The sequence below is a fragment of the Neopelma chrysocephalum genome, unplaced genomic scaffold, assembly GCF_003984885.1.
Source record: "Neopelma chrysocephalum unplaced genomic scaffold, ASM398488v2 Primary Assembly neopelma1_22, whole genome shotgun sequence".
Classification (NCBI taxonomy): Eukaryota; Metazoa; Chordata; class Aves; order Passeriformes; family Pipridae; genus Neopelma; species Neopelma chrysocephalum.
In genome coordinates this window covers 15632796-15704884 of record NW_020897689.1, presented here as the reverse complement: position 1 = coordinate 15704884, position 72089 = coordinate 15632796, and the positions used below count along the sequence as shown (strand labels likewise).

Here is a 72089-nt window from a genome sequence, read left to right as displayed (position 1 = left end):
GTGAAATGTATTCACTTCGCAGTGGGAGGGAATTTCCTCACAGACATGGACTTCTATGAATCCTTGTCCTGGCTCTTCCTACGTTTGAGTTAGGTTTTAGGTGGAGCCAGACTAGAAGGATAATGTATACAAAGGCGTGGGAAAGCCACAGCTTCTGCCAACTAAGAGCTCTGTTCCACCTTGTCTGCCTTCATCACCATCCCTGCTACAGCTCCTGTCATAAGCTGTTCAGATGGGATTGGAGCAGGCAGAGTCCTAGGAAGAAGTGGAGAAATTTTATACGCAGGATGTTCAAAGATTAAGGGAAAAGCATAGCAGGATAGCAACATAGACAAAAGCTATTAGTCTTCATCCTTAGAATGGTAAAGTTACCTTGTGATAGTCTTAAACCACATCTGTGGAAAGAACAAGAGCCTAGCAGGCTGCTGAGGATTTTCCTAAGGAGTGGGGTGTGTTGAAAGTATCTGAAGGTTGAGCGTAACGAAACTGCAAAGTCAGGTTAGTTTTTAAATTCTGCCACAGTACAAACTTAGATGTGAGATCTAATTACTTCTTCATCCATATAGCTCTTAAAATTATTTTTAATTATCATAACACAAAGTAGTTTTTACCAACTAAAAATACAGTAATGACATTTCCAACTAGAACTAACATCAACACTGCACTTCACTCTGATACCATATACAGAGAAATGCACCTGCCTATCCACTTAAGAGAAATTTACCCTATATTAATTAATTTCTCCCTTTCATTCTGCTTCTTCTATATTGCAATCAGTCTTTGAGACAGAAATTTTTGGGTTAGATGCCATACAAAGTACAATAAATGTAATTTTTTTGCATCCATTTGGAAGAAAAAAATTAGAATTAAAACTACTGTGTATTTACTACTTACTATAATTCAAAGCTTCAGACAAGTCCTGTCATACTTACCATGCCATATTCTTGCGTATATATCCCAAAAGCTTGCTATGGTTTTCCTTGCTCTGTCCCAAACATCACTCAAGGGATCTGCTTCTAACTCACTGTTCCTCTGATATATTAAAAGTGAAATATTAGAAAGGTAAATGAAAAAGACAATTGTCAAAGGAACTATAAAAAAAACTAATATTGCACTAATTGTGAGTGAGGCAATGATCAAATGAAAAAGGTATTGCTTCAGGAACTCCACAACAGTCCATTCTTCCAGTCCATAGACAAGGCAGCTGAGGTCAGTCATTGGTATCGGTCCTGAAGTGCAGGATTCTTTTCCACGTATCATGTCCTGCATGGAGAAGGAAAAAAAACCCCAGCTGTAGTTTCTAATCATGGAAGTTTCTCAATTTAGGAAAAAAGCTTTCTGTAGATACACCCAGTACCTATTTTGGCATAGCACAGGTTCAAACATTTTGTCTCTGTCATGCTAAGATAGCTGCTGGCTATGAGATTACTGTATGTGTTTATGGATCTTTTTCTACAGCCAGATAATAGGGGCTAAAAGGAGAAGGGCTGGAGTCCAAAGAAGCCTCAGGATCCCTACAGCATGGCTGATCAGATTATTTCTCTGTGTAAGTGTAGCTTACATTTTAGAATCTCAGAAGAGGGTAAGTGGTAAGTATTTTCAGCAGTGTTAGCCAAGACTGCTGCCAGAGGTGCGGGCTCTCCCCATCCTCTGCAGAGCATCCAGCCTGGGCTTCTGCTCTCTCAATTTGGCAGTAAGGGGATCAAACAGCAGAGTGAGCAGCTGAAGGGCCAGCAAGCAAAACCAGGGCAGTCATGGCTCCTTCACAACACCTGTAAGTGCCTGGGGCAGCATTTGGTATTGCTGGGAGCACTGGGAAAAGCAGCTCTTCACCCCTCATCCATACAACAATTCCAATACACCCTTCTTTCCAATCTTCCAGCCCTAGCAAGGGCCAAGAGGGCTCCATGGCCTTACCGATATGTTTGCCACATGGAGCTCTCAAGTTAGTCTGTTCCTACAGCAGACCCTGCCAGCCTAACAGGTACTGGTTACGCTGGAATGCAAGAGCACTTCAGCACCCCTGGCTGCTTTTAAGATTCTTGACCGTCAGCCAGAGACTTAAACATTGCAATCCAGTTCAGTAATCCATAACTGAATACAGATTTTATTTGCCTCAATCAGGCTGCTACTTGTTTAACAAGTTTTCTGCTACAACACCAGAACAAGTATCTACAAGAAACAAATCATAATTGCCACAGTCAGTGCCAGGATGATAAAATACAGCAAGCCCAGACTTTTATGTCTTCAGCTGCACACTTATATGAGCAAACCTGCTGCACTTAATCACTCCACTTTTGCTTTCCTTCTTTGAAGCCCTGGGTAGAATACAGGGGTAGACTGGTGTAAAGCACAGCTCCCTTCAGAATTACAGATGAGAAGGAGTACAGCAAACAGTAAAAGCAAAAGGCAGCCATGAACAAGCACTAAAGTCTAACACTCAGTAAGGCAAGCAAGCCCCATGACAAGCCCTGTGGACTGAGTAGCTGCAGTAGCTATAAATTTGGTCTTCCACATTCCAATGAAATCTGTCCTTATCTCAAACCCCTCAAACTCCATATTGGACACCAAAAAGGACCATTGTGGTTTAACCCCAGTAGGAAGCTGAGCACCACAGAGCCGCTTGCTCACTCCCCCCTGCAGTGAGATGGGGGAGAGAATCAGAAGAGAATCTCTTGGTGTAAGATAAAGACAGTTTCATAGGTAGAGCACATGCTGGAAGGATAGTAAACTAGGAGCTCAAAGGAAGTACACACTGTATTAAAAGATGCTCAGCATGGTGCAAACAAATGAAACCAGTGTGACAAAGAAAGTCACAAGAATTAATATAGAATTATTTATATCCTGATGAGTGTTTATATCCTTTATATGCCTGACTAAGATACAGGAAAATCTAGAAACTGTCACTGAAAAGAGATTTTATCAATAACATCAAAGAAAAAAATGAACAGCCTGCATGATTCAGACATTAAAATCTCTGCTGAGACAGTGTTCAAAAGAATAAAGCTAGTGGTGTGGTGCTGCTCTATAGTAAATTTTTAATTGCTTAAAGTTGTTGATAAGAGCAAGGACTACAAATCCTCAATGTGTGCAAAGCATGCTATGCTGACAGAGCCCAGGAGAAGGCCACATTAATGGCCTGTCTCAGGATATTGAATCAAAAATACTGAGCAGTACTTGGAATAACTCATTCAGCCTGCAACAGAGGGTGAAGGAATGAGTAGATTTTGCATCATTATGGGGGCTTCAGATCTGGAACACAGATTAGTACAGTCAGTACCAAAACTGTCTTAAAATCACAGATAAAATATCCATATCCACAGTATGATGCCTTAAGCCCATAATGATTTTCTTATTTTTCTACCTTACAAGTTTTATAGGTAATAGAAGTAGATTTTAGAAACCCTTTCTCCCTCCTCCCTGTAGCACCCCTTAGTTTATACATTCCATACTCCCTATATCACCCTATCCCCATATCTAGTAGAAAATGTTTAGTCTTTTAGTCAAGGCAGGCCTGTCTTGTTTGGAGAACGCTTGTATCTTAGCCTAAACCGCAGGACAGAGTCAAAGAACTGGGTCACCCTGCTCTCTGTACGCTGAAGATGAAGAAGATGATGAAGAGGGGGTCCCAAAAAGCACCCCAGACCCAATTTCGAGAGGCGGGCCAGGGGGTGGACCAGGCCAAAAGTTATAGGGTGGACACACTTAGGATTGGCCAAATATTGTTATAAATGTAACATCCCGGGCACAGCCCGGCGCGCGCGTCGTAACATCTATTGCCTTGGCATAATTAAACCCTTTCTTATCTCACCCCAGCTTACGGCTCCTGAATTTTTTTCGTAGCACCAGCTCAGCAGGCATCAGTAAGTGCATCAATAATAACCCCTATATGATATGGGGATTAATTTGGATATATGGATCACTGGTGAACAAGAGAGCATATAATCAATCTACCAACACTTTAAAGATTAACAAGTCCAGGTATCTTCTTGTACCTAACATTCATTTAAAAACCACCTGAAATTCCCTCTGGCCCCCAACACTCATTTCTAGTAACTTGAAAGACTAGGGATAATCCAGAGGACTGGAGCAGATTTAAGATTATTCATAAACCCCCAAACACAAGTAATTGAAGACTCAGCAGCCAGATAAACTTCTAGCAAGATAACTGAGAAGCTGGTATGTGATGAAGGTCGCTGATACCACCCTATAATTTTGTGGGAAACAGACCTTGTAAACAAATTCACCCCCATTCTTTGAAGAAAGTAGAGGTTTCATAGCTTGTGCAGGCGTCATGCACATACAGTTTTACTAGGGGCTTCTCAAAGAGTCACTTTAAGCCACGTATAAGCTGCTACTTGAAAGTTGCCAGCCCCTTCCACCAGCCCCTTGCTGTATGTTCTCACCCCCAGGTTGGTCTCCAACAGATCAGCTTGGCTGCCTGCTAACAGGATGCCTGTGAAAATGCTGGCACAAGCAAAACCAGTCTTGGGAACAGCCCAAACTTAAGTTGGCCTGTGGGCATTATGCAAGTATATTACTGATGATGCTTGAAATTTTTATTAAAAAATAATAGCTCTTTTAAATGGAGCACATATGAAATGGATGATGTCATCAACTAACATGACGAAAAATATCCATCAGTGGCAGAATCTCCATCAAATAAGAACTGAGTCTACATCCTACATTATTCAGCATTTTCTGAATTTTCTTCTAGTATTAATAGGATGTTTACATTGATCAGTGTAAACAATGTAACATCCCACTGATTCCTCTTCCTCCATCCCAATTTTTATCTAACAGAAAATCACTTGCTGGTTGGAAGATCACTACCTTTAACCTTGTTTGCTCACAGACTACAGTATAAATGAAGACCTTAAGTTATTTATTTCTGATTTTAAGGTCAATGTAGACACTGAAAAAAGCTTTAGAAAGAAAATAAAATACTTCAATGTGCAAAATCATACTTTTAAAAAACCTGCAAAACAGATTTTAACAGTACAGGTTGGACCAAAGACACCTGCAAGTAGTTGGGTACACATGGAATGAATTCACCTTCTGCCAGCTAGCCTGGGTGGGTGGGATACAAGCTAATTCAACATCATTCCAGTTGAATCCAAGAGTGGAGAAAGAATAAATGATTGGTAAATTGAGGAAAAACTAGAAGTAGTATGGCTTTTTCTGGAAATTGTTTGCTCAACCATGGTTCAGTTCCTGCTCACTCAGTTAAGTGGTACACTACCTCCAATATTTCATAAGGAAAGAATGAACTTTGATCACTGAACCGTGGACCCCGGGTTTTGGACCATACGATGTGAGTCCAACATGGTAAACACATTCCTCTTTAATGCCGCTTTAACATCAAAGGACTACAACAGGACAGGACTTCTATTTTTCCATGTTCGACTGGCTCTCATCAGTCCCTTGCTGAAACCACAAATACAGTTTTGAAACTTTCTTTCTATCAAACACCACATAGGAAGTTATTACATTTGAGTGCCTATTTCAAGGCTACTACTAAAAACCTTCTTGATCATGCACTAGGAGACAATGCAAGAGTGTTACTGCAACATATTTACTCATAACTGCTTTGGTTTGCCCCAAATCTCAATATTTAAGAGAAAAATTTTTCTTCTGCTTTTATCAAATCTGAGCCAGGAGCAGCTCCAATGTTCTTCAATACTGAATATCCTATAAAAGGCTAACAAGTGGGTATAGTACTTTATTATTGGAAAAAAAAAATTTAAATTCTCTACATTTTTTTCATCTTATCTAGTGATGGACTTGAAGCTACTGTTCTGAGTGATTTCATTGTTCTCTACAGAGAACAACATGTGTGTTGACATATTAGGTATTAGTTTGGGCTCCACCTCTAAAGCACATCGAATTCCACAGTAATAGCTTTATCTACAACATAAAATTACAGGTGATATCAGAGAGAAATTAAACTACTGCCTCCCTACTTAAAGGGGAGCTCTCCTTTCAACAAAAATCTCCTACAAGTTGTTCAGATCCTGAGCTCTTGATGAAGCATTATTTGTTGATAAGGATAATCTTACCAACACTATAATCCCAGGGAAGAACAAAGCTGTCACAAGAGACCTATTACGACTAAATTAAAACCTTGTATCTGGCTTTCAACAATGACTGAAGGGTCATAATTTTGGTCTTGATGCTCACCAGTTTGCTCCTGGCAGTAGTATAGCAGAGCATAGTGGGAAGATCAGTGTAAAGTAACTGCAGACTCTTCTAGAGATAATTTTTTGACACCTGCTCTCTTGTGGCAGGCTCTTACACTTTCATCAAACTCAACTGCTCTGTTTCACAAGGGGAGTCATCTAACAGTTATAGTTCTGCATCTTACCTTTCAATGTAAATGAAATTCCAGTTTTACATTTCCTGGATGTTTTGTGGCAGTTTCATGGAAAATGACTCTCTTGCTGATCTCACCCTGTCACCACCCACTTTATTTGTCTCCATAAATCCACCCTTCTTGTACACTCCTATGTTTCTAGAGCTTTCCCTATCTTCAGTACATGTACCCCAAAAATGAAGGGTCTATCCCCTCAGGAAAGAAACTACAAGCAATTACAGTGCCCAGTATCCCAGCTTTTCACAGTCATTCCACCTTTTGCACACACTGAGGATACCTAACCTGGAGTCTTGTTTCCCATTTACAGCCTCAGCAAATACGGATAACTGAATTCCCACTTGGGTTTGATTGAGCATGTAGAAATTAGGCACTACCCTGACTGAGCATGCTTGCTCAGCTCAGTTCCCAGAAACGTAGCAGGTAAAAGCTGGAATAAAAAAATCATAGACTCATAGAATGGTTCGGATTGGAAAGGACCCTAAAGATCAGCTGGTTCCAGCTATGGGCAGGGACATCTTCCACTAGGTTGCTCAACACCCCATCCAGCCTGGCCTTAAACACTGCCAGGGATGGGGCATCCACAACTTCTCTGGGCAACCTGGTCCAGTGTCTCAGCACTCTCACAATAAAGTTCTTCCAGATATCTGACCTAAACCTGCCCTCTTTCAGTTTAAAGCATTCCTCCTTGTCACTACATACCCAAATAAAAAGTCCCTCTCCAGCTCTCTTGTAGGCCTCTTTAGATACTGGAACGCTGCCTTGAGGTCTCCCAGGACCTTTCTCTTCCTCAGGATGAACAATCCTAATTCTGTCAGCCTGTCTTCACAGGAGAGCTGCTCCAGCCCTCTGATCATCTTTGTGGCCCTTCTCTAGACCCAACAGATCCATGTCTTTACTGTGCTGAGGACCCCAGAGCTGGATGCAGTACTCCAGGTGATGTCTCACACCTGGAGCGGACTACAGGGGCAGATTCACCTCCCTTATCCTGCTGGCCACGCTTGTGATGCAGGCCAGGATATGATTGGCTTTCCGAGCTGCGAGCAGACACGGTCGGGTGTATGAGGAGCGGGATCTGAGTTCAGTGCTGGTACCCGTGCTGCTCAGGCACAAGTAAAATACAGCAAGCGCCTTTTTCTCCACCTGGAAACGTCATTTAACGTTTCCAAACGACAACACTGCGAAGACTCGGGCGGTTTCTCCCATTTCAGGCGCTCAGGGTCCCTGAAAGCGGATCGCAGCTGAAGCACGGAGGCGCTGGAACGCTGCCGGACCCTCCCCCGGCGCCGGCTCCCCGCGGGGCGACAGAACCTCCCCCTCCGCCCTCCGTCCCGTCCCGTTCCCCCGCCCCGCTCACCTGCCCTGAGCGGTCGCGCCGTCCCCCGCACTTCGCGGATGGGGCTCCGTCCCGGGATAAACGCGCTGCCACCCCCGCGTCCGGGACGAGGAGGCGGGGCTGGGCCTGGCAGCACCAGTGGGGTGCGCGCTCAAATCTCCATTTTTAATTCTTCAACAATAAAAGTCTTTGGGCGGGCACCGGCGGCCCCGCCCTGGCGCGCCGGGTTGGAGACGCCGCTTCCCATCACAGGAGGGCAGGGGTCGCGCGGAGCCTTCGGTGCCGTTCCCTGGTTGGGAAAGAGAAGCCTCCCCGGGACGTGCTTCCAGCCAATTCATGTCTACGTTGATTAAGAAAACTTTCAGAGTGTCATTGGCTGCTGAGTTGAGAACATATTTTTGCAAAGAGAATGGTTTTCAGAACGGTTTTGCAAAGGAAAGAATCTCTTCAAAAAGTTTAGGAGAACTGTGTGCCACACAGACTTGGGGTATAATTAAAGTAGAACAGAGATAAACTATGCTATTGTGGCTAAATTAAGCAGAGGAAACCTGAAACATAAAAAATACCCCTATGTTGTACTATTGTTCACCCTATGGCTTATGTGAGAGAGGTATTATTGAGACTGATGAGACCAATAGGTACCACTTTTAAAGTTCTGAAAATCATTAATCCAATCTGTTTAAGGCAGTTGATAGAATTTCATTGATTTGTTTTGATTTGATACAGAACAAGAAACTGAGGAATAACGGTGGCTTGCAAATGAAGAGGAATGGAACCTAGAATGTAGTTTCGCAGGTGAACACCCAGAGAAAGAAAGTATATAGGATTAGAGTCAACTCCCTAAGAATGAAAAGTATTCTGACAGAGAGTGTAGTGGTTGTCTCTTCCAGGATACAGCATATTGATTCAGGACTGAAAACAAATCCTGAATAAAGGCACAACTGCCCACCAGCTGCTGTTTCCATTGTGGCACTGCTTTACAAAAGATTCACACAAACTTGAAAATGTTCTGCTGACTGAAAATATTCAGTAATACTGTAAAGGAGATTTCCAACGCCTGTCCATTAGGATTTATTCCCAAAGAGGATTCTTCAGCATCAAGACTTCCTCCGAACTTTTGAGAGGCTTGCTTCAGCAGACACAAGCAGATTAGCTTGCCACCTGCTCTTCAGAAGACTCGGAGGATAGCAAGCACTGCTCTAGTCTCAGCATCTCCTCTTACGTCCACATTCATCCCAGTTGCAGTCCTTACACGGCTCCCATGAGCCTGCAGTACATTTCTTCCCACACATGCACTATGCTGTAGCTGTGGTTCAAGGGAAGTAGTTACAAACCTGCAAAAAACCATCCACCAGAGATGCTTTCCTACTGGCTTCTGGCTACTGTGGCTCAAGACAGACTTGTTCAATAGAAGCTTCTCTTGTGCGGGAAGAAAAGACTTGATATTTCCTGTCTAGCATGAAGCAGCAAATCATTGGAGAAGTGTTTTTGCTAGTAGAGAGGTCAGTAGAATGCAGATATAAAGTCTTTATGTGGCAAAAGTATATTTAGATGATCAGTGCAGATAAAGCGTTGCAGATAACACTGGGCAACACCAAATGTAGCTGAAATAAAGTATTTTTTTTTGTTTGCATGTGTATATATGCATGTGTATATTTTTCCTTGTATTTGCATGATGGTGTACTGTTGTGCAAAGAGTATGGATAGAAATGCAAGAACAAAAACTGCTTTGAAGAACAGAACTAGAATGAAATAACAGCCATGATAATACAGATATTGAAAAATGCATTGGAATAAAGAGTACTGAATAGCCTGGTGTAATTAAAAAAAATTGCTTTCCTATCTTTGCTTTGCCTTCTAATTTTTTTTCTTGCAAGTCATCTTGAAGAAAAGTGTATTAGACTTTTTCAGAGTATTATTAGGAATCCGGTAGGGGCCTCTAGCAGCAGATTTGGATATGAAGAGGGATTTCTAGTGATAGACAAAACTACTCGGAGAAATTCATGTCATTATATGAAATCAGAATTTAGGCATTTGAATCTCAGGGGGTGGGAAAATATATTACAGAGGTGTAAAATTTCAAACAGTCTGGAATTTTTAGACAAAACAATGGTCAAAAGTTTTAGAAAAAAGATTCAGAAATACCTACCAGTACCTAGTGTACAATGTGTACTATCATGACTATAAAGGTTCTATGAGAAATGGAGTAAAAAGAACTGATTGGTATAATAAACTGTATCTTGTGAATCAGGAGCATATGCTAAACTTCACCTAAAAATAAAAGTAGCAACCAAGGTGAGATAGAAATAAAAAATTAATAGGGCTGAAAAAGTACTTTGCTCTAATTTTGAATTAAGGTAATGAGATGGAGAACTGGCAGATTGATACTAAAGATGAAGGAGGAGAAATTACAAAACGGGAATGAAAAAATCAAGGTTCAGACATGGTAAGAATAGAACCAGCTGGTTTTCTCAATCTGTGCGAGAACAATGTCTAGCAGATGTAATTCCAGGCCCAGTAGTAAGGAATTTTTAGTAGCTTCGTGAAGTTAAGAATACCATGTAATGGAAGAACAGAAAATATAACACCTATATTTTAGAAAGCAAGAATAACTAGGAGTCTACTGTAATCTGCACAGCAATGTGTGTTCCAGACCAATATGTGTTAAGAAAATAGGAGTTCAAGAAGTGAAGAAATGGTAAACTCACATTTCCTTTTCTAATTGTTAATCCTGACAGGCAGTCCTGCCAATGGCATGAAGCCATTGGAAAGGGTAAGTATAACCTTAGGGTTTATTTTACAGGAGTTCTGGGTAGGATTAGGGAAGTGTTACAGCTAACACAGAAGGCATGACTGAGATATTCTTTGAAATATTGTATTTAATTCTATTCCCTCCTTGTTTATACAGTTTAATTTAGATTGAAACATAGACAGAAAAAATCCAAAGAATAAGGCAGAGGAATGTGGTCTTTTTTAACCTAGCAAAATGAAATTTCAAATGAGATATACCTGTTGCTGTTAAATAATTTTGGGAGCAAGAAGGTAAAAAACCAATTCAGTTAAAAGTCATTCAAAGCACAGAATAAATGAGTTAATGGCAGTATAACTTTAGCATGTTTTATATTACAGTAAGCTTTCCAGCAAGAAAAATAGAAGTTCTGAATCTACTGCAATTTGGAAGTTGAAATTAATAGGTTACAGAATTTGGCAGTCTCAGTCTGGTGTTGCTTGCATGACACTGCAGGTGAATTGTACTTGGAGCTGGCTCCCTTTCATCGAGGGTGGTTCCAGCATAATGTGGAATGCTTAATCCAGTTGTCAACTGGTCAAAAGTGGTGTTTCCCAGGGCTCAGTGTTGGGGCAAGTCCTCTTTAATATCGTTACCGACGATGGATGAAAGGATCAAGTGCCCCCTCACTCAGTTCGCAGATGACACTAAATTGGGAGGGCGTGTTGATATGCTGGAGGGTAGGAAGGCTGTACAGAGGGATCTGAACAATTACCCAGGACAAATGGTATGAGGTTCAATAAGGCCAAGTGTCTGGTCCTGTATCTGAGTCACAACAACCCCATACAGCCCTACAGGCTGGGGGCAGAGTGGCTGGAAGACTGTCTGGTGAAAAAGGACCTGGGCGTGCTGGTTAACAGCAGCTGAACAGGAGCCAGCAGTGTGCCCACGTGGCCAAGAGGGCCGATGGCATCTGACCTGTATCAGCAATAGTGTGGCCAGCAGGACTAGGATAGGGATTGTCCCCCTGTACTCAGCACCAATGAGGCCACACCTTGAATCTTGTGATCCCTCTTCTCCCAAGTAATGAGAGAGATGAAAATGTCTCAAGTTGTGCCTGGGGAGATTTAGATTGAATATTAGGAAAAATTTCTTCACTGAAAGGTTTATCAAGCATTGGAACAGGCTGCCCAGGGCAGTGGTGGAGTCACCATCCCCGGAGGTATTTAAAAGATATGTAAATGCAGTGCACAGGACATGGTTCAGTGGTGGATTTGGCAGTGTTAGGTTAATGATTGGACTCAATTACAAAGATCTTTACTAACCTAAATGGTTGTGATCCTATGCTTACCATAAAATGACCACTTGTGTTTGGAGGCTGTAAAGTTTCTTACTAAAAGAAAGTGATTACTTGGTGTTGGTTTTAAAAAAGTGCCTTAGTCTTGTTTCCTGTTTTTTAATACTTGCTTGGGCATGAATACTAGGACCTAGACAGGATTAGTAATTGACCCTGTTCTGGAGCATGGCCTTTGTGGCATGTTAGCCATTGTGGGTCCTTAGGACTGGATCCTACTTCAGCCAGTAATGTTGTAGAGTGATGGGAAGAGATGATTGTGTTGAAGGTCTCAAATTTCAATAAGCTGAACTTGAAATCTTTTTTTTTGTCTTCTTCAAAATCAATATTCTAGACATATCAATCACTGATGCTACAATGTGGGAATCAGGACAGTGCCACAGCTTGGGTGGGACCCAAGACAAAAAATAATTATTTTTTATCTTCTAGAAGAGATGTTTTACTGATGAAGATAAAGAAAAGGAGCTATTTCTTTAGATCCTGAAGGAAACATTCCCCAATAACATTCTGGGAAAGCTGTTAGATGGATTGAATTTGCTGACTGTAGATGGTGTAAGGAGCTATATTGCTCAGGCAAGGCAATCTGGACATTAAATGTGAAAGCTTGTTCTGTTTTTGCCTACGTAAAATCAGAAGTCAAGCCAGACTCTGCCTGAGGGCTCAACCTTAGCCTGTGCTTGCAAATATCGTGGCTGTCCTGGAGGAAGACAAAAAGTCACTTGACATTATGTTCCAGTAGCCTAAAAACTCACTTCATTTGCCTTGAAGCAGAAGATGTTGACCTGAGCAACAGCACAGAGTACTTGCTCCTACCTCCAGGAAGCGCTCCTTGGTCCAATACTCTATGTATGCCATTCCTCTGACATGTTCAAGATCATGAGAGCTGAGGCTACTTTGTTGGTCAAGTCTCCCCATCTCTTTTTCATATCCTCAATCTTAGTTTTCTCTTCCGCCAGTGTCAACGTAGTCCAGCTGGCTCCAGATTCAGTATCTAACTGCTGGCAGGGACAGTGGTTGTCAACCCGCAACGCTGGAAACTCCTAATCACTGCAACTGGATTTTGCCACTTGATAGAAGGGTAACTCGTCGCTACAGCCTAGTTTTCAACCTGCCTTCTTGTCATGTATACTTAATTGATGGCTTTCAGCAGGTCATTTCCTGATAGCAGAGATGTAACAAATCATCAGGAATTTTTGGGTCTCTTCCAATTTATAAAGAAACATTGTCTCTAGCAGGTATTGTTATCTCTCTTTTCTCTATACCTTAATATTTTGAAAGTGTCCTCTGCATTCTTTTCTAATATATCTCCACTTTACTGACATTCATATAATTTTTCCTTTCTTTCTTATCTAATTTCAGTCTGCATTATTCTTACTCTCGATTTTTCCCAAACTAGTTCTTAGGCTGAAATTATCTCTCTCCTTTCCACATCTCACTTTTTCTATTCTCAACATTAATATGTCTCAGTTGAACAAACTCTACCTTGTCTCCATCACCTTGGTTCCTAGTTTCTTTGCCCAGTTTATCATAGTGTCACCAAAGAAAGCTTCTCTTTCTGGTTAGATGCACCCTTCCCACCATCCCTTCTTTGACCCAAAACTCTATTGAATCTCCACAGCCTCATTCTCTGGAAATGCCATTGTCCATTCCCAGCTCTTTTACCTACCATGGCTACTTTGAAAAAAAACCCTGTTCCCCAGTTTCTTCACATCCGTAAAACTCTACTGATGTTTCACAACCTCCACCCACTCCTTCCCACAACCTTCACTACTCCCTTGCATTTCTCTCTCCCTCCAGTCTCCTGGCATTCAGCAGTTGCCATATAATTTCATTGACTGCACTGATAGCCTTGAGCTATTTATGTGCCTAGAGGTGGGGGAAATAGGGTGAGTTTTTCTGTTTAGTTATAGTTGTAGTTTGATTAATACTATATATTCAGAGAAATACAGCGTATAGAGAGGACAGTCTTTGCAGATCATAGAATCATAGAATTGTTTGAGTTGGAAGGGACCTTAAAGATCATCTAGTTCAACCCCTGTGCCATTTAGGTGTTAACTGGTAGCACTCTTTTTGAACACAGACATGCTATATTTTTTTATGCTTCATAGAAGGTCAGCCTAAATCCAGTTCAGAAATATATCTGGTGATTTCCCTCCATTCACTCCAGTGTCACAGTGGACTATTTAGCCTTCAAGTCAATGGCTTTAAGCTCAATAAACAGTTGGTAAAGTAACCAAGAGCAATATATAGTTCATTGGATAGAAATACTTAAAATTTTCCTCTAGACCATGACAATCATGTCACAACCTGCTGTCATAAAGTTCAGAGAAGAGGGAGGAAGAAACAATTCATCCCAAATACAAACAGAGGTTCAGAAACGTTTGCAGTAGTCACACACTGTTTCCTGTGTTGCAACACCTGTGATACCTCAGCAAAAGCATGCATACATAATTCCTCTGATAACTCAGCGTCATTCTAAGCTGAGTGAGCCAAGCCCAGTGTGGTGTGAGTAGTCAAAATACCAGTGATGGCCATAAGTGTACATCTTTAGCAGGACTGAAGCGTATTTAGGGTACTTGCCCTGTAGCGATGTTACTGACAGATATGTATGCGAAGTATGTGGCTGTTAACTACTATGTGCACCTGAATACATGGTTATTCTAAACTCACTTACCTATAGACATAGTAAAATATGGCCTTATCTCATTAGACACTTTCCATTACTTAGGGTTGTAAGGCTCATACCATGGCTGGACTACAGTCAGGACTGAGGTCTTCACTTCAGAACAGGCTAATTGATGGTCCCTTTGCTCCTGACTGATTGTGCACCACTTCAAGCATTATAAGGCGTATTCACCATCAAATCCCAAAATAAATATTGGAATATAATTCAGGTCCTGATTGTCAAGAGGTTAGGCAGCTTTGCTCTAGTTATGACTTCAGTTAAATACTGTAATAATAACATCCTTTCTATTGCAAGCAATTGAGTGGGTGTATATGTAGCAATTGCCTGAGTGGGTAGAATTTGCACAGATGAAAATGAAGTAGATAGTAGATGAGCTGTAATATCAAGTGTGGGTGACATGCCTCCCTTTATACACCCTTTCAGCTTGCCCATGCAGGATGTACATACCAAACAGGGCAGCCTTCTGAAGGGTTGAAAGGTCATAAAACCTTACAGGAGCATGGGTTTTGCTGAGTGGATCTGCCTAGGATGCTTTATGCTTCAGGAATTTAAGAGAAAAGTGCTTAATAAGTCATTATTTGTTTTGGACATTTATGAAAATATACCTTCAAGTATTTTTCCTAAAATGAAAATTTTATAAATGTTTTCTTCTGCATCACTAAGAAATGGTTATATGAATTATAATCTTGACTAAGGCACAGCAGACAGAAAACTCTAGAGCCTGTTTGAGGGGTTTTTTTTGAGAAAAATCTCACTACTTTTCATAGATGAATATATTTAAAGACAAATGAGAAAATATTGCAACATCATTTCAAATTGCAGGAGTGTTTCATTCGTGAAAAAAAACCAGAAAACTCAGCCAGAAATGTGACAAACATCACTTGTAGGTTGATGAGGAGTCAGAAACTGTAGTTTTTTACTTCTTATGGTAGAAAGTACAACAGACTAATGCCTCAATAACATGCTTGGTCCAGTGTCACTAAGACAATTGAACCATGTCTTTAGTAAGCCCCCCTCTCACTCAGATAACGACAAAATTTTTGGACTATTTTATATTTCCATGTATTTGAGACCAGGTCTTACCATCACTGGTAGGCCAGACTTTTCTGTCTCTAGTCCTGGTAACACAAAGAAGTGAATGCAACCACACTGGATGGACTTAAACGTAGAAGGACGGTGACAATGATCTCTGGTATCACTGTACAGACAAAGATGTTGCCCCAGTCCTCTATTCAAGGAAGAAAAGGCTCAACACTCTATGGACAGAGCAGAACTAGAAGGGACTGGGTCACCTCAAGTAGTGATCGGATCCCTCCCCTTGCTTAAGGCAGTGCCACCTCTGTCTGTTTTTTCATAGATGTTTGTCCATATCCATCTAAAAGAAAAAAAATCTAGCGATAGAGATTCCCTCACAACACTCCAACACAATGGTTATTATTATTATTATTTTGTCATGAGTCTTTTGTAAAGCAAACAGACATTTCAGAAGATAGAGGAGTGTCTGTTGGGAGGAATTGAAAGATGATAAATTAAAGCACTTTAATATTCCATTAAAATTAGTAGTAATCACCGATACACATCCATTTACTTTGTGGCAATTTTGGATGTTCAATTCATGACACAAGAAAAAAAAGTAGGAGCTCTTCAGGAGTATGGAAAACGTAATTTTTGCAATTAAACCATAATAAATCATTATTTCAAGTAATTTCACAAAGACGATGCTACTAACTGAAAAATGGGGAAAAAATTAAGCTTATATTTTAGTAATGATAAAGTGAATCAAATCCTCATACTTTCTTAATTAGACTGCCTTAAACCATTTATCTCCCCTGCATATCTTTCAATCCCCTTTTCCTTTCAGAAAAAGTACCAAAGTGCTTCTTCAGCTTAGGGGGGGTTTTCTAAATTTTCAATTTCTAGATTTTCAGGGATCAGCCACACTTTGTATCTGATCAAACCAGGATTTTTCAATACCTCTATGACTAGTAAAGAATTAAATTGCTGATTTACCAGACAGTGACTTTTTTCCATCTTAGATTTACTGTTACCTAAGGTTGCATTTTGTCATGGTTTAACCCCAGATGGCAACTAAGCACCATGCAACCGCTTTTCACTCCACTTCCCCAGCCCACAGGTGGGATGGGGAGGAGAACTGGAGAAAGGTAAAACCCGTGGGTTGAGACAAGAACAGCTTAATAATTTAAATAAAGTAAAGAATAATAATAACAACAACAGTAATATCAATTAAAAGGGAGATAACAAAGAGAGAGGAATAAAACATAAGACAGATGAGTGGTGCCCAACACAGTTGCTCACCACCCACTGACCGATGCCCAACCCATCCCTGAGCAGTGATCGGCCCCTCCCAGCCAACTCCCCCCAGTTTATATAGTGAGCATGACACTCTGTGATATGGAATATCCCTTTGGCCGGTTCAGGTCAGCTGTCCCAGCCCTGCTCCCTCCCAGCTTCTTGTGCACCTGCTCACTGGCAGAGCCTGGAAAATTGAAAAGTCCTTGATTTAGGGTAAGCACCACTTAGCAACAACTAAACCATCAGTGTGTTATCAACATTATTCTCATACTAAATTCAAAACACGGCACTGTACCAGCTACTAGAAACCAGGACACATTTTTAGCTGCAGTGGCTACTAATAAAAACTTAATAACCCAAGTTTTTGACTTTGTTAAAAAAATAATTCAACATGTTTCTAAAATAGGGTCATCCACAAAGGAAAAAATACAATTTTTTACATGTATCAGAATAAAATCTGAATTTAGTAGACCCACTGCAATGTGTTAAACCACATTCATTTTTACTTCACTCACTGTGCCACAGATATTTTTAGTAACACTGCCAATTCAACAGAGCAGGATCCTGGGTTCTCATCTGCGTTTGATCTCTTTGTACGGTGCTCTAGCAGTGTGAGGCTACTTACTGAAAGGCTACTTACTATTCACGTACCTCTAGGGCTTCTTCACAGTCTTAGAGAAGGGTCTAAAATAAGATTTCTCTAAAAGTCTGTAGTTCAGATTTAAAATGCTGCTCATGTAATGAAAATGTAATTAATTTTAGATGCAGTTCATTTTAAAAATATGTATTGTATTTTCACACATATTCATTCCCATGCCCAACATATAAATGTACCTATGCATGGCCACCTCGAATCAAATAATTTGAACCACAAAGTCATCCTTCTCACACTTTCTTCTGAGAATATTCTGTAATAAGTACTGTAATATGCCCTTGCCCATTTCTACCTGCTCAATTTTTTTGTAATCGTTCTGAACGCTCGGTTAGAATGGAAGGAGTTTACCATTTTTTAGGTCAGCCAAGAACTGTATCATCTGGTAGCTAATCTGGTAGTTAACCTAATCCACTGCATGGCCTTTCTATATTTCAATATTTCCACAAGTATATATATTTCAATATTTTCATATTGAACTTTTTAAAGGGATTGGCCAGTTTGTTCCCATCTGCAAAAGACTGTCACTTATTAAAGGCCTGATGTCAGTATTTGGAGACTCCCTGTATCCACCTATTGAGCCCCTGGAAATTTACGCATCATTACAGGTATTCAGGAAGGTGTTTTTTCCAATGATAACAGCTGCCATGAGGTTGGAAGAGATAAAAACCAGTGTAGCTGCTTCTTAAATGTAGTATTCTTTTTTCGTTTTTTCTTGGGTACCTCTGAGACAAATTTTTCCTAGATGTTAAAATTGAATCAGAGAAATTACCTGTGCTCTCTCCTAAAGTTTACAACTCTGAGACTGAGGTGTATGCTGCAGATAGCAAGAAGTCCATCTTTTTTACCCCTGTAACACTATTATTTTCCCAGGTGGACAGTGTAACTACAGAGCAGATTGCATCAAGGTTTTTTATGCAACTACTAAGGTGGATGGCTCTGTCATCACAGCCCACACCACCAGTGTTCAAGCTGTATCTGTGGCCTCAGTGTTCTGAGGATATACTGCCATTGTTACATTGCCCATGTCCCATCTGTAATTATCTGTAACTGCATCCATACTGTTTCTGACTACCCTGCCACTACTGAGCCCTCCAGAAAGACTTCCTCTAGCGATAAAGCCTTCCATATTTCTTATTTGCCTCAGGGATTATGAAACCTCTAACTCAGTAATTGTGAACAGGTCCTGAAGTTGTCCCAAGAATCACAGAATATGCTGAGTTGGAGGGGACTCACAAGGATCATTGAGTCCAGCTCCTGGCCCTGCACAGGAACATCCCCAGGAGTCACACCATGTGCCCAAGAGCATTGTCCAAATGCTTCTTGAACTCTGTTAGGCTTGGTGCTGTGACCACTTGTGGAGCCTGTTCCAGTGCCCGACCACCCTCTGGGTAAAGAACCTCTTTCTTATATCCAACCTAAAACTCCCCTGACACAACTTCAGGCCATTTCCTCGGGTCCTGTCAGTGGTCCCCACAGAGAAGAGATCAGTGTCTGCCCCTCCTCTTCCCCTCATGAGGAAGTTGTAACTGCAATGAGGTCTCCCCTCAGCCTCCTCTTCTCCAGGCTGAAATGACCAAGTGACCTCAGCTGCTCCTCATATGGCTTCCCCTCAAGGCCCTTCACCAACTTCGTTGCCCTCCTTTGGACACTCTCTAAGAGCTTAGTAACTTTTTTATATTGCAGTGCCCAAAATTGCACCCATATCCAAGGTGAGGCTGCCCCAGTGCAGAGCAGAGCAGGACAATCCCCTTCCTCGCCTGGCTGGCAATGCTTTGCCTGATGTCCCCCAGGGCACAGTTGGCCCTCCTGGCTGCCAAGGCATTGCTGACTCATATTCAACTTGCCATCGACCAGGACACTCAGGTCCTTACAGCCACATGAAATTAAAAAAGACAGTGACTTCTCCCAGCTGCATTCCTTTAAAGTGCATTACCCTTGTCAGTATTTGCTTCTTGGCATTCTTCCTTTCTCTTCTAGAATCTGCTGTGAACATGGCATCTGGAATTCTGGCATCAGGAAAGAGTTTAGCTGGTGCTAGACATTTTCCATCCCGTGAACTAATGTGGTGGCCATGAAGGGAGCAAGAGGGATCATGAGTGACACACTCACTTCAGGAGTGAAAATTCATCAAGCTCTGCAAACTGGGCACTTCAGTGTGCAAACCTGGATTGCACACCTTCAAGACTCCAGTTACTTTGCTGCTGAGAATACCTAGCAGTTGGCATAGTCTGGCTGGTTTTTTAATGCAGTAGGAGCTTTGACTCAGGACTATCTCATGTCAGAAATAGTGTTAGCCTACTGACCTTTGAAGGCCAAGGAAAAGGTTTGTTAATCCCTAAGGAGTGAAATAATTAATTCTGGTGGAAGATTATAAAAATACCTATAGGTTTTAAATGCTCTGTTATTACCACTAATTGTTAGGTAAAAGGCGAATACTAAAGAGTGCACTCCCTGGCGATTTGGTCACGGTATTACAGATTTAATCTTGAATTAACATCCTCTTTCGTCTGCTGCCCTAGGCCTTTTGTCTGCCTGCCATGTTACTCAGTCCCCCAGCTGAGATCATTCCTGTTTCCAGCCATCAAGGGTACTGGTTTTCCACATAACTCCAAACCTAACAACTGAAATTGCAAACAAAATGCCATTGCTCCTGATAGGATGTCCTTACTCATGCTGTCCTCAGGTAGGAAGCTACAGAAATTTTTACCATTTATATTTGAGAACATGTAGTTAAATTAATGACTTAAACAGTGCCTGAAAAAGATGTCCTTTTTAAGGTACTCTTAAAAATAGAGAAGTGTCTACAGTTAAGTGCAGCTGTCATTACATGGATGTTTTCTACATCATCATGAGCTATAGGTAGATTTCTAGATGGTCTACTCAATTAACAGGACTTTCAGAAGTTCTGTTTTCCAGTAATATAGTCCAAAAACCCCTAACAAAACACTTGTGCCCTATAGCCTGTAGGATTAGCAGAACAGTGTCTTAGTTTGAATCATTCACCCAACAAGGCAGTTCTGCTAAATGTGCAGCTGACAGTAGCCAAATAAAAAAAAATAACATTTGCGTAGATTTTTCTTTTCTTAGTTTTCTTACCTCAGAGAATGTGCCTCCATGCAATGATGCCTCAGTGAAAAAGTATCTTCTGACCATCACAAATGTGGCTAGTATAAAAAGCTCTTTAAAGTCAGGGACTTCATTGAGATTCAGGATCCCTTTTTATCCTGCGCAGAACTTACCAGGCTCATTCAAGTAAAAGTGAGAGAACAAACCACTAATTGATTTCACATCTCTGGGTCAAGACCACCTCTGAAACCAATATATTGTCATTTACCTAAACACTATAAGTCATACAAATGATACTGAATTCATACTTTGTATAACTTTTAATCAAAGTTATAACAAATAATTAACTCTTCCATTAACATCACTCAGATGTGAAAATAATCTTATTAATCATCCTGGGTAGAGCAGTGGCTGTAAATAATCTTGTGTAACAGTTGACATTATATAGAGCCATTCTGCATCAATATTTTTCTTTATATTTTATATATGTATAGATACAGACTGAGATTTTGGGGTTGTTCTTTTTCTAAGAGGAGTTTCATAAAAATCCCTATTTAAAAATAATTTTTTAGAATAACAACAGTGATGTTAAATGGATTTTTAGTACCTTTCGTGTCTTGATGCATCTGCACCCACTTGCATCAACTAATATGTGTGTCCTATAAGAGTAAAATTATGCCTTGTTCTACAAAAGAGATCTGCCAGTGTTGTAGTAGTGAGCCTGAGATTGGCAACTTGTGACTTCACATCAGCAAATCTTAATGTCCTTTCTATTTAGCCCTTGTTTGCATAAACTACTTATGAATGCTATAAAACCAGATTAAAAATTCCCAAGTTCTTGATATGCATTAGAGATGTATTTCCCTCCATGTAATAGTGGGAGTTGCACTGTCTGTTGAAATAATGTCATGTTGAAATTCAACAGGATTGGATGTATTTTGATACAAGGTTACCACTTCATATTCCCCTCCTTCTATTTATTAATGAAGATTTTATTTTCCTTATCTTCTACAAAATTATTCCTCATAACTTAAAAGGGAAATTAATTGTTCAGGATTAAAGGCCTGGCACCACATTCAGAGAACATAGCCTGCCTTATGTATAAAGCTGGAGAAATCTAGTAAGATGGTTACTCCCAGAATAAATGGAGAATTTGAGGGAAGTTAGAGGTGGTTTCTGACAAAATTCATTAACGTACAACGAAGGGACATCTGCTAGGTTAGAAAATCATGTTCTATTGACATACTACTATTACTGTGTAAAGTTCAAAGGAGTCCCTCAGGCATTTCTAAAACTTATGCATATGATGATAACTGCCACTTTTCCCAATTGGTTATGAAAACAAGTCTTAAGTACGGAGGATAGAATGTCTTTTTCATCTCTGACAATGTATGTATCTTATGGCCACAAAAGGATCATCAGGATTTTGAAAAAAATAGCCAGGTATTACAACAGTGGTCTGAAACTTTCAAAAAGCTCTGCTGAGACTCATAACATTCTGATATCAGAATATCCACCCTATTATTGTCCTCCCAAATTATCACACCATATCCAAATTCTGAGCAGGTTCACATAAAATTCAGTGGAACTCCTGTAAAAAAAGAACAAACCAAAAAAAACCCAACCAACCAACCAAAAAAAAACCAACAAACAAACACTAAAAACCAAAACCCTGAGATATATGTGTAAAAATATAAAAATACAGTGTAGAGACCCCAAGAGGTCATCTTGTCTGTCCCTGCTTTAAAGGATGTTTAGCCATCTCTGATTTTCTCTCAAGGACAGTCATTTCACATGCAGTCCAGAGGGATGAGGATTCAAACCTATGACTTCCCCTGTAAGACCTAGGGTCTGCCACTAGTACCCATTAACTGAAAGTATTTCCCTATATTAGCTTGCTTGCAAGAAAGCATTTGTAGTTCTTTAGTCTCAGCATCTTGGCTGGCAAAATCTTCCCTGTCTAAATATATCTGGCTTGAATTACTAAAAGTATATTTTTTAAAGTTGCTCTTTGACCACCACTACTGTAATGGGTTCAAAGATTTTCTTCTGACAAGATCAGTAATTTCCTGATTAATTGCATAGCCGTAATACAGACTTGTTTTGCTTCCTTCTCTTCCTCAAAATGTGTCTTACTGATTTCTAGTTTGGGGAACTTTTTTTCAGTCTTCTTTGTATTTTTTTAACTGTTTGTTTTTCCTAAGTCATTTCAGACAGTATTGAGTTCTTGATGTATATGTTCATGCAGTCTCCATGGATCTTCATGCAGCTCCACTGACAAGACAGTGGTCTCAGCCCTTACATTCCAAGAAAGTAAAACTTACTCCAGAAGGTCAGCAGCACTGGACTTTGCAAAAGGGACAACATATGCTCTCAAAGAGTATAGACCTCCAAATACATTTTGTGAAAGGTTACAATATTACTTTTAATTCATGACTGCTTAAAAGATTTTTGAGTTTGGTTTCTTTTGGTCATCCTGAGATCGTGGCAGTTTCTCAACCGACATGGACTGATCTTATACCTCTTTCGATATACTAGAAGAAGAGAAGCCAAGTGAATGGTTGCATTTTGCATGGATATTTCTTCTCCAACCTGTAATTTTTTATCAGAAGTGTGAACACAGTTCCCTCAGTTTTCACAAGCTAAATCTGGAATTCATTGTTAACTGGTTTTGACGAAATACAGTTCCAGATCTTCTTCTTTTTTCTTACATCTTCTATAAATTCACATCGTCACTTCTCACACTATTATTTTTTCTTTAGCAGTTAATATATTGAATATGATTAATTTCTACTGAAAATATTTTTTAAGCTCTGTAATCATAATATCTATATTGGTGTAATGTGAGGTTTTCATATACAATTCCACCTTCTTTTGCTTTCCTGTTTGAAGAACACTGTTTTGATTTGTGAATTCTCTCTTCCTTTTTAATTTAATGATAATGAATTTAATGGTATTTTTTATTGTTGTTTTTCTTCTCAGTAAATAGCATTTAAGATTAATTGCTTAGTGAAAGCAAACACAGACAATTTACTCAGGAGTATAAATAAGAGTCACTTCATTTGCCATATGAACAAATCACATCAGAGTTTTGAACAAATAAAACCAAAGAGAAAAAAAAAGAAAATAAAGTAACAAACAATCCTTTTTTTTTTTTAAATGGAATTTTTAACCTTTGGCAAGAAGTTTGATCTGATTGATGTTTTCTTTCTGCTCAAAGAATATATGTAAGCTGAGTTGTACTTCCTCAGTGGTTTTCTTTTTATATTATTACTTGGCCTGTAGAGAAACTGCAAGAGACAAAAGACTGCCTGATTCCTTAGAACTACTTCAAAGTCCAATGTCTCCTGTCCAGGGAGAAAAAGATCCTGAAGTACAGCTAGTGATTTTCTTTACCCAGACAAGAGTAGTAATGTCTCTCATGGAATGCTTTTATCCCATCTGATCTTATTCTGATGAGAGAAATATTTTGCAGCTAGTGCAGTGTGTCTATCTCTTTGACAGTCCCAGATCTTACCACAGTAACATTCTCTATTCAAACCCTGAATTTTAGTCAAACTGCATACATTTTATTGAAAAAACACACAACTTTTATCCGTATTGAAGAGTCTAAAAATTAGATGGATCAAATAGGTAAAACAGTAATACACTGTAACTTCATCTCTCCTTCTCTTACTCCTTAAAATATGTCATTTCATTCAACCTCCTTTTAAAATCTGTTATCTCTTTCTGGGTAACCACTGAATTAATTACTCTTTTGTTTTCCAATATCTCCCGTTTGATTGTCCAAGACTTTTGAGGAATTCAGAACAGTAGTTCACAGTCTTGTGGATTCTGGTAGCTAATTCAAGCAAGAGATTAGTCAGCAACAAAGCAATGGCTGGTTCACTAGGTGACATCCTTCTTGAGAAATGCAAAATGTCCAAAAGGAAGGCTGTATGTCCAAATCAAACTTGCTTTGTTGCAACACCTTTCTCTGAAACCTTCACAGGGATTAAGTTTCCTCAGTCTGTTTTATTAAGGAGAGCTGGATTAAACAAATCTAAACATGTAAAATTAGGTGGGATAAATATTGCTGTCTTTCTGTTTCATTTCCACTGTGTTCAGCAGAAATGAAATTTGTATTTTCCAGGAAAAAAAAAATTAAAAAGAGCCACCAGTGTGCAGGATAATAGGAACAAACTACTCAATTCCCATTTGTAATATAAAAACACAGAACTGAAAAGATCTGTGCAAATCCAGTCTCCAGAAATCTCTGGAACATATGGCTACTGAAGAAGCCCATGAAACATCTACTGTACTTGCAATGGCACATGATGCTTCCACATCAGCTAGCTTAAGAATTTTAATAAGAGGTCAAGAGCCATAGCAATTAAGTGTCACAGGATGAGAACAGGACAGATTAAGGGAGTTGTCAATGACAGAGTTATCTGCAATAAGAAGGAATTTGTTGAAAAAAACTCCCAGATGGTGGGAAAAACCTGTTTGTCCTTGCCAGACTCACTTAGGAAAGATTCTCTATTGACTGCAATTCTGGTGAAACAGATTAATGCAGAGCACATAAAGAGTATACACCAGAAATACACCTTGACATCTGTAATGTCAATAGATCCACAAAGACATTTTGTCCTGCAAGCCCAGGGTTAGGAAAGAGGTGGAAAGATTAGGAAAGAGGGGGAAGAGCCAACTGTCCGACTTCAAAGACAAGCAGCAGAAACTGACACATAGATCAATATAATCTTTGCATTCTCTTACACAAATGTAAATAAAATCTCTTTTTCTTACCCTCTTAGACGTAGTAACACATGCAATATATAAGACCTTAATTTTCTCCCTGAGGATTTTCTATATAATATTTTAAAAAATGTTTCAAACTCAGTTTTAAAACCCTTTCAGTTTTTCATACTCAGGACATTATTCCAGAACTTGGTATTCAGATAATAATAATAATGGCCAGTCTTTGCGAACGAAGATTTTGGGAAAGGTCTTTTACCTTTCCAGCCTGCGCAATGGATTTTTTAGGTGAGACACAGCCTGCACTGAACTGAGCCCACCCTTTAATCCTGAGGTTCATCTGCCGGGGCCAAGCAAGCTTGGACAATGGCAGTGAGGTCCTCAGGACGTAGGTTTGTTTAGAGTGACCTTCTCATAGATGGATGGCCTCACAGGGCTAACGAGCTCCATCTGCCCGTGGGACCGAGGAATCAAACCGGGGTCGCAGCAGTGAGAGTCCTGCATGCTAACCACTAGGCCACCAGGGGTCCCTGGTATTCAGATACTATTTCCAGTTTACATGTATTTATTACCACAATAAGCATTTTATCTTGTGACAATATTGCCCCTTAACTTAAACAAATCTCCTTCATGTTTAACTCTATGTTGCAGGGGCTTTTTTTCTTTATTTAATTTAGGGCAAAGGGTCATATCCTTTAAGCAGAAGAAATTGAATTCCTCACCCTTCCTTCTGTCTTATCTCAGTGTCTCGTGTGATAACCAATGTAGTTGCAACATTCCCTTTGACATGTATGTTGCTAGCAGATTTTTGTTATCAATCTTCCTGTATATTTCAGGGCATATTGTGGGGCAACTTTGTTAGAATCTGGTTAGAATATTTTTCTTGAAAGCAAGAAAAAGTCTCATCTGATCCCTTCCCACTCATACCTGCTACTATTCGCCAGTGGTGTGTTCTACTCTCTCTCTCTCTCCCTCTTCTCTCTTCTTCAATCTGTTTTACTCCTGCTAAAACCCTGGTAAGACCTAATTAGTATCTAAATTAGTATCTAAAAGAACTGTGAACCTAGTTATGCTAAGTACCACATAAACACAAAAAGGTCTGCACCTGATTCAGAGAGCAAGTGGAAGAAATTATCAGAGAAAGCTGCAGGAGAAGTAATAACAGAAATAGACATTTTAGTAGGGCAAATTACACATTATATATTGTTTCTACCTAAGCAAGACCACAAGGCAATGTTAAAGTATGGTGGACTTCTCACCTCTGGCAGATGTTAGGCCGGTTTATATAGCACAGCATAACAAAATAAAGTTAGATCCCATTGCCAAGAAAGAATACAACCAGTTATGCATATCTGTTATGCCTATCTACTGCCTCTACTTTTAATGCAGTTTCATCTTAGTAGTACGATTATAAGGGAAGGGCTTATCTTTAAGGCACAGCTCTCTGATCCTGTGTTTATAGTGATACTCCCACCTGGAGGTGCAATGAGACCTTCAGTCTGCACCCTATTATCTTGAAGTTTAGGCAATGTTTATCCCTAAGAGACCAGCCTCCTGTATATATTTCTTAACAACTTAGAATGCATAAATTTCCAGTATTAAGATTCCTATCTGTCAATTAAATTTTGAAATGTTATTAGGGAGGTACTTTTCTTTCCAGCAACATTTGTACTCTTTTATTCCCTGTATTAAGTGATCAACATTTTCAAAATTTTTGAACAAAGCAGTTCCAAATCAGTTATAGAGAAAGTTCCTTGAATAATTCACAGAGACTGAGTAACAACATGGCTCATTTTACTAATAAATTACAACAATTGGAAGTTGTTTATGATCAGTTGCAAAGTACTTTTTGAAGGAAGTTACGTTTGAGTCATAATTCATTGGCATTATCCTTGATGGTTGTTAGCAATCATTAGCTGAATGTTTACTGGCAATCAAAAAACCAGGCAGATGATGTCACTTTGTGATGGTACAAAAATATGGTTCACCCAAGTCTTGAGTAATTTGTGTAACTTGGGTAGTAATATTTCATAAGGGCATAGTCAAGTTAGAAAGGGTATAGGGAAAGGCAACTAAAATGATGAAAAGAATGAAACATCTGTCTTTTGAGAAGACAAAAAAAAAACCCTCTGAGAGTCCTCAGTTTCCAGAGGAGAAGGCAGAGAGGAATGTGGTTGGGGTTTATTGTGTCATAAAGGCAGCAGAAAAGGTCAACAGAGAACTTTTCATCAACTCCCACAGCACTGGAACAAAGGCAGGATCAGAGAAACTAATAGGAGATTTGTTTAAACAAATATAAAAGGACATACTTGATTATATAGCAGATAGAGGATTTCTGGAATTCACTGCCAAAGAAGCTCATAAAAGCAGAGGTTATCAATAGGTTCAAAAAGGGATTAGACAAAGTCATGAATAACTGATCCTTAAACAGGCATGAAACACGACAGGCAGAAATGTACACTCTAACACTCCTGATACATTTCTGCATGCAGCAGAAATACACAGGAAAAAAATTGCAGAAAACGGCCAGGCTCACATGGTCTTACTGAATAGCATCTCCTATTGTCTTTCTCAGAGCATACTGTGCTAACTGGAGTCACTGTAGTGATTGTAGTATGGCACATCTTATATTCTTAAGAAAAAACATTTGTTTGTGCCCTGTTCTAGAACACTTGCTAATAAGTACAATTTCCCTTCCTGATATTAAAGAACATCTTTTTGTATAAGGTAATATAAATCCATTGGTCTAATTTTTTCATGATAAATATTGACTGAAACTGAGTGAAGCTATAATATAATATTATATAAGTAAATGATCTATACTTGATAACTATATATTACAAGCATAATATACTGAATTACTTGAGATATATTCATAGGAGAATGGATAAAGAAGGGATAAAGGCTCAAACAAAGACAGGTCCTGGGGCAGAACTGTAGAAATAATAGACATGTCAATTGTAATAATCTGAGATAAAGATGTATATGAAATTAATTATTACTACATTATCTATGCCTCATCCTGAAAGAGCAATACAATCACATATCTGATAAGCAAGCTGATAAAAGAATCAAACATACAAAATACATGCAGATTAGTGGCACAGTGTCAAATACATGCAGCGTGAACTTGATTTCTTGCAAAAATAAAAAAGTCCCTATAATTCTACAAAAAAGTAGGATCACAGGATCTTAAACCCACAGGTTATTTCATGGAGAGGCATGGCATGATTCTAAGCTGGCATCTGTTTGCAAAGGGCAAATACATATGTCATGCTGTAAAAGAGGAGTCTATTTTGCTCTCTTGAGGAATCACAGGGTAGAAGGCAGAATCCATGCAGCTTTCTAGAAGTCCAGCCACTTGGATATTCTACAGACTGTCTCGTATACATACAGCAGATTATAGAAGGACCCTCAGTAACTCTTGCTCTTCAGGTTTGGTCATATTTCATCATTCACCAAGAGATTTTATGAGCAGTAAATACACAGCTCAAGATTACCCAGCAATTATTTATTGGCTAACACAAAAGATGAATAGCTGGGACTACCACGCAACAAAGATAAGCACTACTATGCTCACCATTGTCTTCCAGTTCTCTGATTTTCTTCTTGCTATTTTCTGTCCATCAGTTACTATAAGTTACCACCTCAATAGTTACACTTTGCCAGTCTTATTACTTTTCTTATCTTACATGCTATAGCTCAATTACTGTCTCGCAGCTCAAAAATAATCTTGAAGCTCTAAGCCACGAATATAATTCACAAAACTGGACTCTAGGTCATGGAGAGCTGAACTTGAATCCTTGGGCTGAATTGCATCCTCTGTCTGGGTTATTCTTTGAGTAAGTTGTCTCTGAACTCCTCTTGCTTCTGCCATAGCTATGCTGTCCCCTTTTTCTTTGCACAGTTCTTAAAACCTGTATTTGCCTTTTCTGCTTGTACACAGCAGTATAGCATGATTTAATTACTGCATATAAAATCCATTTATTATGATAATGTAGAAGGTTATTAAAATGGTGCACACCTTTGCTTGCAAATCTGACATCAAATGATTGTAAAAATAATTAAGTTATTCATTCTTCCAACTGATAAGTCTGTGTCTGAACAGAGTATAAATGAAATTCTGAGCAGAAAACCAGAAAATCCTTCCTGTATATTGTGCTATGAAAGCTGACATCCAAATTTAGATTACAAATTTAGGCTCTAAACATCTTACCACAGAAGTATTTACCTAATATCCTGCTGATAAAGTGATTAGTTCTGAGTGGCAGAGTGAGGCTGTGTTAATGCAGAAATCAACCGTAATCTATAAGAACAGCATCATGGTAATAAGCAATAACCAAAGGTCCTTCCAGTGTGGTTTCTGCATCACGCTGTTCATAAATGGTCAGGTGCTCAGAATGCAAAACTACCAATAATAGCTTCAGGCAAGGCATCCTACAGCGTAACAACTCCTTACAACATGCTGAGGACACAGTAAATGAAAGTACACATTAGTCAAGATTCAGTGGGCAGTCAAGAATCAAATGCTTTCACAATTATCACTGAGTCTTGGCACTCAAATATTTTAGAATGCCAATATAGTCAAAATTCTGTGAAGACAAACCAAGAGCATAGCATATGGCATGCTTTGCTTGTGTAGTGTTCATTTTATTACAGAGGCCTTAAATTTGTTGATTATGGTGCTTCTGTGACACTTGTGAAGTTATTACAAGCTAATTCAATAACAGCTTTTTCAGCAACAGTTTGTATAACTTATGAATATATGTACCATGTTATCATTTGGAATTTAAATTCACACTTTAAAATAACACCAAAATAAATGAGCACATGAAGCAAGTAAGAACACTTCAGAAGTTAGAAAACTGAGAAAATGAATCTGAAATTGCCACAGGCTGAGTACCAGAGATTATCCTAGTGATAGAATCATCCATTTTTCTGATGAAACTTTTCATTACACTTTGCAAAGAAGCTGCTTAAGAAATCTGCACCTGAGACTTTATTTCTTTCTTGATCTATGCACAACATGGTATTTGTCCATACAATACAATCAAGTGCAAGGAATAACTTCCTGTTAGAGGTATTAAAATTCACATTTTTCTTCTCTGGTTGTCATTATTAAAAAAGATGCACTGCATATGCAAATACTCAGAGGAAGGTGACCAAAAAACTTTACACTTAATTCAGAAATGTGGAACCAAAAAAAGACTCCTAATAAAAGGGCAGTTCTAAAAGCAAAACACACACACAATTTCAACATTCTTTATTAAAAAAAAAAAAAAAAGGCAATTTACCTGTGACAGGCCTTTTGTTTGTTTTCTTGGTAGCACCATGACTGAAAGCCTTGTGAGAGATTGCACTTTCATTTTCAGCTCAAAAATTCAAGAATTTGCAGACACTTCTGCAGCATCTTCTGAAGTTTACAAAGTCTGAACAGTTACAGACTGTCTTGTATTGTTACATTGTCTTGGATTTGGTGACATTTTAGCAACATTCCACAGATGCAGAGGCTTCTGCCAGCTGGAATACCTTTTCCAGAAGAATACCTAGTATACATTTCCCTTGGAAGGAGTTATAGTAACTAAATGATACTGGACAGTCCCTTTCCTTTTGTACAAAAGAATCTGTTACTAGAGAACATCTCTTCATATTTAATTCCTAATAAAAACCAATCATAAAAATCAGGAACTATTTTTATTCTTAAATAGCAAAGCTAGTTTCAAACAAGCTGTAGTCACTCATTACATATTGCTTAACAGTTTAAATAGCAATGATTTGAAAGAACATTTCCAACGTTGTTCTTTGGAAAATGAAAGTCTATTTTCTGACCAGCTGTCATTTAAAATAAGTATCAAAATATATTTCCCTATAAATCTGCACTAATATTAATTTGGAAATTTCAAATCAAAATTACTTTAAAAACATTACTAACAAAGCCAAAAGGCTATTCTGAAGTTTTTCATGACATCAGGTTATATCCCAGTGCACTGTAAGCTCTTTCTTTGTTTTCAACTTCTGAACACAAAGACGCACAGTTCTGCTGCAAGTGCTTTTTCAAAATGAACGAAGCCAAGTGTAGCCTGGGAAGGAACCGCTAACAAAGATTACAACTAAGAATGCCATTAATAAATAGTAGGATTTACTGTGTTAAGGCACAGATGTGAAGAAGTGTTAGAGGAAAAAAAGAAAGTGAGAGGTAATGAAAGAACATGGCTAAGGCTTTGACAAGTAAAAGGAGCTGGGGGAAATGAATCCTACTGGGAACAGATAAGCAGAAGAAACTATGATCATTTCCCTGCAGTCACTGTAGTAACACCCAATATTATACTGCTATCAGGAAAAACCTTTGAAAGCCATTGGGAAAACCCCTCCTGTGCAGATACTCACAAGCTACCAGTGCTGTGGTACAGACAGGCCTAATCTGACTGACAACAGCAAGGGAATTGAGTGAACTCCACAGTGAAAAATCACTTACTAGGATTTTTCTTTAAGTGCCAAAAGTGAAGCACCTATATGCACAGAAGTCCTTTGACAGGAAAAGAAAATTCATTAACTGCTATGTTGTGCATCTGGTGTCTCCTTTATGTCTCCTCTTGTTCTGGCCTTAGCAGTACAAGACTTATTGCAAAATCTATTGAAATGTTTTAAGGATGGCGTTTCCAGAAGAGTCTGCTCATGTCTGATTTATTTTCATTTTAAAAATCAGTTTGGTAGTCTAATCTCTCATTGCTTACATAGGAATCCCTGAAGATTAGTGGGATGTCACTTTCAGGCTTTTATATCAGCTATTGCACTTCCCTGATTCATAAAGATGTCACTTGCTTTATCTGATACCATAGATTCAAATGATACCTTGCCCAGAGCATCCCATGATACTTCACATGGTGTGAAAGACCCTGCTTTCATCTCAGACCTTTCCTCTCTTTTAAAGTCCTTTTTTTATGCATTTAAAGATGTCTGTTGTGTGACCAGCTGCCATGGGCACTTGGAAATGTTTTTTTCCAGAAATCCTTGTGTTTTCCAGAAATCCTCCTGTGCTCATCACTGTATCAGAGCCCTCTTGCACCCTCAAGCTGAGCCTCAGAAGAGCGGGAGAGACCAGCTCTTGGGCAGGAGAAGCCCCCTTGGAGGCTGGTAATACCCTGCGTTGAGGGTGCTTCTGTTCAGATCCTTCCAGCCTCCACTCTGGCCTCTTCCACCATCTGTCCCAAAGCTCAGGGGAGCACATGAAGCAGTGCCAGGGAACCTAATGAGACCTCTCTGCCCAGTCTGTATCCCTGGTGTGGCCTGGTTTCAGCTTTAGCACAGCCACCTCTCTCCTGGCCCCAGGGTTCACACTACCGTCCTTCCTCTCCCAGGAGCAGACCTGCAAACCAGCATCTAATGCCACACAAGTGATATGCTGAATGGGTTTCATCAGCAGCCTTACTGTGGTCAGAAGGGCTCTAAGGAGAGGCAGAAGAGAGTAAGGTCTGGGCAGCTGGCTGTGCCCATCTTCATATTCAACTCCGGTTTGTTATCTTCCCTCTCTCCGTACTAATGGTTCTTCCTTGTCAGCACTACCCTATTGCACTTCCACTTGGTTCCTTCAGCTTCTGCTCCTAAGCCAGAGGGCTGAAGAAGTGGTAAGGGGAGCTATTGAGCAATCTAGAACATCCTTTTAATGGTCCTGCAGAAAGCCATCCTTTTTTTAAATTATTAGATTGGACTGAAAGCCACTGTACAGGTCATCCGCAGGGATTCCTGCAAAGTACTTCTGCAGAACTTACAGGGCCATCAAAAATCACCAACCCTTGATGCTACTAGACTCACATTCAAAGTGTGAACTCAATGACCTTCTAAGTCCTACCTAACATTCCTTCCCCAAACATGATGCCTGCCCTAAAGACTCCAGACACTTCACATGGTGGTAGTTGCTATCTTACTGTTCACTGTTCCCCTCCCAGTATTAATCCTCATATAGTAGCAACATGAAGGATAATTTCTCTACATGTTACTTTATCATAAGCAGCAGTCACAAGTATTGAGGCCATGTTGCTGAGAACACAGCTGCGTTGGGCAGGGCACGTCTCCAGGATGAAGGACCACTGCCTCCCTAAGATCCTGCTTTATGGTGAACTTGCCACTGGCTGCCGCAAGAGAGAAGTCCCGAAGAAAAGACACAAGGACTCCCTGAAACAACATCTCAGCCTTGGCCATATTGATCATTATAACTGGTCTACTCTGGCCTCCAATCAGGAGGCCTGGAGACACACCATCTATAACGCTGCTGATGCTTTTGAGGAAGCACGCAGGATCACCCTTGAGGAGAAAAGACAACGCAGAAAGAATCATGCCTTGCAGAATATACCACCTAAGGAGTCTTTCTGCTGTGCCTTTTGCAACCGGACGTGCCTATCTCATATTGGCCTTTTTAGCCACCAACACCCACCAAACATGGGTAGAGTCCTTCCCAAATCTTCGTACGCGAAGCCTAGCCATGATGACTTTATCATATAGGTACCTTTTGCTAAAACCACAGCTAAAAACAAGCATATTAAGAAATATAGATTCACACTAAGGTAAAAATGTTGTAGTCATCATCATGGCTAGGCTTCGCGAACGAAGATTTGGGAAGGACTCTACCCACATTTGCTACAAAAATGTTGTAGTAATAAACTTTAAAATAACATTAGTGGAAAAATAGAGAGATGAGAGTAACGACCTGCCAAATGCTGCCTCAGACTCCATTTCTAAATTCACTTTTTCTTTTCTGAAACAGACACTGAATACAGTTCAGAGTGATAAACTCATTCTGAATTGCCTGATTCTGTATCTCTTGTTTGGAAAACAGGAAGTAAGACTTTTGATGTTTAGCTAAACTAGACAGAAACTGTCTACACAGAAAACCCTTATAATGTTAAATGGAAAAGCTGTTCAAGAAAAAGCATCAGAATTTCACTCCCTGTGACTTTGCTATTACATTGCCACCTGGTAAGAACCTCATCTCATCTCCCATCCTATCTAGAAACAGCCTCAGACACGGGAGTTTCAAGGTAACAAAACCTCCTGATGGACCTGTCCTGAATAGGGACTGGTGGTATGACAGGAATGTGAGTGGAAACAGCATGTGAAGACAGGACACCCAAACTGTCTGATCTGAGAGGAGGTTACCCCAAAGCAGGAAATGAACAATGGCAATGTTTGCTAGAATAAGGATCTGTTGGATTAAGCAGCCACTAGGGGATTAATGAGAGGCTTTTGAGAAAATAGTCAGATTGAGAAGTATAAAAGATGGAAGGAAACTTGTGACTGTGGGGTGAAATGTGGGAGTGGGAAGGCACGCAGCACAGCATTCTGACCCCTGTCTCAGATGCTGCCAGGAGTGACCCCACTGCCACCATGCCCCGTCTCCTCCCTGTCCCATGCAGAGAACAGGGCTGACAGGATGGGGTGCAGCAGCAGAAGGAGCCACAGCTCAGAGCACATGGAGTGCCTTATTGCCAGCACATGGACTAGCTGGCAGCAGGGACCTGCACTGGTACACATAAAGACAGAGCAACCCCATCTCCAGCGGGAGATCCCCTGTCCTGTGAGATGGGGTGCACACACCTAAGTAAACTCCTGTGGGATTAGAAATGCTTGAGATTAGGGTGATTAGAAATTTATAGGGGCTCTTTAACATCCTGCAAATGTTTTGTACTCTGGTTTATCTGTCAGCCTGTTGATATTGATCCAGAAGGTAAAGTCAGAGAGTGTCAGCTAATTATGTGTCATTAATAAATCAGTAAACCAATTAGATCCTGATCTGAGTTAAACCACTTCAGTGAATCAAGTCTTCCTGGCCACACTCCCTGGTGTTGAAAAAGTCATATGCTACTAAAAACACAATGAGCAATTAGCATTAGTACCACTGAATCGCACTCAGGTTACAATAGGTCTTTAACTCAGATGATTGACTATTTCATTTCCTAGCATAAATGTAGTTAGAAAATAACATGCTTCTTCTTGATCCTCTGATTATCTCAAAGACAGCTGCTCATTGTATTTCTGTGCATTCCTGTGCTACTCCTCTCTCTATGTGGTCACCCTGTAATATAAGCCTGTACTAGAGAATGGAATTTATTTTTAAATTAAATTTCAGTAGGAAGTCTCTCCTCATGTCAGTGTTGTTTGCAGCCCAGCTGTTGAATCTGGGGAAATACCTCCCAGATGAACCATATGTCTGTAATTTATTACAGTCATAGGCTATAACTAAGGAAATTAAAAATAACTGATTGGCTAAGAGGGTGCAGAAAGAGCAGAATTAAATAAAAGTTTCTCATTCATCAAAAGCATTGAAAAGGAAAAGGTAACTAAAGCTTTTGGATCCTCAAGTATGAACTGGAAGCAAGAGGCTTCAGTGATTAGTTCCAAAGAAACAACACATCCCCTCAAATTTTACTGAAAATATTAATCATGAAACACAGAAAATAAGTTTAAAACATATAATACAAATCTCTCATGAAAGAAGTACACACATAATTGTTATGAATTTAACAGAAAGAAAATAATAAAGCTACCGGTCACTTAAAGTTTTTATCCTAAAAAGAAGCTCTAGCAAATGGCCAGCCTATTACTGCTAGAGCTTGCCCTGATTTCAAACATTAAGTCACAACCAAGGACATCCTTGCAGCTGCAGATCAGGACCTCAGCAGGAACAAGTTCAGTTTCAGAGGAAGATCCCTATATGGAAGACCTCCTTTTTCATTATGGAAGGACTAACATTAAACTGCTTTACTGCAGATAGACAAGGGTACATCCCTGATTTGCCAGCCTGTTTCTTGGGAGGTTAGATCCATTACATAAGTTTTGTTACCCTGCAGTTACTTAAACCAGTAGGATCTTTTTTTGTGGCTAGTGGTGGCTGTTGAGGTGAAAAGTTAATGGTTTCTCTAAGCTCTTGCCTGTGGCCATGTCCTTTGAATTGTCTGTCTTTGACATCACTTTTTTGGCCTGAAAGCATAAAAAGTCTTGCATTATTCATGCAAAGTTACTTCTCACTCCTTAGATTAGAAACAATCTTTTCACTCAGGATGTATATGTTATTTAATATAATGTGTTTATGATAAGGGCTCTTATACAACGCCAAAAAGTCCACAAATCCACAAGTAAAAATTAATAAGCAACAGAGAAACATAAAGTTATTATTTTCATAGCTATATTGGAAAACAAACCTGTAACATAGCACTATAAAACTTACTTATAGGAATATATACAAAAACTAACCCAATTACAAGATTAATATGCTTTACAATACAGAAGATTTAAAGTTACACCCCTTCAAACTAGTTTTAAAGATGTCCCCGATGCGTTCACAGTTTTATTATGTGGCCTCCTCTGGCTTAAACTACATCAGCAGCACTTCCAAAGGTGCAAATGAACAGTGGCCGCTAGTAAAATAAAATATCTGGCCCATCATCTAGGGATATGCTACTGGATATGATTTAACTGCGTTTATGGTACAATACAAAAAGTTTAACCCAAGACTACAATGGGCAGAAACAGAAGTACTGGGCTAACAGTGTCTGATAAATGGCTAAACCAAACAGGTACTGTTCCAATTAATTATAGTTCCCACATGATTCAAAGGCACTTTGAAGGCAGCAGGCACTGAGAGTGTTCATCTGGGCTGTGAAGACATATGGAACCAGGGACAATCAAATTCACAGCAGAAGCATTATAAAAGTTATCAGTTATCTTTGTAGTCCTTCCAGCTTTTGCCTCCAAGTGAGAGCTAGAAGATTCTTTATGTAGGAATTAAAGATGCCAGCAACAACCAGTGGGACTCCACAGTGCTGCATCAAATCAGTTATCTACTCTGTGGCAATTTCTCCACTCTGGTAAAAAGTCACATATGCTTATTTGGCCTGGTTTATACAGAGAGAGAAACAGAAAAGACGTCACTACTGCAAAAACCCAAAATCAAATGCAAAACCAAACCACAAAAAATGCACACACACACAGACAAAACCCAAAACAAAAGTAAACAAAACAACAACAAAGAAACCCAGAGCCCTTCACTGTATAAAAATAAGAGCAAGTAAAAATCATATTCTGTCCTAGAATCACAGAATGTGGAGCTGGGGCTGAAGCACCCCTTTATTCCATCTTTTTCAATAGGTTTTCTCTTAAACACTTTTGCTTTGTTTCTGTGAAAAAGAAGTAATTTCTGTTTAACAGTGTTATTGTTTCATTGCAATTGCAAATACCAACCAACCATAACAGCTAAGGCAACTACAATGATTACAAGAACCTGCATCTCCCACAGATTTGGCTAATGACACAATCTGAGTACAATTACAATGTAATTAGAAGGCTGAGACTTAAGGTGTCTTTAAGAAGGCAATTAGGGGTTCAAAAATCCACGATATAGTAATTAACATATTTAAATAACATGTCTGGATACCATGTTTGCTCTGTGTCTTTTTAAACATCATTTTTAAACATTGGCTCATCAACCATTTTTTAAAAAATACTGAATCTGTCTGGGGTGGCTACATGTTCAAACTGGCATTTCTTTCACGAGGAAATGGCCTCCACTTGCGCCAGGGGAGGTCTAAGTTGGATATTAGGAAAAATTTCTTCATGAAAACAATTGCCAAGCATTGGAACAGGCTTCTCAGGGAAATGGTTGAGTCACCATCCCTGGAGGTATTTCAAAGACTTGTAGATGTGGCACATGGGACGTGATTTAGTGGTGGTCTTGGCAGTGTTAATAGTTGGGCTTGATGATCGTAGTGGTCTTTCCTAACCTAAAAGATCCTCTGTATTTCAAAATAAAAGCAAAAATTGTTAAATGCTGAACAAGAATTAGAAGTGCAAGGTTTTTGTGACTATCAGAGTTTAATTCCCACTGAGATAATGTTGCCACATAGAATTACTTTCTCATGTGCCAGATTAATCATATCTAAGAGTCAAAGGGGACTTTGACACAGAAAAAACACCTTCTCTCAGAGATGGCCACAAAACCATATGTCAAACTATCCTGACCTTATGAATTGTATTTGCTCAGTGGACTCTCAATTCACCAAAAAAGTGAAAAGGAGACATTACTGCGAGACTACTAATTCTGCAAGTCATGAATAGTATGTGAGTATTTGGTCATTTGTATATTGGCTAATCCCTTTTTAGAGGACTGGAGGGTGTCTGAAGCTTAATCCAATTGTTCCGTGTACATCTGCAACTGGTGAAGTGACATTTCCTCCATCTCCTCCTCTTTATTAGAGACTATTTTCAAGCTAAAAGAAAAAAACATACTTAGCATGCCATAATTTTCCAAACAAATTCCACAGACACATCATCATTTGCCACCTTCTGTCCCACAGTTCATTGGAATAATGTCTCTTTAAGCCATCCTTTCTATTGTAAATGGGAAGCTAAAGATGGAAAGGGTACGGAACACCAGACAGAAAAAACTTGGGTACAAAGACCATTATAGCTGGCATTTGGATCAATCAGAAGCAGGGCACACATTGCAGAAAGTCATACAGATACTTCAGCTGAATCAATTCTGCCTATATATAAATTACAGAGATTAGAGATTCTTATGTAGAGCATTCAGGTCTACACATCCCTTCCTGCTAAATGAGAATACAATGCACTGAGTTAAACACTCAAATATTTCTCTCAGCTTATCCACTACAGAGGGATGGTAAAATTACTTGTCTTTGGTAACATGTAACTTAGAAAATTTTACTTTGTTTAAATACTTTTCTTAATCCTATAAACTGTTTGTAAACTGAGATGTTGATAAACCAATCATTTTTATTCTATTCAGACACATATCTAATCCAATAATTTCCTCCAAGAAAACAGTGAAGGTTCTTTTCTATGAGCTCTTACATAAACATATGATAAACCTCAGCTTGACTTATTGCTCCAGCACTCTTCATATATGGTAAGGGAGATGTGCACATAAGGGTGGAACTCAGAATTACATGAGCAGATAAGAGCTACTGTGAGAATATGTTCTATTTTATAAACATTGCATATATTTGCTTTTGTTTCATTTTTAACAGCTAAAGATGCTATTCTCAGCATCCCTCATCTTATCTTTATTTGATTGGTATCTGTCATGGAATTTAGCCTTGAAAACGGATTTAAAAGGAAGGAAATACTGAAAAGATTTAAAGCCAGCTGAGAGGCAAGGTCACAGTCTGAGAAGCACAGTTAAAAGCAGCAAAGCCAGGATCACTGGGACGTGGAGATTTTCACTAAGATACATTAAAAAAATAACAACAGTTAGGTCCAAGAAGGGCTTTGAAGCTGAGGCCCAAGACTCTGTATGAGAGCAAAGAGCAGAAAAGAGGTAAGGGAAGTGAAGAAGAATTGTTTCAGAACAGGATGTGTCAGAGGAAAGCAAGGCTGGGCAGCAAAGGGCAGGTAGCCTGGAGAGCAGGGCTACAGAGACACAGGTTGCTTTGGTGTCATTCATGTGGATCAAGTAAATCATTTCATGTTCTAGTAGAAGGACATGCCATCCCCATACCAACTCAGTATGAAACAGTCCATTCTTTTCCTACAAGACAGGCTTATTTTATTTTGATATTTTATTTTAAATTAAACATGTTATTTGCCAGTGCAACCTGAATTGAAACAAGTGTTGTTACAGGCATGTTTTTGCTAGTTTAAGTGGAACATTTTAAAATCATGTCTGCAAGAAATCACACTCCAAGTTTATTGCCCTGCCTAGGTCAGACATATCCATGCAGTTGTGGTTCAAAGAGGATATCTCTAGTATGATATAGTACAAGTAGAAAAATGTCAGAAGAGACTAATGAGGAAAGCCAGAGGTATAGACTGTCTCCCAGAGAAGGAACACTGAATATGCCAGGGCTTGGCAGCTTAGAAAAGAGATTACAAGGAATATGACTGATATCTATAAAATCCATCAGCACAGTAGCAGAGTATGGATCAATTGCTCACTTACTCTTTCAAGAAGAGAAGCAGCACTTGAAGCTGAGAGAAACCATGTTCAAAATGAAAAAGGTTACTTCTTATGCAAGAGCTGTGGGGTAAACTGGAAAGTATCATGAGAAGAAATCCACTGTCTTACTAAACAGGCAGAAAACATAGGCCATCAGCTGCAGATGGCTGGGGAATGGGAGAGTATTAGGAGGCATTCCCACATATGTCTAGCCTTACCTGGTGGTGGCTGCTCCTCGGGACTGAAGGATATTGGGCTGTAATATTATAAAAGAATAGCCATCTTGTTCTTATATAATAGTATTCTCCGCATTTTACTAGAAATATAACATTGTTTCCTTAAGAAGGAGAGTATAATAATTCTCAAAATATTTTGCAATTCACAATTCAACATTTATGCACAGCATTTGGCTGTTGCTAAACAATTTGTGTTGAAAGATTTTAATTTTACTGGATTTTCTGTTTTGAAACATCATCCTAATTGCAGACACAGTTATACCCATAAAAATGCTAGAACTGGTGCAATCTTTCCCCGTATTTCTAAAGCATTTAATTACTGTAGCAATAGACATACCCAAGTCCTGACTAATCTTGGTATTTAATATTTTTGTTTATATCAGATGTAAGACGGTGTGTGAATCACTATACAATTAAGATTTTATTTGTAAGTTGATGAAATTTGCTGTTGGATGGTAGTTGTGCTACTATAACCTGAATGGTCAATCCTTCTGCCTCCAAACTCCTCTTTGCATATTTCCTACATGAAATGTCTTAAAAATCCTGAGGACATCCTGCACCCTCATGAAGCTGTATAGCCTTATTACCTAAAATGTACTGATGCAAATGGAATGAGACAGCATAGCAGACAAACTGCACAGCTCATCACACACTGAATGTAGGTAATGTGAAGCCCAGTTCCCAGCTTGTCAAAAGCAAACACCTTGTAGAGGGCCTAAAAGTGTGGATGATGCATTTCTTTCTCATACTCTCCCAGTGTCCAGTAGGCAGGCTAACAGATAAGAAGGGATCACAAAGTCCACAATTATTATTCAAGAAGCCCTGTCCCAGTGATTGCAGGCTTTGCAATGGTCTTTAGAGAAATGGATTTCATGCATTTTACAGATAAGCTCTGAGTAATCTAAGTAGAGCTGTATAGTCCATCGCTCAGTGTTTTATGTAGGAAATCTCTCAAACCTTGTGCATCATCATATAAAGCCTCTGCAGTAGAGGTAAGGATAAAATATGGTTCTACAGGGCAGTATCCTGTGGTCTGCTCAACAGTGCACCTTCCCTTGTCTTCTACCAACCTCCTAAACACCCTCTAACTCTCTCAACTAGTCAGTAGGTATCCCAAATAACACAGTCTGCCTAACTCCACAATGATGTTTTCCCAGCTTATATCTTGATCTGGTGTCTGAAGCAGGTCTCCACAGGAAAGAAATCTGTGAATAAAGCCCAGCTATCTCTATCACTGTACCCTATCACACCTGGCTGCTTCCCAATGCTTTCCTCCCTCCCCATCCAAACCCTGCCTCCAGAGCCTCACTCCGACCTTCCCACCTCACCCTGCCTCTCCCAGGTTCCTTTGTTCACCAGGCTTTGATTTCATTTTGACTCCCTCTGTCTGCCCTGTCCCCACTCTCTCATCATTTTAAGCCCTCCTTTTACTTCTTCACTATGCGAGTGGTGAGGCACTAGAACAAGCACCTACAGCTCTCGAAAGCCCAGCCACCCCGCAGCGGAGCAGCCTGGGGCGCCGACAGGCGGAGCGGGACACCCAGTTCGGGTGAAGCAGCTGCTCCTGGAGCGGAGACCTCCCACAGCCGCAGCGAGCGTCTCCCGCTCAGCCGGCGAGCTCGGGCCGCCCTCCGGCCGCAGCGGGGCGAGCTCGGGCGGGCTCGGCCCCGCCGCTGCCTTCCGCCGGAACTGCCGGCAGGGCCGTGCGCGGTGTGGGTTTGCCCGCAGGGATGGTGCAGGACCCGGGCGGGAGGCTGGTGGCGGAACTGCTGCTGCGGGCGGGGGCGGCCCACAGCATCCTCTGCCTCTGCTCCCGCGCCTTCGTCGAGTGAGTAGCGGCGGGCGGGGGGAGGTTCCCGCCGGGGAGGTGCGGGAAGGGCCGCGCTGCTGCGGCCGTAGGGAGGGGAGGGGAAGGGAGGGGGGTGCGCACAAAGGGACCCCGATAGGTGATGTTTACCACCGGGTACCAGCTGGGGGTGAGCAGAAAAGGGCGAGGGGAGCCCCCCAAACGCCGGCTCCCGTGGGGGCCCTTGCCGGAGCGGCCCCGCCGGCCGCATCCCGCTCCCCCCTGGAGCCGGGGCTGGGCGTCCCCTTCTCCCCTTCCCAAACGGGCGCGGGGGAAACATCATCCTGATGTCATCCTGAAAGGATCCCGAGCTGATCCTCCTCATCCTGAAAGGAGGAACCGGTTTCTCAACGAGGGAAGGAGACCCTTAAGTTTAATTCCGAGGTGTTCTGCGTAGCTGCGACGTTTTCTGGGCGTCTCTCTTACGGGCTTTCCCGTCAGGCTTTAATTAAAGTGTTGCTTTTTCCGCATTGCTCTTTTTATTTGCTTTGCGTGTTTAGAGTCACAGGGCAGCCCGTGTGGGAAGGGACCTGGAAAGGTCTCCTGGTGCAGCCTTTCATGGGGATGCAAGCCTAGATAAGTTTATTAAGTATCCCGTCCAATCACATCTTGAAACCAACAGTGATGGGGACTTTACCGGACCCATGGGGACGTTTTTTCCACTGCATGATTGTTTTTGCTATAAAAAAACCGTTGTTTCAGTGATGACTTCCTGCATCAATGTCTTGTCTTCATTTTTACAGAGATCGAAAATTATATAAACTGGGATTAAAAGGATTTTATGTCAAAGATGGCAATGACAGTACAGGTAACATAATGAAATGTACTATGCAATGTGATGTGCAGTCATACTTAAAGTGAGTTATGTGTGGTTATTTAAGTTCTGAATAATAGCTTAGCACTTGCATAGCTTTCAGGTTACCATAATCTCGATGTGGAAGTTTGTGTCAAGCCAGGTGTGATATTTATTCCTGTCCAGATAGACTTTACCTCCTCACATAATTTTCCCCTGGTGCATGGAACAGATTACCTCACAGGTCTCTGACCTGTTCTCAGATCATAATTTCAACTAACTCAAAAATAATTGCATAATGGAGAGTCTGTAGATCCTAGATGTTTGCCTGGGAGCAATTCTGTCCTGCTGCCTCTACCCCAGCCTAGGACATTAGCTGTTGCTGATTAGTCTGCTAGGCCAGAGGTAGAGAAGAAGTAATAGCAATGATGGGGGAAATTATGATTTGCATGTATACAAAGGATCATATCAGGAGGACCAGAAGAGTAAGTCTCTCCCTTGGCATGCTTATTTTAGGAATTCTCATGGTGTATACTCTGACAAATTCAACACCGCTCCCTCACTCCATCCTCCTGAATTCCTCACGTATGCCTACATGAACCATAGTTCTTTTGGTATCTGTTTTTTCTATTGCTGTGTTGGTAGATCCAGCAGCATATTAGCTTGATTTGAAAGGAAGTCTGAACAGAAATAAAAGCTGATAGTTAATAGCACAGATTAGATGGAGGCAGTGTGAGAGAAGTGAAGAAGGAGAATGTAAACCATGTTTTTGTGCATATATATGAGTGAATTATGGTGAGAATAATCAGCTAAAAACAGAAAGGTCTTGTGTTATATGATAATTTAGCAGTAAATATATCCTGAGCAATAAAACCAAAAATGTTTCAGTATTATCAACTGTGTCAAGAGCTTTTGATTTCATAATTTCCATCAATATGCAGTTCCTACTTCCTCAATAGTATTTATGACTTTGTATACATATGATATTGCTTAACAATTTGATAATGTGCAAGCAGTTGATCAGGTACATCTAAGATAATTTGGTTCAGTAGTTCATACATTACATTTTTGTAAAATCACGTTATCTCTGTCAGTGTGGTTTCGAAAGATTTGTAACAAAACCAAAAATTTCTTGTATTTTAAGTTTGCTGTGACATATACCACAAGAACTCCAGTAAAGAATTTTTGTTTCATAATCCTAGTTTTTCTGTTCTTTGCAGGGCATTATTGCATTTTGCTCTGCAAGTTATTGAGGTGAATGTTCGTGGTGGGTTGACCCCAAGCACCTTCACCCTCTACCCCAGTTCTTACTGCTGCACATCACGTTATGTGGTGTGGACCATCCCTTCATCCAGTTTCCATCTGCAGTCCCAGCTGTGTTCCCTCCCAGTCTCTTGTCCATCCTAGCCTACTCCCTAGCGAGGGCAGAGTGGGGAAAAGAGAAAGCTATGAGACTGTGCAAGCACTGCTCACCAATAGCCAAAACATCAGTGTGCTATCCACACTGTTTTAGCCACAAATTCCAAACACAGCACCAGAGGCTTCTATGAAAAAAGTTAGCTCCATTCTAGACAGACCCAGAGCAATGTTTTGGTTATCAAAGTTACATTTTGGTTCCTACTGATAGTTATGCAGAAATTGAGGTATTTATGAGGAAGATTTTAAATGGGAAAGGAAGCATAAGAGGCAGTTTTGGTGGGTTTTGTGTGCCACGCTGTGGCACTGAGGTATCAGTACCAGATTATATTCACAAGTAATATAACTGTTAACAGGGGAAGAACAAGCATCTGAGGAGGAGAACCATTGTCCCAATGGGAGATTAAAGGTGGATACTAATCATGCTCTGGACCCGGAAGAAGTCGAACTAGACTCAGAAGCTGAGCTTATGAAGAGCATGGGATTGCCTCTTCAGTTTGGTGGGCAGTCAGCCCAGAGGGACTTCGTGGTAAATCTTTGCTTTCTTTATTTGTTCTGTTTGCATTGTGTTTCCAGACGTAAGGATGTGCATCCTCTCGGTTATTTTTGGGATAGCAGTTCATGGAAATGTATTTGAGTTGCCTTTAAGCTGCCTGCCTCGGCTCCTTGTAACAGCACACAGCACCTTGGTCTGTCCAGTTTGTAAAATCCACCTACCAGTTTGACTAAACAGGGTTAAGGCTGTGCTTTATGCTTCCATATCTGTATTGCTCGAGTGACTAGAGAGACCTGATTTAAAACAGCGGTGGTAATGCTGGTGCTGATGTATCAGGAAACTAGAACACTCCAGTCTGAGCATGCATTTCGCACTGTCTGCTTTAACTGTTTAGCTTTCGATACTAACATAAAAAACTAATTTTCAAATCCCCCTTGCAGCTGATAAAACCAAGCTGTTCCAAAGGACAGGACTGAGGCTTTGATGCTCTGCTTCTCACAGAGAACATTTGACCTTTAGAAGGGGGCTGAAATTTTCACAGATGAGAAAAAGACTGTGGGACATTCAGTGTCCGTTTTATGGAATACAGACCTCCCTGGCAGTGAGAGAGCACTTTTGTGCAGAGCACTGCATGGTTCTGACCTGATTAATTTGTAAATAAATAGGAGAAACTTGTATGTGACTTAAATTGATGGCATGTAAATAGACAATACAGACATCCAACTTTGAGCTCAAGGTATATATGCAATTTTTGTTACTATGTAGTAATACTGCAAATAAGTTGAATGGGAAAATAATATTTTTTTTTACTAGATTACTGCTAAGCATTGTGCTTTGGACGGGGTGTTTTAACATGACATTATGAGGGATGCAGATGAAAGATTAGTGCCAGTTCTCTGATTCTAACGTCCTTATATAACGTCCTTATGCTTTTGTCAGTGCAACAAAACTAGGGATTGCAGCTGATGGGATGTTTGGAGTAATATCTGTACATTTGCAATCTTTTGCCTGTGTGAATTCTTTAATCACAGGAAGCATCTGTGAAACAAGTGGAATTGTATTTGATGAAACCACCAAGTTACCTTAGTGTTCCTTTCTGTAACAGGTTTCTGTTCCACTTAACGACTGTAGTAGCCGAGTTTGTTGTAATAAGTGAAATGGTTGTGTTGCACAAATGAAAGAGCCACCTGTTAAGAGAGGAGGCTGTTTTTCCCTTGTATTTCTGTTTGGGTCAGTGTCTTCAGACCTATCAGAGATTCAGCTGTGGGCTTTACAGAGCTTATGAGTATAAAGTGATGCTTTTTTTGTGCACAACAGCCAAAGATAGCAAGGATTTAACATTCTGCGAGGCTGAGCATTATATGTTCGCTATCCTAATAAGACACTGAACAGTGTTTGCAAGTCAGGCAGCTACGGGGTGAAAGTAAGGGTCAGCCTCCACAGCCCCCTAAAACAGGTCTTTGATGTTACTCAGATGCTGTTGAGCTCAAACTTGTGACCCCTCAATTCCTGACCAACTTCCCTTTGGGATATTATAGTGTTTCATGTTGATGTCTTTCCTTCTGAATCCTTGAGCTACTAATGACTTCCCTCTCAGCAGCCCTGCTTCTGTCTGTAATTCTGCCTTTTTTTTGTGCATGTCTTTCTACAGACTTTCTTACAGCTCTTTCTCACAACTTCCTCAGAAGTGTCAGACAAGGTTATGCAGCGGGGGCGTTTCAGACCCAAAAACTCTACTGCCTTTTTAGGGAGATAACTAATAACAGTAGGGTTGCACTGAGAGGGACGGTTACAATCGAAGGAGAAGTGTGTTCGGAGAGAGGATGAGGCTGTATATACATTGACTTCTAAGAGTGTTTTTCCATTTTATTTTAGGCAACAGAAAATTATCAAAAGAGAAATAATATGAGATTTATGAAAAAGAAAAAGAAGAAGAAAAAAGAGTTACAGCAAAAACATGAGGATAAAAGGGGGCAGGAATGCCAGGATGAAGGTTGTCTTGGTAGTATCCAGGCTGTTTCTGGTGAGCTGGCCCTAGCTACAGAGCACTGTGAGATGAGCAGAAAACCTCAGATTGTAGCTGAAGAGAACTGCGAAAGTTCAGAAAGCCTTGCAAATGAGGCTTTATCCAGTGAACTTAAGGAAAAATGGGAGAAGTACTGGAGCGAGTATGGAGAGGGTCTTCTTTGGCAAAGTTGGTTGCAGAAGCATCAAGAGGTCTCATTATCTGAAGCCATCACAGCCTCTGAACCTTGGAATAGTCTGGACACCAAGGGAGAATGGGAGCAGCATTATAACGAACTGTACTGGTATTATTGGGAACAGTTTCAGTACTGGACAAGTCAAGGATGGACTGTTGAGAGCTCACATGGGGACAAGGTGGAAGTTAATGGGGTTACGCAGGAGACTGGTCCTTTGGGAGAAGTGAACTTGGTTAGCCCAGGGCCTGAATGCAGTGAAGTGCTGAGCTTGGAACTGTCTCCCTCTAACACCAGAAGTGATGAAACACTGCCTTCAAGTGCTGACCCCCACAGTGAAATCATCTCTGGAATTTGTAATTTAAATCTGAATTTAAAGGAAGTGGAGCAGAGCAGCGCAGCTCTAACAGTAGCCCAACAAGCTCATCAAGAGCACAGTTTGTCTGACATTGGAAGTCAGAAGGAGCCCTGTGATGGAGGAACCAGGAAAAGGAGCGCATCTTGTGAAAATAAAAGTGTTAACCAGTCAGGTAATACAAAATCAGCTAAAATTGATTCTATCAGAGTTTCTCTAGGTGGTTATATATCAGAAACAAGGGCACATCTGTATTATGCCATTTTAAAAAAGTCGATCAAGCATGTTGTGGAATGATTGTATACTTGATTCCTTTTTCTTCCTCTGCTTTTCTGGATGATTTCTCTCATCTCTAACCTGTATATTGAATGTGTTCTTCAACCAGAAGTGATTTTAACAGAACATGTACTTCATAAATCTTCAAATGTACTACAGAAAGTGGTGAGAGAGCACTGTTAGTGCACATTTATTTATCTTGGTATTGCAGCTGTGTCATGCAGCTGATATGTCTCTTCTTACTGATAGTCTAAAATGACTGAAAACTCAGGCTGATGTTCTTATGAATCTGACACATTTTAAGAACAACTTGCTGAGAAAACAAAATAGTTCTGCAGTTCCGGGGTTGGTGTTTGTTTTGGTTTTTTGCCTTCTATCTCAAAATGCCATACTTGAAAATAGACTTTTCTTTTGTTGTTCTTTGTTACTGTGGACAGATGTCTTCCAGAGGTCCTTTCCAGAATGGAGTTATCAATTAAGCAATGAACTGCAGTCGTCTTTAAACCCTAAATTCATATATTCGTTACTAGTGCTAACATGTGAAAGTGGCAGGTACTAGTGTAGTATTGTGGCGAAAGCCAGTGGCTGTTCCTTACACTACTTCTTTGAGGGATGTAAAAGATGGGGCTCCACATCTTTTTTGCCATTCAGTTAGTTCAGCATGCAGAGGGAACCATCTCGTTTGCTTGCCAGTTCTTGCCAGCGTTCATTGTAAACAGCAGTGTCACATCTTTCCTGACTATTGGATGTTTTCTTCTGTGAAGAGGGGGGATAAAACATGAATTGTCAGCAACTCGGGACTTCAATTTGGTGGGAAACCTCTGAGTCTGCTGCTAGTGACTTTCTAAGGGAAGAAGAAGCAGGTGTGGTCCCACCTTAATCCTACAGTAGAGTTGGAATGGGAAAGATGAAAGGAAAATCTCCTTTACAACAAGAAATGAGAGGAGTGTTTAAATCTTTTGCTATTGCCTAGCTAATGGGATGGAAACCAAATTTTACATAAAGGAAGAAACTGTTTCAAATTTTTTACCTTGTAGGCGTTATATTTTCCTTGCAGAGCTGACATAATTTCAATTTGGTCCTATGCAAGATTTTAACTCTACAGTGTAACTAATACCAGAAGCTTTTTTGGTATGTTGTCCCTCAGACAAAGACAGGTAAAGATATGTGTGTTTAACACTTGTGCCTTATTTGTCAGATTCAGGTATGTATGACAGCCTAACTGTAGCTGTGGACGTACTATGGGGACAGGAAGATAAGGAATTGATTTACGCAGAAGGAAATATGATATGTCTTTTTTTAGGTTCACAGGAGTCATGTAGCCTGAATTCAAATGAAAAAGAGCAGTTGCTGATTCATGACCAAGATGAAGATGAGGATGAAGAGCCTCCTGAATACAGACATGTCAAAGTCAAGAGAAGGCAAGTCATGAAATTTAGATGAGCTTTTTTTCTCAAGAAGCCCAGGTCCAGAAGCCTCCTGAGTTTATAGTAACTATATCTTTGATTGAGGATGTGAGTTAAAACGTCAGTACAAAATGGCATAGTCTTCCATCACTCCTTTATCACTTTGCCTCGTGACAAGCAGTGGATGTTTCTTCTGTTGCTTTAAGAAAACAGTGTATCACCTCAATGACTGTGCAAGGTGACAGTACTATTCCTGTATCACTGAAGGATACAAGATTGTTAAAATGCACAGGAGAACTTGCTGGGTCTAATAAGTGTAGACAATACAAGAACAATAGGAAATAATTTGTATTTTGTAACTGAATTTTGTGCTGCCTGTAAAATGTTCAGAACTATAGCAGTCATAAAATAGCTAGTCTCTGTCTTGTCACTGTCTTTTTCTTTCTTCTCTAAAAATCTATAGCCTCAAAGATGATGAGATGGCTCTTCCTCTCTAATAAATTTGCAAACTCAAAGGTGGAGGAATGGATGGAATTGTTAGCTGCTAATCATGTAGCTTTGGTTTTGTTCTAGTATTTTCCAGTTGCCATAGCATTAATAATAGCTAATAATATAGTTAACATAATAAATGATGAAGGCAATTTGGAAATAGAGTGAACAAATGCTATCTTCATCAGTTCCATGTAGGTCTTAATATTAAATATTTTAAGAGGTCGTTCAGAATAGTTGGGATATTATAATCCCAATAAAAGGACATATGAGCCTAAAACTGGGTAAAAAAACCCCAAAACTCATTCACATAAATATACTAGTGTCGTCTGCTTTGTTTGGTTTCAGCAGTGTGTGGAGGAGCTTAGTGAAGCCCACATTTAAATGTTTTCAGTACATGAGACTTTTAGTGGTATACCTGCAAAGTAAAAGTGGGATTTTTTTACAGTAAGTAAATTTGTCATCTGTGGTTTTTTCCTAGCCATGAACTGGATGTGGATGAGAACCCAGTGGAAGATCCTGAAGAAACCTGCTCTGTATTGGGTTTCAAGTGTGGAACAGGACAAAAGTAATTACTTATGAGAAACTCAAGGTTTCTTCATAGCAAGTCAACTCTCTTGTTATTGAAATAGACCATCCATCTCCATTTCCATTTTCTTGAACTTTTGAAGATAATTCCCAAAGTTCGTCTCTGCTCTTAATAAAACTGTCATCCTTTGGCTAGAGAGAGAGAGATGCAAAGTTACAGACTAGTTAAAGTGCTTTGAAGCAGAAGTGTAACCCGTACTTTCAGTCACATAAATGTTAAATGGCTGGTCAGCTACTTAAATTAGAACTTAAAGGCTCTGACAATGAATGGTCCTCTCAATTTGGAGTCCTGTGAGTTTAGATAATAATTCTTATCTGTTTTATATTAGAATAAGGTTACTTTATACTAGTAAAATGTTGCTGTATTAATAAAGTGTTGCCAGGGTGTTGACCAGAGAAATTTCATTTTTGGTGGTATGACCTAAAATTACAGTGGTCAGTGCTGTAGGAGGAACATCATAGGCCACAGGTCTTAGCACTTCTGCAAAATGCAGTTGTTTATTACATACCTGTTTCAAAGAGAAGCTTGTTTTGTAGTTGACTATTTCTGTTCTACTTTATAGAAATTATTTAAGTCAACGGTCCATATTTCCTTTTTGGGGGGAAGTTGGTTTTTTTTGGTAGGTTATTTTCTTATAGCATTTGCCAGAAGATGAAAGTAGCTGCTTTGGAGATTCTCTACAGCCACCAAAAAGATCTTTTATTCTGCTAATCAAGATCTTTTTTCATTTCCCGTTCTTCAGACTGGTCTGGGAAATTGCTTCTATCTAGAGTTATAAACGTATTAAAAAAAATTAAAAATCTAAACTCAATTTGGTTAAACGTTTTTCAAATAAAAATATTTTAAAGTTTTCTTGAAGGTACATTGTTTTGCAGCTACATCCATGACATATATTTTAAGTGGAGAAAATGTCTTATAAGGAAATAATTTAGTCTAAATTATCTTTTTGTAGACATCAACATTCATGTTAAAGCTTCCAGACTGGAAATTACCCAACTAAATACTTGCCTATCTGTCTATTTATTTACTTTCAGGTATGGTGGAATTCCAGATTTCACCCACCGAAGTGTGCAGTACTTGGAGAAAAAAGCAAAACTCAAGTCCAAATACTTGGACATGCGTAAACCAAGGAAGAGCAAAAACACACATATCTTCTTTACAGAGGAATCTGAAATGACATGCAAAAAAAGCAAAACTTTGAAGAAGGTAGTTTTAATTGTTAGCATTGTTGTAATTCATATACTTATCTACTCCTTAGCTCTTGTTGAATTATGAAAATTTAAAAAAAATTGCCCACAGTAGATGGCATTTTTAAGTGTTAGTCCACTGCTCTTCATTTTTTTTTTCTTTTTTTTCTCCTCCTCCTCCCTGCTCATCACCTATAGGAAGAGTATTTAGATCAGGGTGGTTATAGGAAGGCTTTGGTGGACCCTGGGGGCAATCTGTCAAGAGGAACATGAGCTTAAATGGCCAAATTATGTGAAAGTAATTCCTAACATATGGATGCATCGTACCTTTAGAAGTGTGTGTGGGTTTCTATAGTTACTAAAAGTATCTCTGGTTTTAAATTACATGTGAGGCCACTTGTTAGTGCTGGCATTTCAGCAGTGAGAGAAAATGTTTATGTAGATTAGTGTATTTCATGTTCTTAGTAATTCATATCAACAGTTTTGCTTATACCTCTATCTGCATTTATTTTCATCTCTAACTTTATGCTTTTTTTAAAAAAAACTCAGAAATTAATAGCAAGTTGAAACACTTGTTCACTGTAGATTTTACTTAATTGAATCTCTTTGAAAATCTGAGGGAACAGATTTTAATGTTACCTTGCCTTCTTCTGGGATGCTTGGCATTCCCTGACACCCAAGTGCAAAACACTGTTACCTGGTGTATTGAACTCCAGTCCCATTGCTATAATTTTTGATTAATTTTTGGTCTTGTACCTGGGGCCAGTGTAGTTCAAGGGCAGCTTTAATTATGTGAAGAGGAAAAAAAGTTAAAAATTTCCTCAGACTTTCAGGTAAGGAACTGCTCCGTGTCTAGAGCCACTCAGAGCAACTATAATGTAAAAGGGAGCATCTGCGTGTGCCTTTGAAGAGTTTGGAGTAGCATCTGCATTGGTTAGGAGGTAATGTTGAGCTCTCTGCTGTGCAACAGAACCCTTTACCACATACTATTGGGTACATCTTGGAGATGAGGCAACTAATGTATGAAGGTTATTTTATCTGTTTATGCTAAAAAACTCTTCCCTGAGAGGCCGAGTACATCTCTGAATGCAGATTGGAGAAGGATAGTCAATTAAAAAGTAGTAGACTTGGTCGCCTGTGCTGTGGCAAGTCTAACTAGTTATGTTTCAGAAAAAAGAAAGGGGGCATATTTAGGGACTTCTTGAGTGTTTTGACTCTGGATATTTTACTGTTTCCACAATACACATGGTAGAGAGTGCCTGCAATGGCAGGTACTTTTGGACTGTGAGGCCTTTAAATTGTACTATAGGTGACTGGTAAGCAGTACCATCTGATTATTTGTGATATTTGACAATTGCAGGTGGAAATGTTCCTGAAACGGGTTAGTAAACCTGAGGAGGAAGCTACATCCCAGACAACTGTCCCTCAGGGTAAATCGGAGGCATTGTCTGTGAGCAGCAGCGACTCAGAGGGTCAGGAAGGCCTTACTGCCACACAGACTGTGATGCTGAATGCTGAAAACCAAAAGCCACCATCTTCCAGTGCAGCCTGCACAGAACCTGTAGGGAGTAACCTTGAGGAGGAGGCACAGGAAGCTGCAGAGAGTGGCTCCGATGAACAGCGTGCAGCGGGGCCAGAGTGTGGTGGTGGGCGGCAGCTTGTCCCTCTGGATATTCCCGATTACCTCCAGGCAAACACAGAGGACATCAGCCAAGGTACATCAGTTTCCTACAAACCGGTGAAATGAATTGGCAGTGGACTTAATATTGCCTTCCCAAGTTATTTATTTTGTTTATTTAAAGAGACTCATTAGGTCCAAGGGGCAATGAGCATGATTGAGAGCTGTGCTAGTCGAAGTAGCTTATTCCTGGAGTGCCAGAAACCCAGGTCTTGTTTTTAATGTTGACATTAATGATAAACAGTAATTTTTGATGTTCAATATGGTCTAGCAGGTTTCTAATTCATGTCTTGTTCCCCCCTGCAAGGATGAGGGTGATTGACTTCAGGTAGCTGCACAGACCATCAAGTTTTGAGTTCTCAAATGCACAATGCTGAGCTCCATGGGGCATGTGTTGTTAAAATTATTTTCTGGAGGGAAAAAAATCAATATTGTGAACTTTTCTATTTATCACTTAACAAAGGAAAAGAGGATTATTCAGGTTTTTATACACAGGTAATCCTTCCTACAGTAATTCAATTATGTTAGATTCCTACTGTAAAACTCTTGTCTAGATTAGTTCTTATTCTTTACTGATATAAGGGCATTAAATTGGTCTCTGATCAACTTGTTTGCTCGCTACACAGAGTTTATTGCCATCAGTTGAAGATTAAGGCTCTTATATGATGGGTGAATTCTTATGATTTTTAGGACTGTGACTGATCCCTTGAAATACAGGATGCTCTTTTTTAACTTAAAACCACTAATCTGCATAATCTGGTGAACAGTAATAAAGGACATTTAGCAGTATTTTTTAACAGGAGCATCTTATATCTTAACTCTCCCCTACCTACCAGTTACATTCCTCGCTTACAAGAACAGTAACTGTTAATTTTTGCAGTGTCTTCCAGCTGTAGATGAAAAAATTACCACAAAGAAGAAGGAGAAGAAAAGAAAAAGAAGGAATAAAATTGCACTGAGATCTATACCTGCTGAGATTGCTGCTGATCCAGAGCTGGTCAAGTACTGGGCACAACGCTACCGGCTGTTCTCTCGGTTTGACGAGGGAATTAAACTGGACAGAGGTGTGTTTAGTACCAAGTGTGCTGACTTTGTGGTATAACATGTATCCAAACCAATGGCCCTTCTTGCAGTTTATTACTAATTTTCTTAAAGGAGGAACATTGCTGAATGTGTGTTTGCACCTCTGGATAAATTCCACACCTTCGAGCAGGCAGGTGAACAGAAGTCTTGGACTTCGGAAGTGCTTCAGGTGTGGGACACCCCTATCTGCATTAATCCTGATGTTTGCTGAGGATCATACTGGACCCAAATTATACTTGATCGTGACTTTTTCAGAAACTCAGTGACGTTTTTCTGTTTCTATATTTTATAAAATAATTTTGTGAAGCTTCCAAATATGCTGATGGATCCAGTTTTGTTGTTTTGTTCTGACTTTCAGCAGTCACTTTCAAAATGACTTTTTTCCATTTTTTACATGGAAACCACTTGAAATCGTAAATTTATAGGTAAAAGAGGAATTAGGATTAACGTTCATTTTGTATGTTGGGTTTGTAAGTCTTTCATTTCTAATGCTCTCCCTCATAAATGTGCAAATTATTTGGCAGACCAGACATTGTGGTGAAGAAAATAACATGTCAGATAAGAGAGAATATTTCTGGTTTTGTTTGCTATAGAGCATAATCGTGATGCATAAAGTTTTTCAGAGCTGTGTCTGTGGACTTGTCCTTGATAAGCCAGAATCCTCAGCACCAAGTTCAACAAAGCGCTTACTGAGATCAAGGCATATCTGTTTGCTTCAGTGAGGCTTTGTTTGCTTAGCAAATCGCTGGACTGACCAGAGTTTATCATCTTCAAAGCCTGTATTTCCTGGTTGAATGCACTAAGCCAAAATTCTTGGGATTAATGCTAAACCTTCAGTTGTATGTGGGGGTTGGTTGTTTTTACATTAAGTGACCTTGAAATAAGAAGCGAAAATACATTTCTTTCCTTTCCTTTGCAGAGGGTTGGTTTTCTGTTACTCCTGAGAAAATAGCTGAGCATATCGCAGTCCGTGTTAGTCAGTCATTCAACTGCGATATCATAGTGGATGCATTCTGTGGGGTTGGAGGAAATGCTATTCAGTTTGCATTGACCTCAAAAAGAGGTAAGTAGGTGTTGTATATAGCATTATTTTGTTTCTTCAGTCTTTTTCCCTAAAAAATTGGAGTATGTGCTTTGTTGGCTGATTTTTTTTCAGTGCTTCTGTATCAACAACAAATTTTTGCTTCATATGACTCACAATATGACCTTTCTGTTTTCAAAAAGGGCCTATAAAACTGCTTTTCGATTTTAAGTCAGAGATGGATTTGTGTTTTACTAGTCAACATTATTTTTACATGGCGTAGTATCTAGTCTGTCGGATATTTTGAAGATTACTGGCAAAAGTGGACTTCTGTCAAAGCTGCTACTTTTCCCAATTGTTACTCCAAGTCTGTGTACTCAAAAGCAGGTTACGTGTGAATAGTACTTAAAACAGTTGAATGGAATCACCTGCAGGTGCAGTAGAACCAAATACAGAAAAGTAGTGATAACTTAGTATTAAGCTAATGCCAACTAATGGAATTGTAGTGAAACATTGAGAGTACTTTCTGTAAAAACATTTCGTACTTGATATTCGTCTGCTCATCAAACACTCTGGTAAATTACAAGTTCATCTAACTCTTCTGAGCAAGGCAAGTGGTAGTTTCTACTGCATTCAATTTGGTAGGCTGTAATCCATTCTATAAATATTTTTTAAATTTTACTTAGCTTTTTGTTTTTCCTGGCTAAATTTTTATATTTATTGTTATGCCCTTTTATCACCTCCTTTGTGCTGTGTTAGGTGTGGGTTTTTTAAACGCAATTTTCAATGTGATCAGCCACAGATAAATATTTCTTTTTAACAAAGGAGAAGAGTAAGTTTCTAATTGACACCATTTAAGTTGTCAGGCTCCTGCCAAAATTGAAGCAAGGAGGACTTCCTTTCTTAGGTGGAGAGCCTTACCCACTATTAAGCTGAGATGTGGAGTTGTCACAAGCAGCAGATGTTTGAGTGCCAAAAGCTAAAGCTTCCCAGATTTGCAACAGCAGCTGAGCCTTCCCAGTCTTGGCTACGTGGCTTCCCTTGCTGGTTTGTAAATGCAGCTGTTCTGCTCTTGGCAGGTCCTTCCTCTCTGAGGTGCTGTAGCTTCATTTCTGCCACAACCTATAAAACTGAAGTAGCCACTCACCTCACAGCAGTAGATTATAGATGTGACCTGTGTCTGATGGCTACAGAAGGACACCTTCCTTCTGGAACGTCCTGACCGTGGTTGGGTGGCACTGGCAGTCCATGCTGACCCGCGTGTTTGCTCTCTCTCTCCCTTGCAGTGATCGCTATCGACATCGATCCCGAGAAGCTCAGCCTGGCGCGCAACAACGCAGAGGTGTACGGCGTGGCGGATCAGATCGAGTTTGTGTGCGGGGACTTCATGGTGCTGGCTGCTGACCTGCGGGCAGATGTGGTGTTCCTCAGCCCACCCTGGGGGGGACCTGATTATGCCACTGCCGAAATCTTCGATATCCAGACCATGATTTGCCCAGATGGATATCCTTTCCAAGTTATGCACTGTCGTGATTGTCAGTCGTTTACAAGTGTCTTTCTCTTTCTCTTTTTCTTCTCCTCCCTCTCTTGACATGGGGTTTGCACGTCCAGTTGCCTGGATGATACGGTCAGCAGCTGAACTCCCAGAAGTGCCACATTTGTTTAGTTCTCTTCCCCCAGCCTCAGCTATGTGGCTTTGACCACCTAAATTTAAATATTTTTATTAAAAAAAAATAGTAATGAGTTATTCTTAAAAGTAAAAAATCCATTAGAGGATTGAGTAGCTTCTTAATTTGAAGCATTAATTCAGCAGTTTTAACTCATTTATATAATTTTATTAAAATACCCTGAAGTAATCAAATATCCTTGTGGTATATATAGATAGGTAGATAATAATTAGTTTTGTGAGCTATGGCTTTGTCAGTAATTCCACTTTTTGACTGATTTATAAAGGGAATATCTTATTTAAAATATCTTACTAAAACTGTTCTCAATCATAGCACCAGCCTGTGACTTAAGAAATCACAGAAGAGTGCAAGCAAAATATTAACCCTTTTAATTAATGTATAAAATTCCATGTTAACTTATTAACAGTGCTATTGAACATTCATCTGGGAAGGTATTAGCATAATAGTTTCATCAAATATGAAGTGTGGGGGGTCTTTTGTCCCAGAATAATCTCATTTGTTTCCTGTTTTGCTAAAATGTAACTATGTTTATAAGAGTAAGAAAGTCTTTGTATTCATGTGTGAGAGATGCCACAAAATGAATTAGAAAATAAATGTAAATCAAATGTATTAGCTACAAAAAACATTGAAATTTCTCAAATACTTCTCTGTAGTTCAGTTAAATTTTCTTAAAAAGTGAGTGTTGGGGCCTTTTTTCTGCTTTCCAGGGCACTAATGGTAAAATAGAATTTCTGCATTTCATCATCATCATGGCTAGGCTTCGCATACGAAGATTTGGGAAGGGCTCTACCCACGTTTCTTGCAAGGACGTTGGTGGCTAAAAAGGCCAATACGAGATAGGCATGTCCGGTTGCAAAAGGCACAGCAGAAAGACTCCTTAGGTGGTAATTTCTGCATTTAGACAATACTAATTTCTACATTTCAGAAGAGATTCCTACTCACACACTCAGAAGACTAACTATAATTTAATTGTATAATGACTGAATTTGAGTCCTACTTTAAAAAAAAAAAAATTAATGAATATAAAGCAATTTTTTCTTCCCCATTCTTGTTTTTTCCTTTACTGGCTTCTACATTTGAAATTTTCAGGCTCTCCAAGAAGATCACCAACAACATTGTGTATTTTCTACCTCGGAATGCTGATATTGATCAGGTATGTTACTGGATAAGGGCTTGGTAATTAACAAAATGCTCAGCTGGCATAAAACATAGGTATTATAAGCACAAATGTAAGACTTTTCAACTGAATGTGGAGAGTTAAGGTTTTTTAAGTTTGACCCTCATGTTAAATGATTTCAGTGTTTACAGTACTTTTGATATGTTTAGAAATGGGAGTAGCAGATTATTTCCATGATTTTGGCACTGTCTCATCTTAAAGCAACAGATGGGAGGTTCATACAAAAGATCCAAAGTCAGTAGCCAGACAGATACATAATTATAAAAGAAAAAAGATACATTTTTAAAAGATACATTTTAAAAAGATACATTTTAGCTCTTACTGTTTGATAAGTTGCTGAGTCCCAGCCTTTCATGTCTTTCAGTTTATGAAGGAGTTGCAGGAAATTACTGTGTATCCTGCAGTCATTGCTATCACTGATGAGTAGATCAGAAGCAAATGCTGTGCCACCAGAGGTGGTACTGATGGCGTCTACACAGGTGTGTGGTTCCATATGGGCTGCTTGCATTGCAGTGATTCGTGATAAACACACCATTTGTTGCACTGGTGTAGGGGGGTTTGTATTAGAGATTTTTGTTAGAATTTTTTTTTAAGCATTTAGGTGACTAACAATTCCCCTGAGTGTCTGGTTTAGTTTCCTCTGTGTATTTTCTTGCTAATTAGATCTTGTAGCTTTTTGCAAAGAAGGGATCGGTGAGGTGATCTCCTCACCTGCAACGTGCCGCAGAACTTCCCAGCATTATTTCTTGCTTTTCCGAGACCTCTGTCTGACTTAGAGCAAGCAAGGTGTCAGGCCCTATGGTGGCTTGCGGAATCGTTGGTGGCAAACAGCTGGCTTGAGAAACAGGCTGAAATTCACATGGCTTGAGTATTAGCGCACACTGATCCCACGCTATGCACAACACCATTGGTATGGCAGGTGGTGATGATTCATTTCCTTTTTGCACTTTTTAGGCAGGTGAAATGTCAAAGTGGCTTATGAATCTTTGAACAGGGACCTTAATTTTAGGCATAGTTTCTGTAGTTTCAACTTCCAAGCACTGCATTTTATGAAATATTTCATTCCCATGATGAAGAATGACTTTAGCAGTTTTCTGCTCTGCTTATGAGCATTTTTTACCGGATTTATAAATGGGCAAAGACGTCTGTGTTTCAGTTACATTCCCACAAAAGCATCCAAGAGTGCTCCCTGCAGGCCACATCTATTTCTATGGAAGAGCTCAGCACTTCCATGTGGTTGGGTTAGGTGTCTTGCCACCTCTACATCTTGGTGTGATTGGCTCTCAGTGATGTTGATGTACATCCGTGGCTTTGCCTTTACCCAGATGGCTGAAGAGTAGCAGCTGTTGCTCAAAACCATGACTTAGTTGTTAAAAGTACGTGGCTGGAGATCTGAATTCAGTTCAGTTTAATGTTCCAGGCTGTGGGCCACTCTCAGGAAGAGAAATCGGCTCCTCATGCCTTTCTCTAGAGATAATGTCAATATGAGAAAAAAAAACCCAAACAGTTGATTATCTCAGAGCAAGGAAAGAGAATGTCAGTCTAGCCCACTGTTTAGGGAAATGTCTTAATCCTGTGTGGACAAACTTGTGTCAAACATGACCTATACCAAACATGACCTTAGTGGATATGCTTGTCCATAGGACACTGGTTATGGGTTTGGCTGCCAACATCTCTGGCTGTATTTAAGAATGAAGCTTCTGGATTTACTGCCACTACACTTCCACAGCCGTGAATCTCCAGAAAAAAACCTTTATTGTTGAAGTTCCTTAATATAGGCAGTTTTCTTCTCAGTTTGCTCATGGTTTAGCCCACGGTTCTTATCTATCTTACTTTTCTCATGGACCAGATAGGGTGGCTTCTGCTGCAACAACTGCCTTGGCAAGGGCCTGTGGGCACCACTGCAGGGGTGTAGCGATGTAGCTTGGGGTGTGAATGTACTCCATAAACTCCAGGGGCCTATAAAAGCTTGGTGGAGTAAACTTTAAACTTAATGAAGTAAACTTTTTGCAGAAGACTAACACCCAAAAACTGAATAACGGATACAATGATATTTGCTGAACAGATGAACCTAAGTTTGATTTCTGATAACATTGCTCAGGCATGTAGGATTTGCCTCCTCTGTATCTTCAGAAATTAATTTAGTGTGCTCCTACACATATGTAAGGCTTTCAGAGATCACTTAACTTTTTCTTTTTATGAAAGATAGCTGTTAGATAGCTAAAGGAGAGCAGGGATCCTGCTGCTGGTGAGAAAGCAGGTGGTAACTGACCTTGACTTAGCTGTGTTGAAGAACTCTGTGTTCATTGCTTTATTAGTAGACAAGAGATCCAGCCTTGTTCCACACGATTTTATTGCAAAACCAGTGCTTATTATGTCTGCAGGCAATGCCTTTTCTGTGTAGAGTTAGTGTTGCAGAGAGACATGGGGTTCTTTGAATTCCCTTAAAAATCACTGAGATGGAAGAGAATTGAATTTTTGTACTTCTGCCTCAAGAGGGAGCAGCGAACCAGTGGAATATGGTCGGTGCATTTATAAGAAATGTAAAACATTTCCCTGAATTGCATTAAATTTCCTTGATTACAAACATATACTTGTTAGAAAAATTGTAATGTTTTCAAGTCCATTTTTAGGTTGAATCAGTCTTTAAGTGTTCTTTCTTGTTAAGGAATAATCAGGAATTATATATATGTGCATGCACATACATTAAAAAATATTGTTTTATTAATGCCTATTATGTAGCTCACATGTGACACCCTTATTGATACCCATCTCTCTGCAGCATCTTTCCCTCAGTCTTTTCTTTCTATAAGTTTTTTTTACACCCTTAAAAAATAAAAGAGGAAAAGGGAAGGTTGTAACAGAGACTTCCTCGAGTGCCTTAAGAAGCATGCTTGTTGAGACAGAATGATTAAATGTAGTTTATGAAGTGTTTAGCAAGCTGTTCTCTGCCTCAGTGTGCAGAGTGAAAAGTGTATACTCACCTCAGAGACAAGGATTCATCTCAAGTAGTCCAGTCTCTTTCACGGACCATATAATACTTCTGTATCTTAATATTTGCAGCAAAGAAAGGGGAGCCTGAGAATTGTTGGTATAGGGCCTTCTTCCTAATGGTGGGATATATTCCTATCGCCTCATTGCAGAAGGCACACTCAGTTACTGTTGATCTCTCACTGATGGTCAGAATGGAGTCAGGATGCATGATGGCTACCCCCAATAAAGTGATGAGCCTAAAATGTTGGTGACCTGGTATGTTGTGCTACAGATGTCCACATCAGCATCTTTACCAGCCTAGCCATGATTGAGAGACAGAGTACTGAGGAATCAGGAGTCTATTAGTTATCCTGACTGTGGATCATTAGTGGCTCAGATACTGTATTGTGCCTTATTGATTATATAAAACTTCACCATGCTTTGAAGACAGGCATATTGTTGTTAGGTATGCCTAACTTCGTGAAACTTTACTGTTTTTGCAGATTTTTCTGCCCTAAATGTTTGTGTCTCAGACCAGTCTTATATTCCAAATACTGCTAGAAGATAGGAATGGCTTTTTTGATAGTCTTACAAAAAATCCACATTATGCTGGTATTTTCCTTTTTTTCTTGTCTTTGTTCCCACCTCATCTTCATCAATCATTCTGAGAAAATCTGGAGTTAGACACTGAAATCTTGTTCTGTCTGCAAGTCTAGTACCTGGATGGGAAAATGTTTGCTGTGTTTCTGTTTTTGCAAGTCCTCTTGTTAAAAGTGACTGCTGAATGAAGGGAGTGTAAAGATGGGTAAAGCTCATTTATTTATTTTAATTCTCTCTGGTGTCCTTCAGAGAACAGAAGATCATACCAGAGAGACCAGTTTAATAAATGAACATATGGTAACCCCTGTGAATTAAGAAATTTGATGGGAGGCTGAGTAGTAAGACTATCACTGGCCCTGTTCATTTAGCTGTGAGTTTAGACTGAAGACCTTGCCAAATGAGACCTGCCAAGCAATGGCATCTTTATTTAGGAGTAAACAGAACAATGAGCAAAGCAGGGAGTGAGAGGCCAGGAGATGAACTCAGATTAATCTGATCATGTTTTTAAGATGCTTTGGATATTAGGGGAGCTAGCAAGTAAAGGACTGTGGGTTGATGTGTTTTGCAGGCTGATCATTTCTAAGTGAACATAATTGCATACACCTCAGCTGTGACTATCATGTTAATAATGACAGCTTTTAAGCAGCCCGCTTTAGACTCGTGTCTGTTCTCTGTCCTTGGTAAGAGGTAAAGCTAGAAGTTAGCCACAGCATATACCAAGCCAGAGTGACACTTCTGGACTTCAATATTCCTAAAGCTCATAGTGCTTAAATACTGAATTGTAGTTTGCCTACCCCAATAAATATTTATTTAACAATAAATAAATAAATAAATAGATAAATAAATAAGTGTCTGGCCTGTCAAAAGGTGGCAGCATCACTCTAACAGTGGCATAATTCACCTGCAGACCTGTACAATTTGAAAAATGCTGCCTGAGAGCATTTTATTTTCTTATGTTCAGTGTAAAGAATACCATTGCCTTTTTTTAAGTGGTTCGCGGTTTTTTTTCCCCTAGTCTTTAGGTAGTTTGCACGGGGAGGGGAATCCTCTTTTTGCTAGACCTGTAAAATTAATTGAGTCACAGTGTCCATGTGTGAAGCCAAAAAGCTTCACACTTTTTGGCTTCACAAGCTTTTGCCTGTCAAGCCAAAAACGCTTGTATTTCTTATCTGTCAGAAAAGTTTTTAGGAGGGGAGAAAAAAATGAGAATAAACTTTTTGTCCAGTTACCTTAGGAGTAAGGTGGCTAGAACAGATAGGAAGTCACTTTACTAAAGGAATTTCAGTATGATTAAAAAAAAAAAGAAACAAAACAGAAACTGCGAGACCAACAGGTAAACCTTCAAATTCGAAAGTACAGAAGAAGAATATAAAACAGGTTTGCACCTCGAGCAGCTTGTGCTCCTGAAATAATCTTCTATGTTCATTTTCCTTTTCATATTTCTTTCCCGATGTCTCCTATTTTTAACTTCAGACCAAACCTGTTGGCTGCTTTTTTAATGCTCTGTGACTGTGTCTGTAGCTGTGGACTTTTCTGTCAGTAGTCACTGAACTGAAGGATGAAGCATCCAGGTGAGAGGGATGCAAGGAGGCAATAACTGAAGTTGCATCCTTTTCCGCTGCCTGGGGAGGCGTGTGGCATGTGCAGAATTATCTAGCACAGCAAAGGAGGCAATATCTGTCCGCTTGCATACGTGGGTTTGGACTAAAGAACAAACCAGGATAAGGAGAGTTGCCAGCAGGGAATCATTGTATTTGCACAGGAAAATGCAAAATAAAAAAACTTTGGAATAGTCCAGTTTTTAAAAGAAATTAAAAAGCCTTTTTGTAATTACCGTTCACTGCAAAACCAGGAGATGTGTGTCAGTATCTCTAAAAATAGGTGAGCACCTTTGTTTTTCTCAAAGCATCATTCCTCAATCTGCTGTTATTTTTAGAGGGCGTCCCTCTGCCAAGCTGGCAGCTTTCTGAAGCTTGGTGTGTGGCAGCTTTCCCTCACACCGTCAGGGTTGACTAAGCCCTTCTGAGGAAAACTTGGCAACTCCCACGTAATCAAATTTGCAACCACCAGCAATTTACAAATAAACATCATTGCAGAGGATTTGCATTTGTCTCTTCTGAATATTGGTTTGGGTTGAAGAGCGTACTTTGCCAGATCTGTCACTGTGGAGCCTGTGCCCACGTGCTCATTTAAATTTTTGTCACCTTTGACTTTGTCAAATACTCCTAGTCATTGTTTGAAATAGTCTTAGTTATCCTGGATTTAGCACTTAAAGACTAGACATGGCATATGTACGTTCTCGGCTGCCCTTTGGTGGACACCACCCGTCAGCGTAGGAGCAGCATTTGTCTGCATGGTGATGAAGCATCTTGTTTTACTTGGTCTTCTAAGAGAAATATGTAGTAAACACTAGTGTTTAATATCAATGCATTAGTCATACTTAGATATGCAAGTGACACAAACTGTGCCCTGCAAACAGGAGTGCATAACCCCAAGACAGTCATTTCAATATTATATTAAGTTGACTAATCCAAGTAATATTTTAGAATACTTAAATGACACTAGCTATAAAGTGCAAAGCCTCTTAATGCTATTTGGAAGGGACAATCCAGCTTTTGTTTGTAATAAATTAAAAGTATAATCTTAACATCTTCCTAAAATAAAGATATGGATCACCACAGAATGTTAACTGCTTTTAGGATTTCAAGTACGAGCAGATAAGTTGTAAAATTAACATTCCTGATCACTTGCCAATTTCAGATTCCTGTGCTATTTATAAGTCAGCCAGCCTCTGCTTTTTTACTTAAGTGGCAGGTTCCTCTCTGACAAGAACGTGGAGGGTTTTTTCCTATCACTATTAAACTGAAGGATGAAGAAACCTCTCACACTTCTGTTTTTGTCTACAGAAACAAAAAAATGAAAAGGGGGAAAATAAAACCAAAACAGAAAAGTAAATGCTTGATCTAGATAAGTGTGGCGATTTTCTGGGCAAGTCAATAAAGGTTCAGAGTATAATGTAAATTAATCTGTTATTTTCTCCTGATAGTAGGTAGATTTTTTACTTACAGTAAAATAGAGGAAGTTCAGCATGTTTATATTTAAACCTGCGCAACGGAGTCAAGTCTCAAGGGAGTTTAGAAGTGTTAATAACATAGCCTGAACTTTAAGTTTCAGCTGCTAACATCTTGGTTTAAAGATCAGTTAAAATCCACTGCAGGCTTCTAGACCTTGATCACTTTTGTCTGCCAGGGAAGTTTCCTGCAACAGCCTGGGAAAACAGAACTGGCTGTGGAGCAGGGACCTGCACCACAGGACAGGTCCTTGGGGTCCAAGATGGAGGGGAAAAAGAAAAAGCAGTCGGTGTTCAGTTTTGGTGTTTTTCCTTCTGACTGTGCGGTCTGTCCTGATGAGGAATTGGCAGCCTGTAGGCTGGCATCCCTAAGAGGGATCATACTAGGCATCATGAGTAGGAGCAGGAGAGGGGAGAGTATTGCATGCTCCCATCCAAAATGCAAAGTCTGCTGTCTGTCTGGAATCATTAAGCATTAAAGGTGTGCACCAGGCTTGGTCAACAGAGCATGAATGGTGAAATTCTCACTCCAGTGATTGTAAACACGAAGCTGGGACCAGCACTGCCTTGACGGGCTTTCCCTGCCTGCAGATACACTGCTGCCCCCAGCCTTACCTTCCACACTGCCTGCAACTCCATGCACACAACAGCTCTTTTTTTGGTTGCAATAGCAACAACAAAAAACAGTAACTGTTTTTTGTGAGCTTCTCTACCTGTTTGGGGGTTGGTTTTGTTTGGGTTGTTCCCCTCCACCCTCCTGCTCTTCAGTGCAACCTTTATGCTTCCTAATTCTAATTCCTAAAATTGGTTTTACTCTTCCCCCAAAATTTGGGATTTGAAGTCTTTTAAAGCACAGTTTACAGCTTGCTTTTTGCCACAACTGGGTGTCTCAAATGCCAAGTATCCTGTAAACCAGAATTTAGGATCTCTTTCTCAGCACAGCATGTAAAATTATGAGTATTTATCTTTGGTTCTGAAATCCTCTTATTTTCATGATTTGGGTGAGGAGGGTTTTTCCATCACAAGAAAGACACAAACCACTTCTGTGAGTTAAAGGAGACATAGAAGGAGGATCAGAGGCATTAGGTGCCAAGGAAAATTTTCCACCAGTATTAGCAGAGCAGAGATGAGTTTTAGGTGATTATTTCATGTGAATAAAAGGTTTGGGATTTTGCCTCTTTTCCCGTGCGTTGATTGGTTTACTTATCATTCTTTCTTTTTCAGGTGGCTTCCTTAGCAGGCCCAGGAGGGAAAGTTGAAATAGAACAAAATTTTCTCAATAACAAACTGAAGACAATAACAGCTTATTTTGGTGATCTAATAAGACATGACATCTCCTGAACTCAGTGTGGATTCTTCCAAGCCCAACCGCCCTGACTGCTGCTTTGCTTAAGCTTTTGTACAGCTGGCTGGTCAGAAATGACTTAAAGCCATTTTCCACTTTAATTTCTGTTTACCAAAATTTTCTCTGTTTATTGCTACTGTCAATAAATGTTTTATAATAATTTTGACAAATTTGTCAATGTAGAGAAGCTGTGAATGTTTGAAAAAAGATCTTTATAAAATGCAGTCTTGCAAGGTTTGAGCCCTACCCATGGAAGGAGCACTCATGATTTCTTTGCAACTCTCACAGGTGCTACTTCTGTGCTTGCTCTGGTTTTAAGCATCCAGAGGGTCAAGAAGAAAAGCCTGAAAGCTGCCAGATGTTTCAGGAGCTGTTGTCTGTGCTGGAGAAGCATAAGTGCCTGAACATCAGGTGGAACTAGATGGTCAGGTACACCATGAGAGGTTAACCCCAGTCCACCTCTCTGGCTCCATGCTCATTGGGAAACCTTTTCAGGTTTTCTTTGTAGGATGAGGGTTCACACATTACTTCCAGTGAGTGCTCTGGCTTGTTGCAGCACAAGGAGAGAGCTGTGCCTGTTTGTGTCTGGAGGCAAAGCTCTACTCTCTGGGTTTTGCCATTTTATTAAATTTTATTTTCTTCCACCTTGCCAGTCCTCTTCATTGCAAAGATATTTTGAAGAAACCTGACTGGAAGTTTGTACCAGTAAACAGAGGGGTATGTGTTCCCCTGTTTTTGAGGAATTTTGGATCCTCACACGGGCTTCAGGGAGGCAGAGGGAACCCAGCTCTTCCTGGTGAGGCCTCCCTGCTCCCACTTGTGGTTTGGAGGGGAAGAGTGGCTTTTGACCACTTCTCCAAGCAGAAAAGGAGGCAGGCAAGAAGTGCCTAGGGCATGGATATGGCATTCTCACAGAAATGCTTGTACAGTAAGTACCCAGTCTCAGTGTTGAGCTTGTTTCTGACATAAGAGTGTGGGAATAATAATTTTTAAGACAGATTAGTGCTGCTTCTCCTCTGCTTGGAGTGCAGCAGGATGCTGAAGGCAGCAGACTAAGCACTAAACCATGCATTAGTGCTATCAAAGAAAAGTGTAGCATAACTGTAGAATAACCAAATAGGAGGATCTATTTTCCCCCTTAAGGAATGAAACCCAACTCTTCAAATCATTCAAGAGAACAAAGTGTTTGAGTGCATATGGGATGTTAAAAAGCATATGCAGCCTGACTCGGTACAAGTTCACAGTGCAGTAAAATAGCTCTTGGGAAATAATTTTTTTCAAACTCTACCATCCGTCTGGTACCTGACAAGTGCTAAACTGTTAATGACTGTTACATCCATGCTTTATGTAATGTATTTTAGTTTACTTTGAAGATAATTTGGCTAATTTGCATCACTGCACTTTGCCAGAGTGCTGCAGTGAGAAGGAAGTGTTGTGATAGTGCTGGACTCTGTATCAATATTTAAAGGGAATTATTAAGGAAATAGTATTTCTTAGAAGTTTGCTATTAGGTGGTAAGGAAAGTTGGCAAGAGTGCTAGTATTACAGGAGCTCCAAATCTACTGTGGCAGTGGCATATGAATGTAATGATGCTGTTAAATTTTCACTACAAGCCACAAACAAAAATGCAAGAAAGTCATGAGGCCAAATGAAGATTAGATTAATTTATACTGTGTATGTCACAGTACGCTGTACACTGAAATTTTACTGTATTTGGCTTATTGCTGCTTATAGAAATACCCTTGTCTTATTGTTTGATCCTCTTTGCCTCCCTAAAGTTAAGGGGATGCTTTAGAGGCATTTTGAGGTCTTGCTGACGCTACTTCTGTAAAAGGAAGCTCTGAGGGGGAAAGGCCCCTGAATTTACATTTACTTTCCAAAAAGTAGTTCAGTGCCCAGTATACAAAATGTGGAAGCTGAAATATAAAAGGTACATCATTTACTGTTTTAATATTTACTTCCAGTATCAAGAACTTCATGGTAAAAAGGAACAATTTCTCAAAAGTCTCTGCTGAGCTTTGCAAGCACATGAAGCATCAAAAGCAGAAGAGTATCTTTGTTCATAGCTGTTCGTCTCTCTAACCAAGAAGTGCAAAAGGTCTTTTTTTTTTTTTTAATACAACTTGAAGTTGGAATACACTCTGCTGGGTTGTGATAAGTGTTTGCCCTCAGCTTTCCACTTGCGCAGAACTGGTGAAGTTCCCCAGGGCTTTGAATCTATCAATCTGTTAAGCTTAAAATACATATATGAGTATTTTTACTTTTTTGTTAGTAAATTCAACCAACAAGCATTTCATGGAGGACATCCTGAATCATGATACGAGTTTTTATAAAATTTTATTTTGCTTTTTATTGCAGAAAAAATTAACATGGGCTGAGACGCTGTTAAATTTCTGGACAGCTCATAGCCAATGCTTGAATACCCTTTTGGGATTTAAGCAGTATTTTGTAAATGATGCATTGGGCAGCAAAGAAATTATATTGCTACTGTAACTACTCACAGAGGTTTGGTCTTTTACCCATTTTAAGCTACAGAATAAGCTATAGAAAAATGCAGACTTTTGGTTTGGAAGTTAACTAATATTTGGACTAAATGCAATAAATACATACAGTGTTACACTTTCCAGTGTGCTCTTGAACACATCTCTTTTGGTTTATCTTAATTAAATCCAGAATTAAACCAAGCCAATCAGTTTCTTTTTCTGGTGCATGGTATGAGGAGTAAGTACATTACAAGGCTGAAGCTTAATTTAGGTTCAGGGGGACCAGAGCAGAGCATCATCAGGACTGAGCAACTGTCTCTTCGTGGTAGGACAGTTAGCATTGTGCCCTTCTCTGAAGGAGGCCCCATTAGTGTTAAGGTAAAAAATTAACTGTTCCATGAAGTTTTCATTTACACGTTTTAGAAAATCTTCCCCAAGTGTAGCGTTTCTGAAATAACATCTGGGTCTATATGTGCAGCTCAGGGGTTATATAAACAAATTAATGTTACGCTACAGTGACCATGGTAATATTTAGCAGAGGGAAACCCCTTAAATAGCAGAAGGGAAAAACTACTTGCAGTAACTCATTGAACGAATCACAGTAGAAAATTGAGTCATTTTCACTTGGTTTACTCTCTCAGCTTTCATATGCCTCATGGTCACTGTTTGTTTTAGCTGTCCTCCCCTCATACATAGTATGACTCTTGGGGATGGTCCTGTGCAGGACTAAGAGTTGGACTTGATGATCCTTGTAGGTCCCTTCCAACTCAGCATATTCCATGATAAATCTTCCCACCTCCAAATATGAAGGAAGGAAGGTAATCCTATCATGTAGTATGAACTGATTTACCATTGCTAGTATAGCCTTTCCAACGCAGGTATCTTGGAATTTCTGTCACTGGAGTATCTTTGTGTGGTCTAGAGTACTTACAAAAAGTTGATTTTCAGCACTGAGGAAGTTTTAGATTTCTTTATGAGGACAAAAGAAAGATCTTTGCAAGTGTATGTTGCAGCGGCAAGGGACTAAGTGCTCTAAAACCAGGCTTGAAATCCATTCAGATCCTGTTCTGTTCCAGTTGTCAGATGACGAAGCTGTCAAGCAGTCCAGCCTGCTGGATCAGGACAGAGTATTATCGATATCCGCATTCCAGCAAAATACTTTTAAGAGTGATGCTGTGTTGATTCAGTTAAGTGAAGTCCCCCAAACATCCAAATTTATTCATACAAAAAAAAAAAAGAAAAGCAATTTGTTACTTGGAGGCTGCAGAAGTTATCGCTAGCTGAGAGGAAGCAATAGGAATGGCTAAAGCCAGCTGAAGTGACTGAATCTAGTGAGGCTGGATATTCACCCAAGCAGTGAAAATCCTAGCTGCAACCATACAGAGAGGTTGCCGAAGTGAAGGCTGAGTCTGCAAACAGGCTTGTCCACCCCAGAGTTTGGTTTCCGCCTCTACTCAGCATGGTCCTGTGGTGTCTCTTACCAATGCCTGAGGCTTTGGCAGTGCCTGTTGATACTGTGAGCAGGGCTGTTGCCCAGGGTGGAGGTGGGGCAAGCAGCAGCCCATCAGGGAGCTCTGACACCACTGGGCTCTGCACAAGAGTTTCCTCAACCAGGGGAATTCCCAGTCAAGCTGCACACACAGCTCTGCGAAACACTCCCTGCAAAGTAAGGGTCAGCCTCGGATTTCTCCATATAAAGACCCAAGGATCAGTGTCTTTTTAGCACGTGGTCACACCAGGTGCATCTCTGGGTGTCAGGGAGTGTGGTTTTGCCATCAACCCCTTGTGGACCCTTCTTCAAGGCTCATGCAAATGTATTTTGTGAGCTCCTCCTTTCTGCATTTTGAGGTTTTGGCCTGCCACCTTGCAAAGTTCCAAAACCAGAGCAAATTTCAAGGTGCTTCCCAGCAGCACAGGCTTCACTGAAAACCTAAAATGTCCCTCTGGGTTTCTGGGTTCTGGGTTCTCAGACTGCTGAGGAAAAAAAGTGCTGTTGGTGGCAGTCTGGGTTTGATGACAGCGCGATCCTTCCTGTCTTTCTCTGTGCCTCAACTCATTATCTTACTTTTTCTCAAGGCTGCTCTGCAACCTTCTTGTGAAACCCCTGTGGTTTATTAGAGGAGTGTAATGGCAGCACCAGAGCTTTTAGCACTGCATAAACATGAGTACAGAGGCTCACAGTGTGCCTTTGGTGTTTTGGCAATGAAGTGCCTTTCCCTAATGTTCTATCCTAAAAATAGGATGTCCAAAGAATGGACATTAGAGAGGATATTCCTCTGCACAATTATCACAGGTTGATGCAGGTTGAATAAACACATTTATCATATCAATGCACTACTACCTAGACCTCTGGGGGTTCTTTCACATTGTCACAGTGTCAGACACAGTGATGGTAACACTGGCAAGAGCTTTTGTGAAAGGCGGTATTATGATCTGACAGCAAAACCTGTCCTAAGTATTCATTAAATTGTTCCAGGCACTGGGACAGCCTATGATTATGTTAAACAAGGGAGCAAATTGTACACTCTGCTTTCCTGGTATGCACGAACTTAATCTGAAAATCTGCCTAGAAAGGTTAAACACAGTCAGCTTTGTTTAGGAGAACTCCAAACTGGCAGAGCCCATCACCCCAGAGGGTCATTTGTGGGGGGCTACCTGTGCCAAACGCCTGTGCTGGTGCAAGAATGATTTCTGTGGGTGCAGGTTGCAGCTGAACTTATCCAAGGGGTTCCCTCAGGTGTCTGAACATTTGGGTGTTCCCAGCAGATGCAATGCTATTTGTAGCTCAGGCTCTGACCTGTACGTCTGGAAAGCAATGGTCCCCAAAACAGAAGCTGGAGTTCCCCAGGAAGCAGCTGTGTGGGGAACTCCGGGCAGTGGCTTCTGCTACAGGAGAAACCATGTTCTAGGAAGTGCTTTTAGTGATGGGCTTTGACACCGAAAAGCCCAGTTCTCCCAGGAAAAGTGAGCATTGTGGGGGTTCTTCACCTTATATAGAAATTACCCACCAGGGTATTCATTAACTCTGCCAAGAAGAGGTGCTGTTAGGAGCCAGGTTTGAGAACAACTCTTCCAGTCACGTAATGTAGAGTGGGACACCAACAAGCAGGGGGTCCTGATCGCCCAAGACTGAGCTGAGTACTGGGAGCAGGACAGAGCATGGGGCCAGCAGAGTCGTGTTCAGGCTGCAGAGCTGAATGCCATGGTGCCTGGGTTGTGGTTTCTGCAAGACACACTGCTTGTGTTCACTTTTGCTTCTTGCTGCCAACTTTTGTGACTTCACTGTCAGTCTTTTGATTTTTTTTCTGCAGCTTGTAAAGAGCATTCTCAGAAAAAAAACCTCCAACCTTTATCTAAAAATAAATCTGTAGTCCTTGCAGCTAAAAAAAAACAAACCCAAACAAAAATAGCTGACACAAAAACAAGACCTGAATGCATTATAGTAGTTCAGAAATCAGATAAGAATGTCTGAAATGTAAGTAATTTGCAATTGCT

General features: G+C 40.0%; 2 protein-coding genes across 3 annotated transcripts in view; one reads left to right on the top strand and one right to left on the bottom strand.

The window, feature by feature from the left end:
- LOC113974758 (transmembrane protein 68-like) overlaps window positions 1-7763 on the bottom strand; it is an 18488-nt gene extending 10725 nt beyond the window's left edge. The window contains exons 1-2 of the mRNA XM_027698576.1: window positions 7728-7763; window positions 933-1263 (exon numbers count right to left, since the gene is read on the bottom strand). Of these exons, the coding sequence (XP_027554377.1) occupies window positions 933-1260 (328 nt within the window). The 5' untranslated portion in view covers window positions 1261-1263; window positions 7728-7763. The remainder of the gene's footprint in view (window positions 1-932; window positions 1264-7727) is intronic.
- Window positions 7764-42137: 34374 nt separating this feature from the next.
- On the top strand, window positions 42138-66276 carry TGS1 (trimethylguanosine synthase 1). Of its 2 annotated transcripts, none has more exons than XM_027672679.1 (13): window positions 42138-42253; window positions 43015-43079; window positions 44837-45009; window positions 46852-47704; window positions 49109-49226; window positions 50182-50268; window positions 51324-51495; window positions 52837-53191; window positions 54045-54218; window positions 55157-55300; window positions 56545-56761; window positions 58021-58099; window positions 65991-66276. In XM_027672679.1, exons 1-13 carry the CDS (start codon window positions 42156-42158, stop codon window positions 66105-66107), a joined length of 2652 nt encoding a protein of 883 aa, XP_027528480.1. In that variant the 5' UTR covers window positions 42138-42155; the 3' UTR covers window positions 66108-66276. The 2 variants fall into 2 exon arrangements, with proteins under 2 accessions (XP_027528480.1, XP_027528405.1); XM_027672604.1 differs by having other exon boundaries at window positions 44834-45009.
- The last annotated feature ends 5813 nt before the right edge of the window (window positions 66277-72089 follow it).

Bases quoted from the DNA above. Each gene is read 5' to 3' on its own strand.
- TGS1 (XM_027672604.1), top strand. From the start codon at position 42,156: ATGGTGCAGGACCCGGGCGGGAGGCTGGTGGCGGAACTGCTGCTGCGG. The intron at 49,227-50,181 runs GCAAGTCATGAA...GTTTTTTCCTAG, and splicing joins CATGTCAAAGTCAAGAGAAG to CCATGAACTGGATGTGGATG. The intron at 50,269-51,323 runs GTAATTACTTAT...ATTTACTTTCAG, and splicing joins AAGTGTGGAACAGGACAAAA to GTATGGTGGAATTCCAGATT.